Genomic DNA, 56,166 nt, shown 5'->3' with positions numbered 1-56,166 from the left:
TAAAATATTGCAAATCACTGTAATTAGTTTTATGGTATCCTGGAAAGTTTACAGCAACATTTTGTTATTTTAAGTCTAATCATCAGGTACATGTAAAATAAAACACATTTTTCTACTTTTACACTAAGTACCATATAAGTACAACACAAAATGTAACAAACAGTTGCTATTGCTATTGGATGACATTAATACCAAGCTGATTAACTGAATAATATTTTTGTGCATATTTGTAACTTAAAATATGGATTAGAAGAAAGAAGACTTGTTTTTATGATCATCTGAAAAATGTCATATTAAATACACTGACACCAATAGATTTTGAGGTATGAATAGATGTACAGAAACCTTTATTATTTCTGATTATAAAGACCTAAAAAAACCATCATGATAACTTTCACCGTGGAGCTTGAATGACAGAGTATAAAAGATTAAAAGGACACTAATGTGAAGACAAATATGTATGTTATTGCATTAGCTTACCAAAGATATATCCAAACGCCGGATGTCAGCATGACACGGGCAATAGTGAAGCAAGGTTAAACTAAATATGAGACACCAGAAAAAGACTGAGATTAAATCTGCTAGCGCCAAATAGGGTACACACGTTTGTTTTTTACCTTATCATAAAATATGGTGTCATTAAGCATTACTTATAGACCTATTGCGATAACCTGACAATCCATGATTGGTCTGCCACTCACATGCTCAATATTCCCAGACAGACAACTCATTTTCCTAAAATAAATAATGGCAATCTATGCACATAATGCTATAATAATGCAGTCATTGGTGACCTACATTTATGCCAGCAAACCATTAATCATACAGCCTGAGAGGAGAGCAGCAACCTGCTGTAAACCAAAGGAGGCCATTCATTCAGGGTACCAGGGGAGCCCCTGTCTCTCTCTGGAACAATAACATTCATTACTAACTACTGGGCTCATAGAAGGTAACCTAACTGATGCAGCACAGGGACTTAGGATTTGTTAGGTACAGACATTCATGATTTCCAGGTGAAGTATCCTACTTACTTTGTAGATCCCTGACTTTTCATCTAGCGCCATCATCAAGTCAAAATTTCATTTTGCTTTTTTCCAATTAACTGGTGTATGATGAAATAGTTTCAGAACTAATGACTATTAGCATGCAAACATGCTAAACTAAGATGGTTATCATGGTTCACATCATACCTGCAAAAATCAGCATTTTAACATTGTGATGTGAGAATGTTATCATGTTGACATTAGCATGTAGCTCAAAACACTGCTTTGCTTAAGTACAGTTTGACAGGAATCGGAAATCACATAAAAAGAGACCATGGTTCATAATCAGCTTGAACAAACTCATTCACAAACTAAGTGTACTTTTTCTTGTATTAACCACTATAGTTCCTGCTGCAATTACAAGTTAATTCAGCATTCTTTTTTATGTATATATGTAATGTTAGACCAACTGTGCTTAGGCTAACACTGATAAGAATGATCAGGTATTGTTATATTATGGCTATAGTTAATAATGTTTTCAGACAAGCTAGCAGTAGCAGTTTTTATTTGGTTGTAATTTTGCACACAAGCATAGTTGTTCTGTATCCGAGCAGACCGTCAACCAAATACTCAAAATCTAAACTATAAAACAACAAGAAAGAAAAAAATCTACTTTAAACCAGCACACTGTCAACATCGTTAAGAATTAGTTTCATCACAATCTTCCCGGATGGAAGCATGTTTTCTAGCGCCTCTGGGGGAGAATATTATCAAGTTAATGTAAAACTAACATCATTATGCCAACCAACCAGAACAGCTTAACAGCAGGGAGATGTGTTCTCAATAACCACTCTCCTACTGTTTCTCGTTACAGACTAATGAACTCAGTGTCAAGCAGCACTTCATTTCATTTTGCACTCAGTAAATGAATATTCATCATTAATAGATAAACAAACTTGGGAAATTGTCCTACCACACTGCTTGCTCTGGGTTGTAATGTTTTATATGGGATTCTTAATTGCTTTATAGCTCTTCTCTGTAATGCCAACATGGCATTTTTCAGCATCACAGATTAAACTTTAAAATGTTTTATGAAATAAATAGTGCTAAAGGAATATGCTTATGTGCAAATGTAGGATGGTTGATGTAACTATAAAGAAGTAATTACTTTGTAACTGTAGGTTGTTTTTTTTATTAAAAAAAAAATAGGATTAATCCCACATTACTTTCCATCATTTTGCTTTTCACCTTTTATCACATATCACATAAGTTAACAATTCTCAGCTTTCTGCTTTTCCATTGTCCACCATATTCTAAAATACAAACGCACCAACCTCCACAGTCTATAAAACCTTTTGATAACTTAAAGGACTGCTCAACTGCCAATTTTGTGGTTGGCAAGGCAGATTTATTTGTATATCACATTTCATATAAAGGTAACTCAGAGTGTGTTACAGGAAATCCATCATAAACCTTTAAAACGCAAACAAAAAGGATAGGAACCATTTTAAAAGAAAAGTTTAAGACAAGTAAATGAAAATTAGATTAGATGTCATTCATGGTGGATAATGATGAGTGCTGAAGGTTAGGAGATAGTTAAAGTTGAAGCGAGTGTTGTATCTTTTGGAAGTTTTTGCAGCTCTGTGGGGCATCGTATTGTAACTAAAGGCTGGTTCTCCTTGCTTAGTTTAGACTCTGGGAATGGTTAACAGGCTGCTATCAGATGACCGGAAAGGCTGAGAAGGTTCATGCGGTAAACGATGGTCAGAGATGTATTTTGCTCCTAAACCACTGAGGGATTTATAGACTACCAGGAGTAATTTAAACTATTTTCTATGACACAGTTGCGGTCATTGCAGGGACCTGAGAATTGGTGTGATATGTTCCCTTTTCCTTATCTTTTTCTTTATCTTTGTATCCTTTCTACGACTTTTGCCACAGTGCTTTGAAAGAGCTGAAAGTGCATGAGAATTTGGAAACCTGGGAAAAGAGCATCACAGTAGTCTAAACTGCTAAAATTAAAACTGTGGATGTCAAGCGTGGACACGAATCCTCTGATTCTTGTTATGTTCGCAAGATGACAGTATCCTCTGGCAGCATGGTGGATCCTTACCTTATCCATGACTTCCACTGCCTCCATCCAGACCAGCCTGGAAAGTCAGGTGGCCCCAATTCCTAGGCCATGTTTTTCTTTATCTCCTATCATTCATTTATCTCCTATCATTCACCTGTCCCTCATTATCCTTCCTTCTCTACTGTATTTAGTCTCTGTATTCCCCTATCTCCTTGCCAATTTGTTTTTGAATCCCGTGTCAAGCGTTCCAGCCTTTCTCCTGGTGTTAATTCTTTTGGTTTTTCTGATCTCTGCCCTCTTTTACCTGTACCTCGCTGTTGCCTTCTCCCTGCCTGTTTTGACTGCCTGATCTCCTGACTGACCCCCTGTGTACTAAACTGTTTACAAGTAAAGACTGTGACTTTTGGATCAAGATTCTGTCTTCCCATTTGCTCCAGTTGTTACACAGTATGCATTTCTACAGATGTTACAGATTTCAAATCACAGCATTTTATATATGCCCAGACATTTTACATCTGTGACAAATCAACAAAATGACATTTCAAACATATATGATGATGCCCTCCAAACAAGCTATTATAGCCAAAAGCCTCCAAAGCCAGACTTCCAGCTGAGGGAAGCTCTGACGTTAATGTGTGTTAAACAGCCAGGTTAGAGTATCTCATTAAGAATGGATGGATGAATGGTGAGAGATGGATGAAGGGGAGACTCGAGGTCATATTCTCTATTCTCTCTCTTTCTCTCCATGAGTAAGAGGCAGTCAGACTAATCTGGATCCTCTGATCCACTGGAGACTGAATCAGTTCTAGCACAATCCATGTAAGAATACAGTTCAAAAACAGCCATATAGTAGATTCACTAATATCAGAAACTGCATCGTTTAAGGACAGTAGAATCAGTTACTCCACTTGTCTAATGCTCCACTACATATAATACATGTAATAAATCCTATTATTCAGAATACATGCACAATAAATGAGCTATATTGCTGGGTCTGGGTGAGTATGGATGAGTGAGTCAAGAGCTGGTGAGGGTATTGGTATGTGCATGTCAAGGGCAATGTAGTGTTGACCTTTCTGTATATGTAATGGACCTGGATTAATGAGAAATTTGAACGGGGGTTGGTCACTTAACAACCCAAATAACATTACTGGAATCAATCTGACATTCAAGCAAAATGTACTAGAGTACAGGCATAAGAATTATTTGTAACTTAAATATATGTACAGCTCTTTAATTTACTATATTAATATTAATTAATTCAACAGTTTTATGGGTTTACTATACAACTTGTTGGTTCTACTAATTTTAATTTTGTGGTGCACACAAACAACCACAGTCATCATTAGGTCAGTTCTCCACATGCAGCATATGATTAGAATCATTCATGTGAAGAGAGCAAGAGTTCTGACACTACAGCCTGACTCATGACAGTCGCTCTGCTCTCACCCCTTAATCTTCTTCTGTTTATTTTTACTTTCGTCAAAGCCTATCCTCAATTTTTCCCATCAGCTATGCTAAGGCAACACTGCTCAACCCAACCTCTCCACTTTTCACATACTGTTTATATTCTCTGTCTGCTTGTTCCAGCAAATGTTTAGAGCAGCAACAAGCTCATATTGAGTAACGTATTGGTAGAACAACATCAACAAAACATCGAATTTTTCTGTGCATCATTTTACAGGAATAACACAGCACAGCACATTTCTGCATTTACTTCGATTGCATTCTCTGTGGTAGCTGAAAGCTCCATCTGATCAACATATAACATAACATTGAACACCCAGCAGTTAACAAATTACATCAACTACTTCATAATCACTGTTTTAATATATAGTTCTAATTAATCAGTCCATTCTCTAAAAGAAAGCTTAACTCTGAAATCTGTAACTTTCAAGTTTTTGTTCTCGAAAAATGTTCTCGAAAGATGTAGAACATCTACTATTGTGCTTATGTCATTGGCTGTCCATTAAACTTGCAAATATAAATGTGCTGTTTACATTACTGGCATCGCCAACCACATTGTGTATATTTTGAAAACCAGCATTCCTTAGTAACATTTTTAGTTTTAAAACATATTTACAGTTGTGCAGTATATACAAACCATTAATTAAAATAATAACCTTAAAAAAACACATTTCAATTAAGCCCAATGGCTCCATTTGGGGTAGAAAGGTACTATAATTAATTCCTTCCTTAGCTAACTATGTTGTTATCCATAGAATCTGTGGTTATTCGTATTTATTCGATATAGTCAGAGAGTTAGCAACTTTTAGTATTCACAGAATAATTCAAATAAGTACTGAGTACCAAATAGTGAGAAAAGAGTGCTATTGGCGTGTGAATAATCAAATAGAAATCCAACCAGGCAAGAAGTGACTAAACGGAGACCTCGGCCTGACACTTGATGAGTGCGAGGGCACAACGATTACCTTCATGTTTTATAGCCTGTGGTCTTCTGCAACAGTTCACTGAGTAAGCAGGCAGCGTGGGCTCACATACTAACATTGGATACTTTCATTCAAATCCAGTCATTACATTACACACCTTTAGGTCCACTAGCCCTGGCTTCCATTGTCTGGTGGAGCTTGTTGGAGGTGAAACAGAACCTGAGTATGTGCTGTATCAGGCAGTTCAGGCAATAGCGCATCTGCAGAGAAGCTGGAATGTTTAAGTCAAAAGTTTGAACTGATTTCCGTTGGAGTTGGGCTCCAAATGCTGGGTCTGAATTTGGGTTATTTTATTTTAAAGCTCTCAAAAATAATGCAGTGCATTATTTCTTGTGATAGCAAAATTGTGAATTCCTCAAGGTACTGATTATTATGCATTTTTAATAAGTCAGAAAATAATTGTTTTTAATTTTTAGGGGAGCTAGATCCCTTTAATTGATATACTATTGCCATGAGGTACTGAAATAAATAACATAGAATACATCTTTATTGTCCACTGCTGTGGGTGATGTGACTGAAGAATAAAGTTCTGTTACACTGTGATTCAGATTCATGATAACAGTAGGTGAGATGGCTGGTAGAGGAACAAATCACACAGCTCATTATTTTTGAATTTGCCACACATAAAGCCACTGGATGTCCTGCCAGTGCATGTCTCCATTAAACTAGAGGCCAACGTGTTTAGATAAGTTGATAAGATTCCTCCAAAACAGCTTCATTGCTCTTATACTCAAAAAAAAAAAAAATTCTATGATGTAGGTGTTCAGTTGGGTTTTCAAATTCTTCAAACTATTCGGTGACCCCTTGTGCCTTGTGTGTAAGCATCTGCAAATGTTTCTCCACTCATATATGTAGGCTTTTCCTTTAATTTTTCTTCCACCTGTATATGTTTTATATAAACTCTATCCACCAAAACAATATCATGTTTTTACATGTCTTACATACAACTCAGGGCTGAGGTAACATCTTGGCATATTATGTGTGACTTACAGTACAGGAGTGTATGACAGACACAGTACTAATGAAGTGGACTAAAAATATACTTCTGAGGATGAACTAGACAAGAGATGATTTCTGTTTTAAATGTCATCATAATATCTGTCAGAAATGGCTCATATTTTGGTGCCCCACAAACATCTCTCCTCACATAACTACTAGTGAAAAGAGCATGGTATGCTTTTGAGTCAGAACTGATTAGGCACTTGTTGCCAGAATACACATCTGACCCAAAGGTCACTCCATAAGAAACTTTAAATTTAGTTTAGATTCCAGCTGCACAGATTTAGGGAGATGGTCCACTGACAGACCTCGTGCAGTTCTTTGGTGACTTACAACATTTCATCATAGTCTGGGGTAATATCTGCCCTGACCAGCAAAGGCCAACTGGAAAATGTGTACTTTACAATACGTGACAAATCCACTCTATGTCCAACTATAAATGGCTTCCAACTTTTAGTTTCTGCACACTGGCTTAAAGCAAAGGTCCTTTGAGCCTGGAACCCACAGCAGCCTACAAACAATAGTAAGAGTAATGAGTTAAGTGCAGCATGAGATCATTAAAATGAACAGTGCTGCTATCTGACTTGCGCTGCCCCAGGCATTGGGAGGTCACATTTACTGATTTCATGATTATGTCTATGCATTGTGTGATAGAAAAATATAATTGTCAATTTTGATACTACTTTGTGATAATGAAAAAATGAAACAATTATCCAGTGCTTTTCACCCCACTGGGCCAAAACTATTGAGTAAAACAGACTGGGGTTTACTGACGTGTGTTGTTTGAACATAACAGGCTTTTAATTGATTTGTCCTCCAGCAAGACCAAATTCATTTAGGAGGAAACTGTCTTTGCTCTAACATTGTTGTATAAAGACAATTTTGTATTTACTGTGTCACATTATCAACTTTCGTGACACTTTTGTCAGCATCAACATCCAAAATATATTTTAACCATAGTCTTTAAGGTTGTCTGACATGATGACAAAAATTTCCATCCAAGTCATGACCATTATTTGAACAACTGCTGTGACATTTCTCCTCATTCCCACATTTAGGTCATTTGAGGATCCGTGGGCTTTGCAGCCTGTAGAAACCCTTTGAAATGAAGGAAATGGCTTATGTCAGCTAACAATTCCACCAAACTCAAATCGTGTTCTGTAGATTAGAAAAGAAGTGTGTCCTCCTTGAGTGAAGCACTGTTGACTGGTATAGACTTCAGTAACACAGAGCCTAACATACCACAAAGACTGTCATTGAATATCATCTTAATTCTGCCCATGGGCATGGACGGTGAAAGAAAGTATTTTGTCTTTGTGTATTTTGTGATGGAGGCTATGACTGCCATTGTATTGTTTTGGAGGACACTTTGTCTTCCTGTGTCTGTAAGCCTTTCAGCATGGGAAAGGTTGCTGGCCCTGGTGTATTTCTGAATCCACCAACAATAGCCCAAAAAACAGTGAAATATGGAGGAGCGTATCTGTTTAAAGCAGCACACTGATATACGAAATGCACATCCACATTGAAGCCATTGTGATCCTCTCAGCTGTGTTTTTAATATAAAAATAGGTTGAGGTAGAGTTCACTGGTGCTCAAGAGAACAAGAGAGAGAAGGAAAAAGAGAGAGAAATAGAAATTGGTGGCTGAAGCAACCAGACATGGCAAACCTAAAGGAATACAGGGAAATTACAAAAGCTATGGGGGAAGACAGCAAATGCGGGGGAGGGTTGACAGAGCTACACAGCTTAAAGAAATACCAGAATTGTCTCAGCTAATTTCCATATAGGGTAAGGTACCTGTGAGAGGAAGTAAAAGCGGGCATTAGGTCCGTAGATGTTGATAAAGTAGAAAAAAAAAGGACTTGTGCAAAAGATTGCGTCACCATGGTGAATCTGAAATGTTTCATATGTAATTGTAAAGTGACCAAGTCCGCTATATGTACAGCATGCTAATTCCTATTTAACAAATATAGAAGGCTTCTTTATCAACAGTATTTAGTCAGTAATGCATTTTTGAGGAATAGAGGACCAATTTTTAAACAATTCTCTGCAAAAGTTTTATGCACTTTAGATCTTTAGATTCTCATCCATCATGCAATACCATCAGGGAGGCATCCGATTGGTCCCAAATTCAAAGAGTCATTTATAAGTGTCTTCAGCAACGAGAAGAACAAGGATTCCTGCCACAGATGGTCTGGCCCACCCACAACCCTGATCTCAACATCATGGAGTTAGTCTGGGATTACATGAAGAGACAGAAGACACTGAGACAGAAGTCTACCTGCCTCTTTCAAAGGCAAAGAATGGTGGCACCAAATATTGATTTGACTTTTGTTACAGACTATTTCATACAGGGCCTTTTTAAAACATGTAGATATAATAGTGAGTAGGGATAATAGATAGCGCTAAAGTGAAAACACGTCTTCTGTTCCAGAAGAAAACCTCAATAAGAATCTGACTGACATTTGTAACATGACTAATAACGTTGCTCAACAAAAGAGGCGAGGCATGGCCTAGTCAAGGTGTTGCATTTAGCTCGGGCGCTTCTGTAATAACAGCAGGACAGTGACGACCAAACCATTTTAAAGTTAGTTTAGACGGCAGAAATGGCAACTTAAAAAAATTTGAACAATTACTTTAGAGAGATTGTTAGTGAATATTATGGACATGGATGACACCAAGTTCCAAGGTACCTGAGCTGCCGTGCTTGTACATTTTCTGTAGTAGCCTAATCCTCGGTTAACTTTGTTAAAATAACAAAATTTTCACGTTCTGATACCTGGTGTATTGAATGCTAAAATTTGTTTTAGAATATGATAAGTAAACCCCGGGGACACGCTTGAGTTTTTCAGAAAGATCAATAAAAGACACACTGAATGACAGACTGTGTTAGGTTACAGGAGCTAGTGGAACAGAGGCTACCCAGCACAGGATTATCAGGACTTCGGTTCTATTCTCGTACAATAGAATGATTGAAAATAGAACACTTCCTCCAGCAGTGGATTTCAGTAGGACAGTCTACTGCTGGTAGCAACACTATGAGAACAGCTGTATAGCAGTTACAGTTTAACTGACACTCTGACATTAGCCACTTTGTCAGATCTGTGACCAACAAAATATTGACTATCATCTTTTCTCTACACCTCAAATACACTTTTTGGAGCATTGTAAGTACTATAGGTAATATTTTTGTTGACTGTTAATTTGTGATTCATTCATTTAGTTTTCTTATGATCAGATAACTGCTAACCAGGTTAGCTATTATACTAGCTGTATGAGGATAAGATATGTTGCTAATATCACATTCCAAGTAAATGTTGAATTAATTGGGTTAGATTAATTACTATGTTGTACTTCCTATGGGGACTTAATGTTGCTCTTTCACTGATTATGGTGATACTTTGTTTTTTTTCTGGCATGAGGGACACTGGAACTAATTTGGCTTCTTGTCTACACTGTTAATCCATTGCATTTGTTGTCAAATACTGTTTTCAAACTTTAACAACTGCTTTCAGTAAAAACCTCCAAGGCTTCTCTTCAAGCTTTATTCGATGTGTGTTCAGATCACAGTTCACCAACATGGATACTGCAGGCAGATGATTATTTTTAATTTTTGCTTCTTTAGTAGCTTTATAGCATATCGAATATTGCTACTGCCCAAGTACTGTGAAGCTTTTCCAGTGAGGATAATGTACCTCTCTGTGAACACTTAACGCCCATACGCATTAGTGAACTGCGAAGACCAGACAGAAAGAAAGACAAAGAACGTTGAGCTGTGAGGCTCTTTGAGCAGATGCTTTCTGGTCAAAACTGAGACAGCTTCTCTGTATTCATGGAATGCAGTCAAGTTCTCCCCATCAAGCAGATAAAGCTACAGCAGATGAAGAGGGAGAAGAAGAAGGTGTAATGATGCAGACCAGCATAGCATAAAGGCATCATGGATCGTCAGTTCCTAACGCTGCCGGGCCTTGTGCTTTTCTCCTAGCACCACTCAGGGCATTCACTAACTTTATGAAAGGAGCCATGGATTAATTCCTCCAGCCCCCGGTGCCCACTGCACTATGAAATGCTCTAAATGCTAAAGACTGAATACTATCAGAGCTTTCTTTTCAAATACCCATCGCCTTCAGCTCTTCTTGCGTTATGCCTCAGCTCACAGAAAGCCCTGAGAGCCTTACAAACTCTGACACAGTGACACAGAGATTATAAAAGACAGGGTTTCTGTAGTGAAGATGATTGTTGTGTAAAATGCTTGACATTGTCCAAATGTCAGTTTTTCTGGGAATGGACAGTGTGTATTTGGTATACCGTAACTCCAGGCTTTTTTATACAGTAGCCCCCAAATAACAATTTAAATATAGCTGCATTTGCAAAAATAAAAAAAAGGAACCTTGTTAAATGAATAAGGAAAATGCCAACGACAAAAAAAAATTAGGAACAAATGTTATCATGGCGGGAGATATTCTCTTCCATGGACTTCATCAGATCATACTGTCTGTCTTTTTAATAGCATCTTGTAACAGAGATGGAGATTGAATTTATTTGCCTGTGATTAGTTATTTTCAAAATTTGCACAGTGAAACTTGAAATGAAAAAACATGATGATCAGAATTGGCCTCATATTTTAAGCGAGTTCTGAGTATGTAACTGATGACACATGGTCTTAATAAAATGATGTAAAACAGAAAAGAAGAATGAGGCAAATACTGGGAGTACTTGTAAAAAATAAGGAAGAGCACGCACTGAGAAACACAAACACATTAGACCCCCCCAAACCTCACACATCGCTGAGGTAATTATCTGCAATCACAGAGGCTGGTTCCAACAGAGTGGGGCTGGGCAAGGTGGAGATAGGGCTGAACCCTTTCCATTCGAACTCACTCAAAGCTTTGACTGACCTTGAACCTGCAGTGACCCCCCGCAATTTACTGGGGCCAGACTCACCCAATCACTGCCTGGCTTCAGAAATGAAAGGAAGACAAGAGAACGAGCGCCTCTGATTGCTGGAAAACAACCAAACATACTACTCACGTCTGTGAAATGTTTCAGCTTTGTTTCACAGACATTCCTTTTACGGTTACATTGTGAAAATGCTTGCTCCAGAAAATCAAGTCACGTCTTCCAGTGTGTCATTCAATTTGATGTCACCTGTTTGGAGACAAGTGTCTGTGTATTAAATGTCATTTGAAATTATATCGTGAGCTAACGGGGAGCCACTAAACCACATAATGATAATATTGCGGGATGGTGTTTTGGTTTTGTCTGCAGCACAAGTTTAATAGTTTAGTAGAAGTTTAGTAACTTACCACATTTTCAGTGTTTCATGTCATTGCTAGAAATTTATTTTGTTGTTATTATATTTAATTCATTTATGATTGCAGCCGGGGCATGTTCATCATCATGTGCACTTCTTAGACTTAAAGGCGTTTTAATCTGAATCATTTGAAAAACGTCACCTGATTTTGTGCACTTGAACATGCATGTGTACGTTTATGTCTGCATATTTATTTGGTTGATAATGTATGTAACACCTTCGTAATACGAATGACTTAAAACTATCAGCGACAGTCCAAATTTGAGAAAAGAAGGGTATAATTCAGCCTAAGCAGCCTATAGTAGAAAAATAATAACCAGTAACCCCCAACATGACCCCTTTCCAAACCAGTGGTCACAGTCATTACAAACACCATGATTCATGAGTCAGTAGGTAGGAATTAGGAGGAAGGAGGTCAACCCCAGTAAACATGGAATCACCAACGTTTAATGATTGCATTTAAGTTGCTTTTTCCTACAATTGCAAATTGGACACCAAACCCTTAACTAAATCAGCCACTATGTGGATGTGCCTACATATTTCTGTGTAGGGGTATTCCAGGGTCTTCAGTTAAGTTTTTCTTCCCATGGGGAAGTTTGCCCTTTAAATTTGACCCGTCCTCCGTCCAGCTCTAAAGCCAGCACTTTTCTCAAGGGCAATGGCAGGAGGATCCCTAATTGGAAATTGGTGTACCAGGAGGAAACCTACACAAACACAGGGAGAACATAGAAAGCCCACAACACCAATCTGTAATTCTCAGGTCTCCAAATGAACAGCAACTTCATGCATGAAGTGTCAGACAAACTTAATTCAAAGCTTGTTTCCTTAGACCCAAGAATCTCAATAAAATGAATGAAGAAATGTTCATATATTCATTTCATATTCATTCAGTAAAGAACTGGTGCTAGGGTTAATATAATTTGCATGTTTCTCAGGACCTTGTGACCTATTTCATGTGAGATGGTTGAGCTTACTTCAGGCAGCTAACTTCTCTTGGAAAATGCATTATTTTATATTGGAGGTCAAATGAAGCCTCGCTAATTTCTCATTGACTGAATAAATGCTGGAGCTGCACTTCTATAAATAAAATACTGCAAATGTTTAAAAAAAAAAATTTGATGACATTATTAATATTTGGAAAATTATAAAAAAAAACACAAACGCTAAATAAACTTGGCACTTTGGTCTTTATCTGTGCCTGTAAGAGGGCTTGCATGAGCACAAATGATGTTTGTGTGTGAATGCATTTACGGCAGAAGGATTGAGGATTTTAGATCATGAAACTGCTTTTGGCTTCATTTCTCCATCTACAAATATATTCTATGACTGTGATGTCCACTGAATGCCTGTTGCCTAAATCAAGTCATGTTGGGTCCATTTGTGTTTGCTGGATATCCTTAAACAACGAAACATTGGTAATAGTAGCATTGGTAAGGGTAATGTATACTATATGTGCATTTACAAATTTTATTTTATACGTTTATAAATTGTCATTTACATTAAATGTCAAATAATTTTTTATATTAATTTCTTTCATTATTGTGCTTACAGAGCACTATGGGCACATACACAACAAATTGTTGCCCCTGTATTTGCATCTTTCTGTATGTGTATGTGTCTTTTTGCTTGCTTTTATTTGGCTTTTAATGCGTGTTTGTTTTATAGATCCTTTTATTAGTTCTGTGTATTTAGCCTATTGAATTTAGTTACTTTGCTGTGACTGGTTTTAATGGTTTTGTTAGGTCCCTAGCTTATTGACTTGCTGAGGATGTGATCTTCTTCATTAACACTCATTACCTTTTAACCAATTTGTTTTTATGGCTAAAAAAGCTTCAAGATATTTTCAAATTAGATGCAACCATTTAACTTACCCATGCAAGAGATGAAACATGTTGCAATGCTGAGACTTTTCAGCCTTGATCAAAAACCTTCACTGTGACTCATAAAATTAAAATGTCTTTCAATGTTTCTAAATTACGTCAGTTTAAATTCAGTTGAGCTGCACAAAATAGCCTAGGCCATTCATCTCTGCGTGAGAAATAAGCTATAGGTCATTACACAGATGCACCTTCTCACAGTGCAATTCTTCACTTGGCATGTGACGTTCCTTATAGGAACGTAGGATGAAATGGTTCAGAATCCTCCGGCTCGGTTGTCATGGAACGTCTTGCAATGTCTCCACAGCCCGCGGCTTACTCTCCCCGCTCTCTGTCTGTCTTGATTGCTCTGACTTTCCTTTTCCCTCTTGCCTTCCTTTTCCCTTTTGCTCTTTTCTCCCCCTCGCTTTGGCTGAGATAAATAGGAGGTATTTAACTCTGATGTGAGACCATAATGTCTCCTGCTCAGTAAAAACTACATTTGTCAGTGCCACCGTGCTTTTTGCTCAGGGTAATTGCGTGCCATTGTCTTGCAAGGCTGCTTGGAGATATTCCTGCTGCAGAAAAGCAAGCAAGGTTGGTGGGAGAGGGGAATTTCGTGGTATGTGGAAATGAAAAGAATGTGTTGTTCTAGTATGTGACACATGCAGTGGCCTGTATGATTAAGTACGCCATTAGCAGTTGCAACATGTTCCATGCTATTTTGATCATGCAGATCCTTAACATCTTGAATTTTGTTTACGTAATTCATGGTTTAATTTGATCCCTGGTTTATTTGAGTGTAGATATCCACTTTTTTGTGTTCAGTATAAAAATGGTCTTTATGTTAAATAACCTACCATCCAGTAAGTGGATAGCTCTGCTTGTGTTTCCATGATCTGTATTTGAGCCAAGACGGCTGTGTTTTCCTATTCCCGTACACAGTAAACACAATCCCATTAACTGACTAAGGAACATAAAAACAATAAGACATGAGATATTAAATCACTTGGTGCTTAAATAGAATAAGTTAAAATAAGTAGTATGTCCACTGAGTGGTATTGTATGTGGAGTCTTTAGCTTCCACAACTGTTTTGTTTGCCACAGTAACATTACAAAATGCCTTTTGGATTTCCTCTAAAACTTTGAAAGGTTACTCTGAAATATGACTTGAACATTTGTGTTCTATAAATAGCAGCCTCAGTGGGTTTCCTGTAAGGCTACAGTTAAGTGCTCTCTTTGTATAAGGACTCGGTTGATGGGCTCACCTCACTGATGACGAGGCGCGTGAAAGCGCCTGCTGGGGAATTAAGTGCTCACCTGCATCGAGTTATTCACTTTTCCATCACACAAGCATCCTACTCCCTATAACCCAGGATCAGTATCTAAAAAAAGTCGCATAGAAAAAAGAATGAGTGGTTACACATTGTACCCCTACTTCTGTGAGCACATTTGGACCCTTCAAAGAGCTCTATAGGGCAGCTGACATTTGCATGTGCTTATTCCACCAATCGGGACAGACCCATTAATCCTACCTAGTTAGCAGGTTTAAAAATTGACACTGTATCTAAATCCAGCATCCAATTTAAGGAGTTTGAGGGCAAAATTTTCAGAGGTCTCCACTTGTGCACACAGAATTACAGCTCCAAGGTTACAAGGGATTACCTGTGGTCTATTACACACAAACTTTTCCCTGGACTAACGTGGACTAAAGCGGGAAAGCCCAATGGTAAACTGCCATGCTACCAACATGACAAAGTATTCTATGAGTCCCCGGTGAATCTGATCACACTGGCATTGATGAGAAAGTAAGGCTTCATTAACTGAGGCTGACTGACCTTAGAGCATACAAGAAGTAAACCAGTAACACTTCACCACAGCTGACCGCCAGCTGTAGGCTGGTCACTGGAGGACTTGTAACCTGTGACGATATAGGACCGAGTCACGCTATGTGAACAACTACAGTAATTGTCTCATGTGCAGGAGTCCCGGTGGAACCTCTGTGTGAGCAACTAACAGCAGAAACGGGGTGGACAACTGTCACCATGCAACAGGCGATACACATTGGAAGTAAGCTTTGCCTGAGAAAACAACTTCAGGGGAAAGAAAGTCTCCATTAATGTATCTGTAATAATGATGGTGTGTTAAAGGTTGTGGATTTGGCCTCTTTTTAAAACTACAGCTTGATGTAGACAAAATTGCCCAAATTAGTACACACTTAAAAAATTGTTTTCCTTTGTTTTGTTAAATTTGGAAAGAAGATAATTAAGCCACTTGTAAAACCAAATTAGACATGTGACAGCAAATTAAAAGGAGATTTTTTTTTTTCTGTCCTGTTGTATAGTATAATGTCTTTCCACTTATGCACAACATCCTGTATTCCTGGAAGCAAATATTTAGACATGTAGATGTGAACCAAAGTGCATTCGGGCTGTGAAGCATCTCTTTGTGTCCAGAGCTCGCCACCTTCCCAAGCCTCCCAGTCATTCAAATGGTAAACCAGCAGAACCAACTCTTAATTCATTGCGCAGCATTAACAGTCCAGTCCTGCTCTCAGCACTCCAGCCTGACTCACTGTTTCCCACTACTTTCTCCAAACACAGAAAAGGAAAGCATTTACCATGAGAAAAGAGACAGAGAGGAGAGTTAGAGAGCTGGATGTGGCACGCTTAATCTGTAATCTGTCTCTGCCATTTTTCTTCGAAGCACGTCCTGTTCAGATTTTTTGTTTTTTTGTTTGTCAGTCTTGTGTTCCTCTAAGTTGTACTCTTACCAGTAACCACAGTACTCAGCTGAGACTTAAAAGGCTTATGTTAAGGTAATACTTTGAAAAATTTTGAATTTTATTGTCCTTAAATGAGTGGTGAAACTGTTCTTATGAGATACACAGTATTGTCTCTACCAACCAATCAATAAGGCATGGTGAAATATATAATTCTGCTTAAATAGACTCTTTCCCTCGATTATAACATTTGGTGCCCATTATTGCTGTGTTCAACCATGTCTGCAAAGGTAGCAGTAACAAACAAACAAACAAAAAAATCACAAAGATTACTTTAAATACTGATAAGAATATATACTTAAGAACCAGTTTAAATATGGTTTAGATAACTGAACATTGTCGATAATCCCATATGCTGTCTTCAAAAAAACTGGGGTTTGTCGTACCAAAATTACATTCATATACAGCTAATTTTCAATGGCAAAAAGAAGCATAATTCTGCCCAAATTTATTTTTCTAATCAACATAATAAGGGAACATGTATAATTAGCGTATCTGCCAAGTTGCAAAATGTCCATACTGAAAATATCTCCAAAGTGTTTTTCCTTTCTTGCTATACACTGTCCACTCGTAGAACTCTAGTTAAAATAACTACTCTGTTCTGGTTAAGGGACCTCTGTTGCCATAGTTATAATAATAAACACTTGGTTAAGGGTAGCGAGTTATTATCGTCATTCCTTTAGAAAAACAGAGTTGACTGTCATTTTGAAACGGTAAATTTTCAGTGGTCTTACATGTTAAAGTCTGGTGTTTTGTTAACATAACAACGTCATCTGACTTTGTCCTTTGCTCCCGTCATAATTTCTACAGCCAACAGAAAGCTTTGTCACTTGAACGTAATCATGTTGTTTGGGCATTTGCTGAAATGACACTGATTATGCTGTTTTTCTTCTTGGGAGGACAGTCTTGTTTTTCATGGTTAGGTTCAGAGCCCTTGTTTAAAATTAGGGAAAGAGCATTGGTTGAATATTAACAAGACTAAGAGTCTACAGCCACTCATGCAACACTGTGGATCAGTACTTAGGCACAGAGGTGCTTTGAAATAAATGCTAACGTCAGTGTCCCAAAACGCTCAAGTCCTCCAACCTAAACGACCATATAGGTTGTTTTGTCCCTACCCTTGGATACAACCCATAGTAGCGTACCAATGGCAGGGGTACCAGACCTTCATCATCAAGGTAACAGTAATAAACTCTGGAAGTTTTAAAGTCATGGTCATGCTTTGGTTTGGGTTAGGCACAAAAACTAGGTTTAGGTTTAAATAGGCACTTCCTTAAGGTCAGAGGACTTTTCTTGTCATGGTTACGATGATAAACACGTGGTTAAGATTGTCAAACGGTCATGGATAAAAGAAACAACAACAAACAGTGGTCTCTTGCAGCTCATAAACATGTAGTTCCCTGCCCTTTATAGTTTTATGACCAAGCTTCTCCCAAAGCATGAATCAAAAAGACAAAAACCTTAGTCAAACATCTTTTCAAACCACATTATCTCTTATCATCGATGTGTACAAGAACTACAGTCGGTGCTTATGTCCCTCAATTCCATGATGTGGTGGGGGGTCTTAAAGAACATCTGTCTGCAAACATAAAGTGACTGCAGGAGATGTGCGCCTGGCGTTCAACACCATGTCTCGTGGTGAAACCCATGTTAATATCCAACTGCCTCTCAAACATCCATCTAATTACATCCGATTTCTCTCAGCGCACCCCCCTGGCAACGTTTAAATTGAAGCATGACGCAAAGACAAGTGCATGTTCGGCTCCGGTGGAACAGGTTATGGGGGGAGAGAGAGAGCAGCAGGATGTCTGTACAATCACTCAGTCATCTACATTTGAATTTGCATAGTAACTGTAGCCTTTAAAAACCCACATAAATATCCCCTGCCTGCTATTTCCTGCAAAATTCTGCACACTAACCTGAATCTGAAGGTTAATGGATATGGAAGGAAAGGAAAAAGTATCCATCTCTGATGGGTTATCCAGTTTGTGTTAGTGAAAGTCGCTTCATGAATTCAGAATTTTTGGAACCTCAAATAGATTAATTTATGAAAAAAAAAAAAAAAAAACTCCAGGAAGAAAACATTAGTCAATATTTTTTTTCTAAGAGGAGTGTAGAAATCATTTTGTGAGTAGAAACCTGCTGAATTACAGCGGGTGTGTTGGTCATGTGTAGGGATCTGTAACAGAACCCATAGATTATCCATCCGTATTATATATAGACTGTTACATGCCTCAGTAGTTTGATAATACTGAGTGATGGGCTTGCATCTGAACTGTCATGGAAGTAATTATACTGTAAATAACGTTTGTCTGTGTATGTATGTGTGTTTGTGTGTGTCAGAAGGCTTGACAGCCGCGGGCAGGCAGGCATGACATCAGATTCTTCCTCTGCATAAGCAGCATTAGGGAGAGAGAGGGAGACAGACTGGGGGGTGTTGACATATGATGCATCCCTGGTTGGATGTTGTGTTCTTGAGCAATGAATCACTGCACCATAGAGGACATTCATTCAAGGATAGTTTTTTTTAGCATTTATATCTTATTCCTAATATGTGTTTTATATAGTGGGATATAAAGACATTTAAAAGGCTGTCGGTGGCACCTTAAATGGAGATGTCTCAGTTTCAGTCTAGAATATCAACTGGAGGATTGGCTCAGGTATTGTAGTCATGTGACTAGCTGCCCATACTCAGGGTGAACTGTACGCTGTATGTAGATTTTAGCCACGCTGTCATCGTAACTATAGGGTTGGACTTTTATCCAGGCATCCAGGTAAAGGCATCCAGGTGCCCGGAGAATGAATCTAACTGACTTTGGTGGTCCCCTAGGTTTTCATGTAGTACCATCAGCTGGTCAGTTTTTTAACTTTTCCAGTTCAGTATCTCAATATCTACTTCATGGATGGCAAAAACCTTTGTACATACACTCATGGTTCCCAGTTGATAAATCCTAATGATGTTTGTGATCCCCTGACGTTTTCTCAGTATCCACAAGAATGCAGAGGCTCTGTGAGACTCAAAAGATAAAACCCTTTTTGCCACGTCACAGCTTGACATGTGTCACTTCAGGTAAATAATACAATATGTTCTAACCCTTGCACCGTGCTGTGAGGTGATGCTGTAACCTTTCGCGACAGCAAACACGTGAATTATTTGTGATGACAGTGGTCCCACAGCAACGACTGTGGCTAGATCTCAAACAAGTTGCTTCCTTGCTTGTGGTATTGAACTATTAATTTCTCTCGTTTTGTTTCATCCTGAACAGATTTTCTTTTTGATGTAGTTTTGGCTTTTTCAGTCATGATGTTTCTTGAGAGACATAAGCCCATTAAAAACCTGGCTGATTTAGAGAGCACTGGGCTTATGACTGAGCTGGGCTGATCAAATTGCTTGTCCAACTTTCCACCTATTGCCACTCTACCACATCTTCTTCACAGTTGGAATATACAGTATGTTTCCTTTGCATTCTACTTTGTCTTGGCGCCATTTTGTTTTCTCCGCTTCATTGTAGAAGAAGATGCCACAACGGGGCTGCCTCTGATGCACCACACCACCATACTCCTGGTACATTTGGTGATAAATGTGGTGTGAAAAAAGTCCCCAGAGAGGAGAAGAGAAGAGAAGAGAAGAGAAGAGAAGAGAAGAGGTTGAGACTTAGTAAGGAGGGGAAGAGAGGAAAGAGAATAAGTGCTAGGCTCTGTTTCAGGCTCTTTACTCTTTTGTGCCAGGAGAAAGGAGCTGTTTCCAGTTGGAGGTCACACTCCCAGTTTTGTCACACAGGCCTCCTCTGTCTCCATTCATCACAACACAGAGAGGGCTTGAAGAACACCATTCGATTAAAGCCTCATACAACTGCTTACCTGCACATACTGTATAGCTTATACAAAATTATTACTGTATAAATAGTTGTTGCATTCCTGGTATCAGTTTTCTCATTTAGTTACCTTTCTCATTCCCAGTTTTTGCTTTATGTGGACATAATTTTTTCCTCATCTTTGACAATGCTAAAACCTTGCATTGATTGATCAAGGTAGAATATGTTTGGCCTTTTCCTGGGCCAGTGTTTGGTCTATGCTGTTACAGAGACTTGCCGTGTCTTCTTGTGCTGTGCAGTATGAACAACAAAATAGTTTGCCACCATCTGCGTAATTATCAGCATGAATGGTGGAGTGCAGCAGGGGCTTACCACTCACGGATGTTTGTACCTTACATTCTCACATTATGTCTCCTGACTTGTTTGAAAAGTCAAAATGTCTGTCATGCAAAAGGAATAAATGTAGGGAGCTACTAGGCCGGTTCTCTGCTAGCTAAGAGGGTACATGCAAATATTAGTCCCTCACTCTGCATGTTAAAAGATGCCACCTCAGATCGTAGATCCAGAGTTGAAATGCATAACCTTTGATTCATCTTGCCACTGTACAACAATCATGCTTAACAGTGAAGTTCAAGCTCCATTTTACATAGCATTTAAGGAGAATTTCTTACTTACATTTGTTGGTCTGTTATTCTGATATTTATTCCAGTAATAACTGCAATTGAGTGGGGTTCCGAGTACCAATCCTGATGACAATGTGGGTAAATGGAAAAAAGGATTGTTTGGAGGATTGTTTCTACCAAACTGCTGATAAGTGGTTTGCCAAATATCAAATAAAAATGAAAATTCTGTGTTTACTGTGGGCATTCTGTGAATGTAACCTTGAGAAATGCTCCCCATAAAGAGAATAATAGGCAGAGATAGACCAAGTTGCCACCTGTTTTTATTAAATGTTTACTGATCCAGTTTGAGCAATATGCCCCCCACCACCAAAAGAAGATTCCAGTCACCCAAGTGGTATGACTGATATTTTTGTAGAATTTTAGTTAAGTCAGAAAGCTGAAAATACCCTCTGTCCGAGTGTAATTAGAGGGGGTGTCAGGTCACAGAAGTGCTGAAATCCTGTGGCTACCAGTGAGGCTGCACTGTAATATGGCAACACAAGATAATCAGAAACATCTATTGATTTCAATTAAGTCTGTGTGAAGGAGTGAAAGGAGGTTAAAGTTAGATGAATGTCTTCAAACCCGTATTCTCTGTCAAATTGTACACCAGTGGACTGGAAGTAATGGTCTGTTTGTACTCCAGTGGTGAATACAAATTCTGTATCACTTGGACACCATTTCAGATGGGACAAATATGCGTCACAACCCTGTGTTGTAGCGCGTGCACATGTGTGTGTGTAGTTCAGGCAGGGCTTGGCAGGGTATGCCCTGCAGGCAATTAAAACTGTTCATTAATGCTTTGTTAGACAACACTCCAGCTAATCCCATCATATGGCAGGCAGTGATAAGGGCATTTGCTTCCCTCACTGCGTGTCTGTCTGTCAGTCTGCTGGGAGCAGATATGCTATCAGTAGCCTGTTGTAAAGGTGAACAGAGGGAAAGCCATGCAAGCTCACTTTGTATATTCTGATTCAGCTTTGGTCAGCTGGAGAAAAGGGGATCCGAGGTGAAGAAAAGGCTTGGCAGTGTACACTAGATAGCCTTTGAATGTTCAGGTTTTGTGTAATAGCTGCTCCAATATAATTCTTCCAAATGAAACAACAAATGACATTTTGTGTCATTTCTCCAGGCTCTCTAGAACGTCATATAAGGGGAAGCGTTTTCAGATCTAATGCTCCTGTCAGTAGGGAATCATTTGTGTGCGCCTTCCAAAACCATTAAAAAATTCCATTTGAAAAAATCAATCCGTTTTATGACATGACATGGTAAAAGTTTTGTTAGGTTTATGCACAAAAACAACTTGGTTAGATTTATGGAAAAATCATGGATTTGGGCGAAAAAACTATTTTGTTAAGGTTATAGGGAAACATTGTAATCTGGGTTCAAATTTGTATTTCGTTAAGGTTAGGGTACTTTCATGGTCATGTTTACAATAACGACCACCTGGTTAAAGTTAGAGAACGATTATGGTCATGAGTTTAAAAACAGGGAACAAACAGTGATCCCTCATGTTAAGATTGGATCTATGAAGTGCTTTTACCATAGTCAGTAAAATATTTAAATCAACTAGGTGGTAACAAGTGAAAAAAGGTCAGATATTGTTATTATTACCAATATTATTTTTATAAGAAATGGATGCGTCCGTGTTTTTGACTGGCTGGGTTTTCCACCCAAATGTTCCATTAGTTTCCTATTGCAAGGTCAATTGCATATCCTCACTGCATCTTTCACCAAAAAAACCAAAAAAAACAACAAAGAAACAATCGTGGAAAAAAACAGCCTTCCAGCTGTAAGAAGAGTGAGTAGAGAATTCTTTTTTAATTAATTGGTTAATTTTTTTGGCCCACTGAGCTGTGTATGTCAGCGGCCAGTGATTGTGATTTGATTGGAGAGTGTGTATGCTACTGCAAGCCTTGGCCAAGCTGGCATGGAGGGAAAACAGATTACCATTTCCGCAGTGTGTGTGCTGTTTTGGCCCCGGAGCTGACTTCTGAGCTGCCACTACCTCTGCTAGACTAGAGTTGTCGGAGCTGCTCCGCTCATGTCTGCGTCATCACCACAACTAACACCTCTACTCCGGCTGCATGCTCACTTGTGTGTATATGTATGCATACTCACAAGGACACGCTGAATCACTTGCATGCATGCACACAGACGTGCACATACTTTAAACCAAAAATACATCAGAACTATGGTACAACTGAGGGTGTGTCTGACCAGGTATAAAATCACTCTCTATCTCCTTTCTAGATTTTTTTCTCACTTGCTCCCACACACCCAAACATACAAACATACAGACACACCTTTCACTATTCATAACTTGCACGAGTGGTTTTCAGTGTTGATAAAAAAAAAAAAATCTAACAACACAGAGATGCTTACAAACAATCACCGGAGACACACCAGAGGCAAGGATCAGGGTAAACATACTTACTGTATGTTGTGGCACCAAACAGTATTTTAAAATTTCCCGGTTTTGGTATTTTTGCTTTCAGGAGGACAACCTGACCCATGGTAATATACTATATTTGTATACAGTATTATTTGTCAAAAATGTTCGTATTTCACATGATCAGAGTCACTGAAAATTATTACAATTAGAACAGCACTAGACCTTTACCTGTTCCCTTGTACTTGTACTTGATAGCTAGGTTTACAGATTTACTAATCTCTGTTCATGAGATGGCATGTTCCCCTCATGATCTGAAGTGAACAGGGCAAGAGCCATACAGTGACCGGTGCCTGGCCAATGTGCAACTGAGCCAGGCACCACTACCAGTGCACATTAGATATGCGGACTGAGGTGTTATTTAGGGAAAGGCCTGAAACAACAGTGCCTCAAGTGCATGTGTTGAAGATTCCAGGTAATATCTGGTGCTGTGCACTGTGTCTAATGTAGTGTTTGGAGATCATCACTACCCAATCTCTGCTGCGCTGATCTTGTATTTGCTTGCAAGGAATGATGATGTCAGAGCCCATATAATCTGTTCTAATCTGTTCCACATGAATAGGGTGACTGAAATGGAGCAAAGCTTTCGAATCAGTTCAGGCAGATAACTGGAGTTTGCTGCTCGGTCACGTGACATTCAATACTTGCTCCGTTATATATCAAATGCAACCTTTACATTAGACATGTATTTTAGCTGTCTGTGCTCTGCTCAGATTTGAGATTTGCCATGCTTTCTAAGGCACTGTTCACCTGAAAATGGTTGCAATCACCTGATGCCAGTGTTACCAAAAACATGCTACTTCTTTTCATACAGCATTTCATCAGCCCCACTTCAACCACAGCATCTGCCTGTGTGATCTTTTGACTGTCTTTGTAGTCTTGCCATAATAAATCGTACAAATAGGGATAATGTTGCACTTTTGTACGGTGTCTCCGTGAAGCCATTCATGGTTTTGCACTCAGTTGTACACACCAAAAGTAATGGAAGTAGTTGTGTAAAGAATGGAAAAAAAGAGCGTGACAGAGAAGTGTAAACATTACCTACTTTCACACCTCTGTAGTCCCAGCCAATGACTGTGTAAAGTGAGCGAGACTGTTGGACCCTCTTAAAAAAATGTAATTAAAAAAACTGTTGGCGGACACAGCCCAGTGCAATGTTGGGGTTAGAGAGGGGATTTCAATGCTTTTAGGACTAGTGTGAAGCATACAGAAGCCTGTAGTTTCCCTTCAGGAAATGGTATTATTGTCACTCCCCAATATACACATTCAGATCTGTTCTATTAAAGTTTTCTGAAGGTAATTTTAGCTGGAAAAAGAGACAAAGGACTTAAAGGATGCCCTGCTAGATGTACAAGAGGACCTACCACAGAAAACAGTGAGACGAAGTAAATCTTAAAATTGTAAAACATTACAAAGAACTGTGTGCTAGACATACAGTTCATAAATTTGATGCTCTAGAGAGTCTGGAGTAGATGTGACCTTGATGTGTAAAAGATTTATTTTTTCTCTTAGTGTTTCTAGTGTTTTAGGAATTTACAAGAACGTAATTCGTTAACCCTGAGGCCTGGGGGAATTTTTGTTTTGTCACTCCCTAATAGCTGCTAAAGTGAGCTTGTTGTATCCTTTTGGGGAGTGAATTTCAACCCTTAAACAGTATATTCTACAGTCACATCATATCTTCATGAGAGTCTTCTGACTGCAACTCCTAGCTGGAAAAAGAGACAAACGTCTTAGAGGACATACAACTAGATTTACACAGGCCATACATACAGTGAAACTCCAAAACGAGAATTAAAACGTTTTCATCCATGTTAAGTATCACAAGTATTAACAAACTGTTCTTATGTTTTAAAGCATACTGAGGCCCGTAGTTTCTCTGGATAGGGATGCTAATTTTGTCACTCCCCAATCTATGTTGTGTTGAGCTATCATTTTGGGGAGTGAAGAGGTCAGAGCCCAGACACAAAATAGCTTCTCTGTAGAAATAATGCATTCACATCACACAGCCGGAAAAAGAGACAAGACTTACAGGATGCCCCGCTTGATGTTCAAAGGAGTGAGCCATACAAACAGTTAGATGAAGAAAGGCTGCGAAGAAACAACAATACTGCATCAATCAAATGTCCTAGAAAACACATATATTAAAGGTTGTAGAATTACTGGAATAGATGCGACCTTGTTGTGTATGGATGAGACAAAAACAAGCATTAAAATGTTTAATTAGTGTTTCAAGTGTTAACAATTGTTTGGGAAGATAGCCAAAGGCAATTAATGTTAGGAAAAACAAAGCTCAGCATATTGTCAGGTTATAGTACTTTCTGTAATCCATTATGTGCCACACTAGAATTTTTATTTTATTGTTCCCTTTCTATAAAAAAAAACTTAAAAAAAAAACGATTTCCCTGCATTTTTTTTAAACTTATTTTCTCTCTGTGCATCAACTGATGATTTTGTGGCTATTTGGATTACAACGAATGTAGGCTTACTACTCCATAACAGCAGGGATAGTGCATTGTCACTGGGAGGGCTGGCTGTCAGCCACAACAGCTAAAGTGTCTGTGCTGGCACTGATCCCAGTGCAGGTGTCACACGGATATTGTTGCAGCAAAAACCATTTTGTGAGAAACTATCGGCTAAGTTTACAGAGAACATCTCTTTTGGTGATTCTGTTAACAGCATATTAATTTCCACTTATGTGACAGATCGAGCAATGGCATAACACTGAGCAGGTCAGTGTCACGCACCAGCATCTCACTCAGTTATCAAGAAAGCATATTTGAAGGGCATTTCCAAACCTACCTATAGCAATTCAAAGAGGTGCATCCATTTAACAAATGAAAATGCTGTTTGTTCTTTTCACAATTATCATGTTGGTATGTTAAAAAAAACAAAAACCTTTCTTGCCTGTATTTAAAACTGAATGGTCAGAACTTCCCTCAGAATATTGCCTACTAATCCAACATTTCCAAGATCACATGACACAGACATTATAATCTATAGGTCTTTATTTATTTTTGCAGATAACATATATTGCAATCATGCTTTTTCATATAACACCATCTAAAGACATTTATTATATTTTTTTTACATAGAATATTTTACATTAGGCCCATGAAACAGCTAGAAATATACAAAACAATATTCTCTGACTAGACATTTCTATTACATTATCATTATTATTATTATTATTATCATCATCTTTATTATTACTCTATTCTGTTATTGTAATTATATTTTTTTACAGTTGAGAGAGATATGTGCTTTAGTTTCTGAGATAATAATATTATTGCAGAAAACAGCAAATAATATCACATTTTTTGTTCAACATTTAGACAAAAGAAAAACTCAGGTTGTACAGACATTCACGGATACATGTATTACACAGTCCAGTTTACAACATCATTCAAGAGAGAAAACTGCAGTATGGTAACTTTATACAAAATTCATGGAACCCTTTGTCATTGCACATTTTAATTCACATATGTTTGAAAAAAAAAAAAACATAAATAAAAGAAACGGGACTGATTCAACCTGATTCCTGTCGCATGTAGCTGCCACAGAAGCAAATTTTCTTAATCTTTCTTCATACTAATACAGTGATATCTGTGGTCTGTCACAAAGTCAGCTTCTACAGTTATAGTTTAATATTGCCAAACAAACTTGATATGTAATAATAGGTTTTCCTTTACCCTATGAAAAGGAGTAGTTTCAGTGGTGTTGGCCTATATAGCATCTGGCTATGTCCTGTTGTGTTAACAGTGCTTATGCCAGCTTTGTCCTCTGACTGAGCCAAAGTTTCTCTTTCCGAGTCTGATATAGGAAATCTGCACTTGTCAAAGGATAGAAACACACTATGGCTTCTACTAAAATGACTGAGTAAAGGCCATCACAGTTCGTTTACAGTGAAAGAAATGTGATGCCAGCTGAATAGCACACAGAGAAGAGGCAACAGTTTGGATCAGCTTTCGAGTGTGCCTAAGTACGTATATATGCTGATTTGTGTTTTTTCTCGTTTTGTTTCTGCTTAATGGAGAATGTTGGATAAAAGGGGGAAAATAGCAGAAATTTTAAAATAGTTGCATTTTTTTAAATACAGCATTAATTGTTTCAGTTTATAATGGTAAGATCTGAGAGAATTTGGTCACGTCCACCTTTGTTCCTGAGGAGTGGGTTACTAAACAGATATACAAGTAAACGGTTCCAGGCAGAAGATAGTAATAGCTATCATAGATATCCATCATACACTCTCTAATGAAGCAGTCACTGCAACTTATTCATTCACAGTTTAAAATATAGATCTGACTTAGCATTGGCTTATTGCAACACAGCTCTTTCTTTCCACTTAACTCGTTGTTAGGAGAAGGAAAATCTACATTTGACAACAGAAATATTGTACCCACAGTGGAAATGTGGTATTTCTGTAATGGCTGGACCTTTACTGTTAGAGGTGGTAGTTTACAGATCCAAATTGTGCTTGTAGACGGATGCTGTATTTACCACCCTGATAATCTTGTGTGACAAAGGGGGGTGCTTGATTTAATCCAGATATAGTCAGCGGGTCAAATGTCTACACCAAACTTTCAAACTTGAGTATGATTTTGGTCCTTCTCACTCTCACATATAGAAAACGACCTAAAAATGATTCTACAAAAAAGATTCAGACAACATACAAAGTTATTGTTCTTTAGAAAACAAAGAAACAATTATAACAGTCTCTTGCTATGTAATCCTATGTAAGATATTTTTGCTGTGGTCGCAGGTTTCAATTGAGCCAAAAGAAGTTGGACGCTTCAAATTCCATACTTTACTTGTGCTTTTCAAAGTAGCCCCAGACATGGGTGGTAAACATTTCGGACAAACGGCAGGATCCTGCAAGGGAGTGATAGTCTGGCTAAATTATATTTTACACATACAAGCAGATTTGGCCTCACCTGTTGCACATTCCCATATTGTCTTTGCCTTAAATTTCTCAATATTCAATTTTCATTTTACAAACTTTCAAGTTGCATTTTTTTCAGCTACTACAATGCAATAATTTTAACGTGTTTATTTCATGTACAAGCAAAATGCATTTAACCAATATTTTTCTTTGTACAGTAATTGCAGTTTAGTAGATTAATTAATATCTTCAAAGTAGCACAATACTATTGAATCAATGTGGGCCTCCAAATTTAAATTATATATTCAATATACAGTAATTTCCTAAGTCACATTTCCTTTTCTAAAAAGACTAACTTTTTTGCATAATGAAATTCATAATATCACAACGACTTTGCTGGGTAGTTTGTTTTTCCTTTTAAGTTTTATAACTCTGTATCATACAAATAAACAAACAGAAAAACCCCTAAAAATAACTGAGTAATCAGGTTGGTCTCACGTGTCCCCAGGAGGTAGGTGAATAAAAGCAGACATGGAAGTCTGGTGGTCGCTCCCAACCGTGATTACGTTTCTTCTGTAGTAGAGTGCCAGTCTGGCTGTCGAGACAAAGACAGGCAGAGGTTTCTAGATGTAGGCTTCCTCATTAGCAGGGTTCTGATTCTGGTTTTCTGTCTGCTGGTCCGGGCCGTTTTCCTGAGCCTTCACCAGTACCAAAGGCTTGATCATTATCCGCAGACGCTGAGAGGGAAGAACATAGAGAGGACCAGTAACAACACTGATATCACACAGCTAAAAAGGAAATTAGAATGACGCATTTTGATATACCATTAGCAGCGACTAAACAGCTTGAACCTTTATGATCAAACCCATAAGCTGAAACAAAACACACCAGCTACACAGCTGTGAGCTTGATGAATGCATAGCCTCCGGCACTGAAGAGTCTAAACATTCATCTACAAGATACTATCAGCAATGACAGTTGTACATTTTCCCATGTACATTTGTACATGTGATATAAGGTTATATGAATGAATACAGCTTGCAATATGGCCGATTAAAGAAAATAAAGGCCATTATTTATGACACCAACAAATGTTTCACCGGCCAAAGTCACTGAGCCCACAGATCTAAATCAGAACATCTCAAACTTGATAAATCTTCTAAACGTTCTCAACTATAGATAGAGCTGGACCTGGGCTCTGCAGTATAGTAGGCATTTATATGGAGTGTTTGTGAAACTAAGCATGCGCCTGGGTGCAGAGCACTAATCAGCAGGCTGATTGCTACAATTAGACAATCAGCCATCAGATGGTACTGCAGGATCTGACACCTGCACATCGCCTCAGACGTCCTCTGTTCCACTGTCTGTAATTATGGCCCATTTATTCTGTCAGTGGTGCCTATAAAGCTATATCTGTCACCAGGGGCCGTATAGATGTAAGGTAATTATTCAGCACATTGTGGAAGACTGCAAACCAAAAAGCTCTTAATGTAAACTGCATGCCAGAAAAGGTATTACCTGCCATTGATCAGGATCACCAGATCAATAAAAATGCCGCGCACCATTTTGCTACATACAAATTAATGTAATTTACTAAGAAATCAGTGGTTGTTACAGCAAAAAGGCATCTGAAATTGTTTAAGAGAACTAATTAGAAACTCTATTTTACTAATCCTTTTATCACTGCTCTACTCTTCATGGCAACTTATCACGTCTTTACCCAGCATGCCTGTGTGTTTGCTCATTACAAAACCATTGAATCACAGTCCCTCAGTGCAGTTTTAATTCACAGAGCAAAATCCCATTGGGGTAAGCCGAACATTTTCACATCCAGTGTGAGGAGTCCGTTGGCTGCTAAATTACATCTCAGGTACTACTTCCATTACCAGCCATATGTAAATGTAGTAAATGTCAGTGAAGCTGATATAAATCCTGAATCAGTGTATTCTGGTAAACATATTTAAGCCAGACTGTGTTGGGAAAAAATCTACAGGGTGACCTTAAATGTTCATCTAAGCTTCCCACCATGATTAAAACTGATCTCTTCTATAAAATCCTCAGGGCTTGTGTATCCCATTTATATTACATTATCCTCACACAACATCAGCGCCCTCTAAATACACCACTCTGCTCCTGTGTTGGATTGGTGTGCCATCCAGTATGTAATAATATTTTTGAGCAAAATATCTTGCATACCAAGTAATCCACTTGAAACTCTTAACACAGAGCCTGCCTCGCTGCCGACTGCAGATTAAAATTCAAACAGGCTAATAGATGTGTGAAATGCTCAGAGGTCGGTACAGTGATGTGTACAGTATGTTTTGCGAAATCTGTGGCTGCATATCTGCAATACACCAACCAAGTGTAATAATATTTTCTCTGTGTGTATCTATATGTATTTTCTATGCATGTTTACTGTTTGTTATAAGCATCTGATAACCCTATTTGCTTTCTTTATAAGGAAAACAACTAAGTTCTGTGCAGTGCGGTGCAAGTATTTATTGCTTCTGAGAGAATACATAAAAACACATGAAATATTATTAGTAATGTCCACTGATTCAGACAGAATCCACACTGATCATACCTCTTTGTATGTGCCTTTGAGTGTGAGGAACATGTAGCCCATGTAGCCAGGGATGAGAATCATGGAGGAAAGGGCCATGCACCAGCCGACCCCCTGACCCCAGGCGGGGAACACGTAGTCACCCATCGTGAGCGGGACCATTTGCACTGCACTAAACAAGAAGACCCCCTGTACATGAAAGAGACAAGAGAAACATAACTCATCATCGTCACCATCATGCTCACAGACGTTTTGAATGCAGTGAAAACTGCGGAACTGCAAAGCTTTAAAACCAAGATGACGCTTTTCTAATTTTTCTTTTTTTTGTATGGCCCATGTGCCTAGTGGACACAGCATATACATGCGTGTACATGAAGCACTTATTTTGACATTTAATTAATGAAGAAATGCTACATCGGCCACATTGGGAACACTTTTTAAATATTAAATGAGGGTATGGTGAGACAGTGATAATATTTAAATATGGAACACTAGCAGTAAAACAGAACATTAAAATGCACTTAGTGAAATTAATTAGACTGCTTTTGGTTTTGTGCAAATGGCCATCAAACTAAAGTCACAGGGAAATCATGGCATAGTTTTGCTGTCATTCTCAATATATACCTTCAGCTGGGCACTCAAAAGCCTAAATATTGTCCTTGACGGGGTGTCATATTCCTCGTCGGTGTCCGGTAAGTTGTTGGTTAAGTCCTGCATGCTACACACAAATAACACTTACAGCCACAATGAGTGGAGTGAAAACGACCCAGCAGGCCTTCCACCACAGACAGGGCCTGTAGCCAACCATTTCCTCAATGTTGTCATAGAATTTGTTCACACCTAGAACCAAAAATAAAGCCTAATTAATACTGCTTTTGTTATCTTGTTGTGCAAATGTAAATACAATCCACAATTCATTATGGTTCTGATCAGAAATGTATAGTTCTTACACAGATATGTCTCTTTTTGGATGAAAAAATATGCTTGAGAAGATTACTGTGACATAATTGTGGCTCACCGTAGAACCATGAAATTGAGATGCACTCAAAGAAGACAAGGAAGAGCAGGGACATTCCACTAGCTGAGTAGTAGTCAAATAACTTAAACACGTACAGTCCACCCTATAAAAAGAAAGAAAAGGAACCAAGAGAAAAGAAGATGATAAGACAGATGAAGGAGAAGGGAGAAAAACATAGAAGAAGCAACTGTAGTATTGGATGTACGGCACAGTACTAAACCGGTCAAGTGGAATAACATCGAGGGCGAGAGCACCAGCGGCTGTGGCTGGTGCATGTTAGTGACGTCTTATTGGTGAGGACAGAATTGGTGCTAAGGCTTCCTTGTGGAAACGAATGCAGTGATTGTGCGGTGCAGACAGGACCAGTGTAGATCAAATATCACTGCATATCTGTCCACAACCATTACAGGGACCCGCTCAAAGGGACCTGCTGCAGTTCGTCCACTCCTACTCTGTGAAGCTTGATATACTTTATACTGCCCGCGGCAGCGATTAGGCTAACTGCCTCATTCTAACAGGGCTGTGCATGTGGCATGATGGGAATCCAGTGTGGCAGTAGTAGAGGGACAATGCAGGGTCTTCAAGTGTCATAGGCAAACATGACCTTGGCCTGCAGTGATTTTGTCATTTTTAGCTCCTGAGTAGACAGACACAGAAGTGCCCCTCGCTACTTTTTGCTGACTTTTGGTTTCTTCACATATGTGACCAAAAAGTTAATGATTCTGATATAAAGAACATTCATTAGTTCAGATTTTCATTGGTCACAGTTCACAATGCCCCAGAAGGGAATGATTGTAGAAAAAAAGTGTATGTTTGTCAATAACAGTAGGTCAAGATAACTACTGAAAGATTCATATTTTAATACAAAATCATCAAAAAGATTTTGTTCGTAAATGGCATTGTCAAATTAAAATTATATTGATTAGGCACAATGACAGATGTTTCTCTCAGAGACACTTTTATCTTTAATTACATTCAGAATTCGTATAAAACTGACTACACGGATTGAAATAGGAATTAATTGTTATAGTGTGCCTCCACCCTTAGGAAATTTGGACTTCAAGACAATTCTCATTGCTATCGTGGCTTTGAATATCGAAAAAATAAGACTAAAAAGGGTTGGTAAGACTTTGGTATCAGTAGAGTACTACCAGGAGTGGGTCTACAAATGTGAATCTTGTCCTGGGTGGGATCATTAAAAACAAAGGGTTTTTATTCCCTTGAGTGTGCTCAGCAAATTTCATGTTAATCTGAGATATTTTGTGTGGTTTTGACCAGCCCAAGAGGCTCGGGGAGGGTAAAAAAATGGAAAAAGTTCATTTTCTGAGGAGTATGGATGTGTTCTGTAAATTTCATGGCAATCTGCCCCTCAAACTGTCATTAAAGTTGAATACGCGGAAGTTTGGGCCTGATGATGGTGCTAACAGAAACCATAGCTTTCTGTTAGCCGAGCTAACAAAATCCATAACCAAAGCTATAGCTATATCACTATAGCTTTGGTTACCGCAAAGCTATAGTGGTAATCAAAAACATTAGGATTCATCCTCTATGGACCATGAATATGTACTGCAAATGTCAAGGGTCAAGGGTAAGTTTTGACCTGACCTGGTGGCGCTAGACAGTAGCTCAGGTGGTCACCAGAATCATTAAAAAGCACTGTAAGGGCACCATTAATAAAGATACTATATTTCATGGCAATCTGGCCTGTAGGTGAGAGATATCTTGCTCTGGGCCAAAGTGTTGGCCAAGGTGACAGTTGGACAAATGGACAGACAAACCTTCCTTTGGCCCAGCAGCTAGAAGGAAAATGAGCATGATGGATTCATGGCTGCAAATCCATTTCATGCTGTTTTTTCATGCATGTTTGCAGTCTGATGCTAAATGACCTGAACCACTTTGGCTTAGAACTACACTCTCGGACGGAGCCTGGCCCCTTGACCTTTCAACTTCAATGCTCCTTGGAATGCATATGACTACCACTTGGTGAGCTGAGTTAATGAACTAGCTGACTTAATGGTCTTGCGGGTTAGTAGGTCACCTGATGAGGTCACACCACTGATGTCCAGTGGAACAAGTCTGTGAAAAATGTTCTATGATCCTTTGACAAAGCCAAAGACAGAAATGTGAAATTAGAAACAACAAATGCTTTGAAATGCAGGCAAAGTAAACATTTGAAGTATTTTCTCAGCTGATTAAATGTGAACTTCTTAGACTTCTGCTGTGTTTGTACTAGATTCTGCCAATATTATAAAAACATGAAAAAGCCCCATAGAGACAGTTATGTGGTTCTTGATAAAGTTACAAAATGTAGACACACTATTCTGAATATGGCAACAGATATCAACTGTATCACTCAGTTGGAGGGTGTTGTGAGTGTTCTTGAACTAACAAGCCAAAAACCGTCTACGAGACTCAGCAGATTATCCACTAAGAAAGAAGTATGTACCTGTGTGATGTTTGACAGTCCAATAATGTAAGAAACAAGGCAGACAGCTGCAATGAAGATCTCTCTGCGGTTTCGGAGAACCTGAGGGAATTCATCAACCAGTGCAGTGATGAAGCCTTCCACAGTGCAGAACTGGAGAGATTGCAGAGTCATGGCGAAACTGTGTTACGTAATACACTGTTGTCACAATAAAAACATTAGATCAATTGCTAAGGTTTAGAACTTACATGAATGAAAAGAGTAATAGCAAGACAAAATTACATTATAGTTATAGTGATGTTTATATATGGCAGTGACACATTTTGAAGGTTTCCGCCCAGAAGCAATAGAATCCTAGCCTCAAATGTGAAGTATTTCCTTGACAGAAGCTGGTACATGATCATTTTGATATATATGATTATGGTGCAAAAGCCACGACCAGGACTTTTTTGTTTTTTTTGCTTGTTTATTATCTTTACCTGGCTGTCAATTCCCAACATCAGCAGCATGGAGAAAAAGAGAATGGCCCAGAGAGGGGAGATGGGCAGCTGGGTGACAGCCTCAGGATAAGCCAAAAACGCCAGACCAGGTCCTGATAAAAGACAAATGTTACAGACATTTTGACCGGTTTTAAAATGGCACACTAATAAAATATGAGTTACATGAGTATTCATAAAAAAGCCTAAAACTGAAAAGTTAAGTTAACTAAAAAAATTATTGTATATGATTTTTAACATACCTAGCTATGATTAAAGTGTAATAATTGCAATGCTGGATTAAAAAAAAGAGAAGTGTCCTTGGGAGAAAAAAACAGTGCTGAAAGTTAAACTTGAGTATTTACAAAGGACAGAGAGGTTTCCAAAATCACTGAGCAATTTTTAATTTTCGAAAAAACTCCGAAACCAGAACTGACATATAGTGAGAAGCTAAAACTTTCCCCATCTGACTGAAAGAATAACATATCTAGCAATTTCAAGGGCTAATTTTTGCACAGTTGCAAATATCTCTTGCCGATGCCTATTGTCACTCTCGGCTTTCAACATTGATTGCAATTACCTGAGGCTGCCACATCAGCGATGGGTCTCTTTGTTACATTGGACATGAATCCCACGATGGAGAAGATGACAAAGCCAGCGAACATGCTGGTGAAGGAGTTGATGAAGCAGACAATGACAGAATCTCTGTAGGGGAGCGACAAAGCATAAGGCAGCCATTGTCATGCCTATATCAATTCCTTATCAACCCGTCACACATTGTCGAGAGGCGTGGGGGAAGGGATGGTGGAGAGCCATTTTGCATCCCGCAGCAGCACAGCAGCTGAATACATTTATTGACCTGTTCTTTTAAAATGGCAGTGAGCTGCAGCAGTTTTAAAATAGTTGGAACCATGGATGTATGCACAGTAGTTGGGCTGCTGACCAGTCTTTACCCTACAATGTGACACTGGCTGAGCCAAACCAAACTCTGGGCCTACGAGTGTAAAACAGGGGGGAAGAACCAAAATAATGAAACAAGCTGACAGAGCCAGAGGCACAAATAGTCCCAAAATAGAAGGTAGGTGGACACTATGCTGCCAGGAAACCAAAAATAATCCCAGTAAGAGACATCTGCACAGCCACCTTTAAAAATAGGATAAAGGATGTGTCTGGACTGATTTTAAGAGACAGTAAAAATTCCTCCTAACAGGTATTTAATTCATGAGGTAAATGAACCTGAATTGCAACATATTATGAATCGCCTACCTGTATACGTTGTTGTGGAAGGGATTGTAGCTGCCAAGTGCAATCAGAGAGCCTAATCCCAGCCCGTAGGAAAAGAAGATCTGGGTGGCTGCATCCAGCCACACCTGGAACACAGAGATTAGAAAAGACGGTTAAATAGCCAGGTGCAGACGCTAGCTCGAGCAAAGTTGAAGCTGAATATAGATACTTGTAAAAATCATTTTATCCTACTGGTCATATGACCTAATTTTGAGCGAATTTAACTGGTTACATTGGTCAAGCCATGTGCACAAATGTATGAGATGATGAGATGGCACAAACTGGGAAAAATACCTGTTACAGGAAATTGTAACACCGAAGTGCTGTCTTATCACACTTAGTCCTGATCTACTCTGATCCCATTACATCCCATCTTTATCTGGCCTCCTCTCATTTGAACTTTAGTGATGCAGCTAAGTCATGTATTCACGGAAACAACACAACATCATCTAAAAATCAATTATATATAAATACGGTTTTCTTTTTCTGGACATAGATGCATCATTCTAAATACACATCAGCCTTTCAACAGCTATTTGAGACCAAACTGTATATTTTACAATTAGCCTGCATCAGATATAAAAATACAAATGTACGGAGCCATTAGGGAAATTCAACTTTTTATAAGCTTGTTGCTCTGCTGCTCAACGTAAAATGTTTGGAAAATACACTAATAGTAATGTATCTTTTTTGTATGGCTGTGTGCTAATGACGTCCTTTCTACCCTCTATTTGCTACCCATGCAATCAGGCATTACCTGTGAGTGTTGGTATCGAGATTGTGAATTTACTGAGAATATTTCTGGATACGTGTATGTTCTGCACGCGGTGATTAATTATCGTATTAGATGCAGGTAACAGATCGGTACAATGACATTACTTTGGCATCTAAACAGTCTGTGCAACATTGCCCCATAATGCAAAATTAATTCAAGTGGGGCTCATCTTAATCTATGCAGCCACCTTTATTTTGGTGTTTAATAAACTGCTGTATTCAAAAACAGTTTTTAAACATCTAGGCCTGCAGAAAGAGAAAGCAGGTGAAGGAGAGAGCATACCTCAGACTCCTTAAGTTTGTTAAAGTCTGGTGTGATATAGAAGAGGATCCCATCAAGTGCACCCGGCAGACTGATGCCACGACAAAACAGGATGAACAGCATAAAGTAAGGGTATGTGGCTGAGAAGTACACCACCTGTAGGACACAAAGGGACAAGACATAAATAACTTTTAAAATCACACAGCTTTCAAGCAGTGGCGTGCTTTGAATATTTTGTTGTGCAAGGCAACAAAACTGTAGAAGACGCCAAAACCGCGAAGCTGTTCAACTTAACAATGAGAAGTGTTACTGTGGCTCCATCCCCACAGCTCAGCACAGTGACCTAGTCAGCCATTCTCAAGAGACAAGATGACCCCAGAATGGTTGGGTTCAGCAAACTCTCAGTGCACTATTTCCCTCCTTATATGAACTAATTTTACACTGTGCTCTCGAAGTCAACACATTTCGGATCATTCATGATAAAATGTACAGAATAAGAAATGAACAAGCAGAGAGTCTGTCATTGAAAGTGCTATTAAAATCCAGAAATCATTCAAACTCTTTTTTTACCATATGGAAAAATAGACCAACATTGATAGAATCGCAAATATTATCAATTTATCATTTTGTAGCTCACTGGGCAGAGAATGGCACTACATCAGTCAAATTTAGGCCTCGGCCTCCCATTGTGGAAAATCAGGCGCTTGTAGGATTAAAGGGAAATTGCAGGTAAAATATTGCAGAGGAGTTGATAGTGTACTGCATGTTTTCTGTACTGTCTAACTTGATATCTTGTCAGTAATTGTAATTGTTTCATGTGATTTTCAAATATTTTATGACAGTAAACTTTATCAAACCATTAAAAGGTTGCACTTTCAGCTGAAATTTTAGCAGATTCTGCACTAATAGGAAACTAAAACAAACTAAAAATTGATAAATAAAGGGTTAAGTGAGGTTATGTAATCCCGGATCCCTTTATTTGAACAATAATCCAACATGTCATTGTGCCAGTTCTATGACCTTGAGCAGTGAATCTGAAGTCTTATTAAAGTGAAATGATGCAAATTCAACTCTAAGCAGATTTAGCTTTTCCACTTTGGTTTTTTTTGTTTTTGTTTGTCTTTGTCCTCTCCTTCTACTTACTTTGCCAGTCCAGCTGACCCCCTTCCAGATACAGAAATAGACAAGCACCCATGCAATAGCAAGTGTGATAGCCAGTGGGATCCTGAACTCCCCAGGCTTCTCCAGACCATCGGTCAGCTGGTGCATGTTACGTCTGCAGGGAAGGAGTAAAGTGGTCTTACTTCAACGCACAGATGCATCCTTGATCTCATACATGCAGCGCGCATGGGTGCATGCACAAATATGCATGCAAGTGTCTGGATATTCACAAAGAGCCTTTCCATGGCTTTCTTTTCTCATCTCTATAGCTTTTTTGAGGCACCACAGTCAAGGGAAGTCATACTTGCATGCAAGCATGTCTAAATGCACATTTTTCTTCACTTATCAAATTATTTTTTCCTTGGGCTTTTTTGAGGCCATTTATTGTATGTGCACAATTTTTTCTGTGCGAGTGGTATCATGGGGTAGATAGATATTAAAGGAAGGTCAAAGTGTGTGATGCAAATGGCCATATCAGACTGACCCCTGATCTGACCCTTCATTATGCCCAGTAGGGTAGATGACATTTCTGTGTATCTAAAGTCTGTTCGCAACAGAGCAGTATCCTTGTGATCTAAAGAGACTCTTATGCCCAGCTTACTCCCAGAACTCCACCACAGCGCTGGTGAGGTTTGTGGTGTCTGCGATGCTGTAGTTGGTGTAGCAGCGGTCTGTGTTCCAGGGATTGCCACAAGTCTGCCATGGTAGATCCTGAAAATTAAGGGGGAAAAAAACAAACAAATAAAGGAGAAGAAGAAGAAGAAGAAGAAGAAATCACATAGACAGCTCTTTTTACTTGGACCACTCTCCCACTGCCAGGTCCATTCTCTCTGGCTGTCGAGCAGCCAAGACTGTGATACTCATTCGGGACATTGAGATTTCATGCTTTTCTCAGAGGAGTGAATGCCTCATTGCCACATGCATTTATCAATACCTTGTGTAAGGCGCTAATTATGTGGGAAAGGAAGTAATAAATGTCATACTCTGTTAAGGGCTGTGCACTGTTATATAAGAGGTGCTGGCAAATTGAACCTACCACATAACTGAAAGGGTTACTATGTAAGAATACAACCTGGGCAAAAGAGAAATAAAAATCTGTGCTTTGTTCTGATTTAAAGGGGGACTACTTAAGGACCACCCCCCTCCCCCCGCTAAATTTTCAAATGGCATTCAAGTCCTGTTACACTCAGGGCACGTTGATTGTTTTTATGTGGAAACAGCATGAATATAAATATCAAATACTCACAGCAGTGAAGGAATTGTACAGATAGTAAATAGCCCAGGAAATGATTACAATGTAATAGATATTGAGCCAGAAGGACAGAACAGCAGCAGCCAGACCCACACCTGAAACAATGGGAGAGTACAGGCATGATGTTAAATTCTGCGGAAATATGTCTTGAAATAAAACAAGAATAACATCTGTAAGATTTTTTTATGTTGTCGTTGTAAATGGGGGAAAAGCTTTTGCTCTTTATTACGTAATTGCAAAGCCCCCAAATAAAAGTAAACAAATAAATAAATTAATAATTTTCCCATGTCTTTTATTCAACCTGGCCTTTATGAAGCAGTCAATTAACATAACAATTAACCAACATCGTTGAGGGCCTTAAGGATAAGGCAAAAGTGTCTTTTTTACCTTTGAACATGGGGGCCAGTTTCCACACTCCAAGCCCTCCAATAGAAGTGTACTGACCAAGAGCCGTCTCCAGAAAGAACAGGGGCATGCCAGCAAATATGAGGGTCAAAAAGTAAGGAATCAAGAAGGCCCCTGAATGAGAGGTGAGAGGTATAGGTGTATAAGTGAAGATAAAAGCATAAACTATTAACATTGAACATAATCCAGATGGGATATTTGGTAAAAGGACTATTTGGTTTCAGACTGCGCCCAGATCACAGCGCAGGCTCTCGCTTGTGCGTAATTACGCATGGCTACGATGGGGGGGGTAAACTTAATATTTATCAAAATTAAGAACCTCCGGGAGCAAAACGGCAGGTTTTGATTTCAGGATCTTTGCACTCCTTTTCGTGTATTGATATATGAAAAATTGCCAAGAATTCCTGATTACCTCCTCCATTCTTTCCACATAAATAAGGAAATCTCCAGACATTTCCGAGTCCAATTGCGTATCCGACACAAGAGAGAAGAAAGTCAAATTTCCCAGCCCACGTTTCTCTCTCGGGTATCTCCTTTTTCTTCTGCACTTTCACCACCAAGGTTTTGGGTTTGTCGTTTGGCGTGGTGGTGGGCGCGTCATTCACCGTCTCCGTTAAGACGTGTCCGTCCGAGGCTTTGGTCCCGTTGGTGGCCATGGTCACTGTGCGTGTGGGATAGTCCTGGCCAGTGGAGAGAAGTGGGTTTCAGCACCGGTCCAGACAGACAGCAGCTTCTCCGTCCCGTACACCCAGCTCCCAGACAGCCGCCGAGTGGAGACGAGTAATCGGGGCAATGAGTGTAATCAGAGGCAGGAGCAGGGGCACCTTAGCTGCGGTCCAACGACCCTGGAAACACAAATAAATATGTAAATAGTTCACAAAATTCACTTGAAAATAAATCCAGAAGACCGCAATTACATGAGATAATTTTACTTGTTATGCGAATCTACTTGTCTCAAATATTGTCTGAAGTCGAATGTCACTTCTTAATAATGAGGGATTCATTTGCGTAATTCAGCTTGTCTAAGATATTAACACCAGCTATAGAAAAAAATCTGCATTTCTGAATTTCAGTTCATTGACGGTGTAATTAACGGGATAATCAGTTGTTTTCCGGAAGGAAATAAAAAATAAGATTTTATTCTACGAATAAATGCTTGACCAAATTGCTTAATTAGGTGCACATTGGGTTGGCCTGTGCTGAAAAAACAAGTTTTACATTGACAATATTATTAATAATAATATCGGTGATAAAATGATAAAATTGTAATTTTACAGGATTATTATTTATGCATCCATTTTATTTGCATGACATTTCTTCAGGGGTGGAGAAGGGGGGGGTCTGCCCCACGATCCGTGAACCCCTCGGGATCAAATAAAGACTTCTCATGCAATAAGAATCGGTTTTAATTGCCCGGGGTGAATGCATGTTAGCAGAAATTTTGGAGCCTGCTTTTGTCCTTGATTCATTATGCTCTAAATTCAATCGGCCACTTCCCACTGTTCGGGCACAAGAGAAGAGCAATTAAACACGTTTAGGAGTCAGACCCGAAGATCTTGTCTAATGAATCACCTGGAGAGGCTAATAACCCACTGGAGTTTACAACCTGAATTGACATTTTCATCAAATATCTACAGGGCAGAGTTAAAATGTTTCATTTAAAAAAAAAAAAAAACAACTTTCTAATTAATTACTATTAATTGAAAAGCAATTAAATACACTGTTTATATAATAACACAATTTTAGCAAGGCCCTGCATTTAAGAAATGTACGTTATTTATTTGGATCTAGTTCAACTTTTTAAAATGCATAAGAAACATCCGCTTGAATACGACGCGTGGACCGGGCTCTCAGCGCTCCCCATCCCCTGGCACGCGTAATTGTGAGGGGAAATATGAGGCAACGTGGTTACATTTAGAGTCGTATAGTGAATCATTTTAAATTTTCAATGAGATGCATTTCATACTAAATGTGTTGTAAATATTCCAGGCTCACATTCCATTTGACTTCAGAGAGGCGCACAATCTCGAGACAAACTGACATTCAGTGAACAAAGAATTATGTGCAAGCTACATTCTGTCCCCACACGGATCACGCGTATACATTAGACACATTTAAAGCATGGGGTTGCAGGACTGGAGGACCAAATACGCCAACTGGGCTGAGTCTGCGTCGCCATCAAGTGAAGTGCAGTCGCACATCCCTGCACGCTGCCAAATTCAGCTCATCCGCATGGACTATGCCAAATTCCTCAGTGGTCCTCACTTCTGATAAGTATGGCGACAAACACAAATCGCTCTCTAGTTTATATAAAATGCAGACTGCGTAATAAAATACTTACAAGAAAATCCTTTTCCTTGCCAGATTGTTTCCCCGATGGGAAAATCCGAATTTGGAAAAAAAAAAAAAAAGTTATTTCCTGGCACTTTCACGGTATAAAACCAATGTTTAAAACTTTGCATCCGACGACAGCGAGCAAATATATGATCCTGAGGGGGGGAGGATGGTGGTGAAAACTGCGTCTTTGAGAGCGAGGTGCTGTCCTTAAAGCAGTGGTGCTGAAAGAGAGGAGGGGAGAGAAGACGGGGAAAGGAGCTGCCGCCGTCTGAGCTGGAGCGAGCAGAGACGTAACATGGAGCGCAGGATCCTCACTCTCATCTACACAGCGTCAATGTCACCTCAAAGTCGACCCTCCCCAACTCCAACATTTCCACCACTGAGATGGCAGCGGGTTTGAGAGAGGAGCATACTCTTGTCTCAAGGTTTTATATCCTTACTCCTTCAGTTTTTTTTGTTTTTTTTTTACATCGGCAACTTCTCTCTCTCTCTCCCTTTCTCTCTCTCTATCCCCCTCTCCCCCTTTCTTACTCACTCAAAACCCAGTTGATGCATAATAAAGACTTCTATGGGTTACTTAACATTTTGGTACCATCCTTTATTTGCCTTTGCTGGAATTTATTTCTAAAGATGACAAGATCCCATCAAGTTGCCATAAATAAAACTTGTTCACTATATTGATTTTCTAAACTTGCATTCCATCCAAATTTTGGGTAATTGATGGGAAACATCTTGCGTAAAAAAAAAAAAAAAGGCCATACTTTGGGTAAAAATACGTAATGTTACATCAAATGCAGCCACTCCAAAGTGGCAGATACAGTGGAAGATGCCAATGGCTGGTCTGGCTCCTGGCAGAAAACGATAAGAGGGTCCCAGCCAATAACGGGAATCAGGGTGTGTGCGATAAATTGAAAACAGTACTTATAATCTTCTTAGCCTGCTGTCTTCCAAAATGAAATACCCTTGTGGAACATCCCAAATGAGCAGTCTTAACGCAGACTTTAACTCCCACATCGAGATAATTTATTAGGGACTCAGTGGGAGATTAGACTCTCGCAAGGTTTAACAGATAAAGTTAGTCGTGACAATGAATAAGGATTAAACCAATGTTAATGTTTAAAAAAATCTTTTTCTGCCTTTGGGAATGACAGATGTGTGACTGATGAAAACTGTGATGGTATATTTGACTTATTCCTGTATTTGAAGTCTTCAATGTCATAAGGCCGTCAGATGATACCGTATTGGACTTTTGATATTTTGGTGCCAGTTCAGCTTCACTTTAATATCAGGTGACATCATATGCAATGTAATGGCACATGTCACTGTTATGGATACATTGAATACTGTAGTGTGTCAAAAACGTCTGACAAATTCTACAATTTCCATTTTCTCTCATGCATTTGTTTAATTTCTTCTGGCCTTTCTTTTTTCCACACCTCCCCTATTTCTCTCAAGCCTCGCTTCCTTTGTTACCCCCTGTGGTCATCTGCCCAAATCGTTCCCTTCCATCTATTTGTCCACCATGCTGTGGGCTCTGCGGCACTGATACCGTACTACTGAAAAGCCGCACCAGTGAGAGGGAAGGAAAGAATGCCCAGATGGAGAACCAATGAGGGGTGAGCTAACAATCTAATGATGCACAATAAAAATTTAGCGTTTCAAACCCCCTTGGCTGATTGGCCCGCAGGCTGTGGCACCTTTGATGTGCAAAAAGCCTCCTGTTGGCCTGCGACTCTCACACGGGGGGGAATTCAAAATGCCACACTGACGAGAACCGGTGGTGCGGTGCATGTGGCCCTGGCCCCACCTGATGGTGAGCCTGTGTGCAGCGGAGCTTGTAATTACAGAAGGAGGTGGTAGTAATAGAGAGTCGAGTACAGGCAAACACACAGGCAGACAGCTGTCCCCCTGTCAGTTTCACTGCTCAGACACAGGGGACAAAAATGATGCTCTGAAACTGTGGCGCAGATTATTGCTCGTGTCAGAAAGACAAAATGGTGATGCAGCTGATGATGACAGTGAAAAAGGTGGCAGATGCATTTTATAATGCAGGCATATTTACAGGAAGTATGTCGCCTCTCACTTTCAGTGTTTCCCTGAGGCTTTGCATAGATGGGGAGACTGTTTGTGTGCAACTTAAATCTGTGTAATATAAATATGAATAACAGTACCCCACATGTACCTCTTAGAAAACCGCAACTCGAGCCGGATACATTTAAAACTATGTAAAATTAATACTGTTTATTGATAAAGTGAAATGACTGCATATGGATTAACATACATAGCCATAAGGAGAGGGTGTCTTTACAAGACCCGGGGTCTACAGCAACCCTGGCGGCTCTGTGTGGCTGTACCTATAGCCACAACGATGCTTTGAGCTTCGAGCTAAATGCCAACGTCAGCACATTAGCATACTTACATTTACAATATTATATGCTGATGTTAAACAGGTGTAGTGTTTACCATCTAAAAAGTGCAGCTGAGGCCGATGGGAATATAAAGCAGGCTCCAAAATTTCTGCTAACATACCTGCAATATTTTGCAGGTATTTGGTCATAAACTGAAGTATTTGACACAACTTCATTTAGATGAGATAATGGTGCTATTTGAAAAGTTAAGGCATCACCAAAGTGATTAAAATCCATCATTATGGGGGCATGAATGTCTTTACCAAATTTCATTGCAGTCCATCCAATAGTTGTTGAGATATAAAAAGTAGTGGACCAACCATAAACATTGTTACTAATGTGGCTTAAATTCAAATATACCTGTAGCGTTGAGCAAACACACAGGGTGTGTTTACATTGTACTCTAATATAAAATTAACCAAAATAAATAATTAAGTAAAAACATAAGATTGAAAGAAGATTTATTCTTGGGGCAGTGGTTTTTACTTGCTTTTACCCTTTGAGGCAGCACTCTACTGCTTCAGCATTGACTTTTTGCATCTGTACATCACTCCAAACAGGTCAAAATCCAGCAAAAAAGCTTCTCTCTCTTCATCAACATAACTGCATAACATTACATTTTTTTTAATGGTATTATCACAATGGAAGACCGTTTTATCACTGAACCTGTGGAACATGCATGAATTGTCTGCAGTCACTTTCCAAGTCAATTTCAAATTTGCCAATCAATGCAAAGTGTACTTTAGAGTCTCAAATATGTAGAAAGAACTGACCCTTTTTTCATGTATTGTGTTAAGTTGGCTTCGCACTTGAGAGCTTACAGAAATCAATGTGTGTGTTTGTACAAGTGAAAAAAAATGCTTCTCTTCTTTTCAGGTGGTGCAGAGAGGGAGGGATTGTTGTCAGTACCAGTTATGTGTAACACTGCAGACCCATAGAATGTGTCTGGCTCTTCATTGGTAAGTAAGTCAGGTAGGACGCTGCTAGGCCTCTCCAGAAGAGCCTCGGCGCGACGTTTCCGCTCGCACTGAAAAGGAGACAAAGTGATGTGTCTGTTGCTGGGTGATTCACAAAAAGGAACCCAGGGTGCATTTCTAAAAAAAAAAAAGGGAGGGTGGAAACACAGCGGCGAAGTAAAACAAATACTGGCTTCCCTCTCTGCCTTCCTCACTCTTCTCACACTCAGGGAGAAATGTAGAAGATGATGAGGGAGAGTATAGAGGGAAAACAAAGCCAAAATGTTCCTGCCAAGCCAACCTATGCTGTCATGTAGTAACATCTTTAAGAACAGCAGCAAGAATGCCAGAATTACAGGGGATTTTAAACCAAAAGGCAGTTGTAAATGGATATATCCCTTTCCTTTTGATGGTCGTAAATTCATGCAAGTTTTTTCCTTATTCAATTACCATCAAAAAACTGTCATGGCCTAAATATAAGAGACGTGTTAGGCCAGTAGAGATGTGTAGAGACATGTGATGAGTGATGTATTATCTGTAAATGTGCCGTGACATTGTTTTGACCCCTGTCGTGGTGTATTACAATGTTAGTGACAGAGGCTGCAAAAGGTTATCAAGGTGCAGCAGATGAATATGCAACATGTCATTCTCAGTGTCTGAGGTAAAAGGTCAGTTAAGAAAGAAACACTTATTTTCTATGACTGATGACAGCCATGGCTACCTTATGCCATATTAAATTCACTGTATCATCGTGTAAATATCGGAGTGAGGGAGGAAGTGAACCGCCTGTGGCAGGGACTGCTTTCTTCAAAGCTGCAGTGGCAAACCTGTAGTTTTAAAGAGAGCATTCCCAGCTACAGGTTCAGTAGGCACATTGCTTCTTTGATGCCACACTGAATATCTAGAGTAAAACTAATACAAAGAAAAGTGTGTCTAAAGTTTTTGCCAAGAAAATGTTGCCTTTCTCCAAAATCCTACTCAAGTGTAAATCAGATTATAAAATGACCTGCTGCTTCTGTTTGAGGCTACTCAGGCGGGCACTAAAGGGGTGCAAAAGTCAGTAAATCTATCAACAAAGGCTCTACTTTGGCAACACTGCCTGTAAATGCCCCCTGATGATGCAATAGAAACTGTTTGCGTCAATTTATTTTGAATGAATTTTGAACAACAGGGAAACTCTAAAACTTAGCCAGTCGACCAGGGGTGTAACGTCACCACTAAGTGACACAGCATTCGGCTGACCAATGATGAAACTTTATCACTCAGTCAGTCAGTCAGTCAGTCAGTCACGAAAACTTGCGATGATAGGGCTGGCCCCGCCGGTGCGAGGTGTTGGACCCTAGAATCGCTAACATGGCTAAAAATAATTGAAGACCAATTTAAACAGGCTCAGTATGTGACCACGTCTGTGTCACTAAAATATTTACACACTAATGAAAGAGCTCATGAACTAATAAATGAGGCATTAAAATGGTGATTAAATTAGATTTAGATTAGATTTAAATTAGATTTACATATCTGTTTATTCATCATCACCTCTCACTTGACTCTGCTACACAGACAAACAGAATTTGGATCAATTGTGGATTTTTGAATTCATTCAACATATATATATATATATATATATATATATATATATATATATATATATATATATATCCAAGATTGTGTGTTACCTTAAGAGCACTGCATTCTGAGGAGGTGGTTGTCCTTTTAGATGTAATGTATGGGTTCACATAACTAGCCTCATTACAATTTGCTGTAATTTGTATTGTCTTTTGAAACATAGTATTATTTATAGGATGCTTTGTTTACTGCCACAGATTATATAAATACCACTGTTCCAAAAAATAAACATCTCCCAACTTCTGAAATGCAAAGAACATCATCAGTCAAATGTCATGTAGTTGTTCATTACATGAGGTCATCCCAACTGCAGGGCAGATGTGGAGTGCGAAGCACATTAAATGACATTGTTTCTTGGTTGAATCAAAATCTCTTAAGGTTATTAAGTGTTGACACTGATCTAATATGATTTGTTTGCTTTCAGTAGTAAACTACAAATTACTCTTAGAAAGCAGGTCCTATAGCTGTGCATTAAGGTTCTGTAGTGAATGATTCAGCTTAAGCCCAAAATATACTTTCCGAAACCGTGTGGCTGTACTCGCTAACTGTACACACTGACAAATGTATGGGCACCCATGTGTTTTCGGATACCCACTGTAGTAGAAACGGACACATCTGTGGTCTGTTTTTGGATTATATCAGTCCTTTTATAGTACAACCACTGCCAGTGTTCAAAATATAAGTACTATTACATAAGCAATAGGTGCTGGGTCTATCATTGGCAATCTTGGAATAAATGCTACTTCACCACTAAAACACATGGCCATCGTCTAGTAACAACCAGACCAAAAGTGCAAGGTCAATATTCCTCAGAGTGAGGCCTATATTTGCAATGGAAATAGCGTTGCACCCTCATAGCAGCAGGCCCTGCACTGATTTTCCACTTTCATATGCAGCCAAAGTACACCCTAAATGCGTTTACCTGCACAATGTTCATCCAGTGCGTGCCTTGCATTGACATGGTCAGGGTTAGGAACTTATGGTGGGGACAATTTTACTGCAAAGAGCAATTATAGTAGAGTTAATTTTGTGCATCTCTAAATTGCTGGATGTGTAATTTTACTGTTCTTGAGTAAAAAACTTGAGTAAAGAAAAATCAGAAAGGAAGATGATACCAGATTAGAAAATGAAGTGTATGTTTTGTGTATTATCATTTGCATTTAGATCATTCTAGGTAATTGTTTGTAGGATGGTGAACTGCTCTTCATTCTTCTCTACAAGTGTTGTAAGAGTAAATACATTATCAAACATACAAAACGAGTTAAATAATGATCTTCTTTCTGTCAAGTGAATGGGGGGTGAAATAGAGTTACTTCAACAACCAGTAGAAATTAAAATAAATGAATAAAATAAAATATTAATAACCCAGAATATAGTATTTCTCTCAAAAAAGATACAGTTCAATGTCAAACTATTGATCTACTTTGGTTTTGGCTGAACACACCAGAGGAATTATTGACCTACCATTCAGAACCAAAACAACATGCTGTTCTTTTTGTCCAGAGGGCTAGTGGATTGTGTTATAGGAATAGCAATACGCTTTGGCCTCTGGTTATACATTAATTTATAGCAGACAGTTTTCTTGCTTGTACACCTGTATTAATGCTTCACATGAATCTATTGTTTTGTACAGTGTCAGAGCTGAACAGAGTCGGGAGGCGCTGGATGCCGGATGACTGAGTTTGATTAGCTTGTAGCTCCCGAAGCTACAGAAATATGAATCATAGGAGGGACAAGCTCGCTGGACTGAGAGAGGACTCAGTGGTTGGAGCTATAACTAGGATGTTCCACTCAAATGGTTTGTGTTGGATCTCCTGTATTTGTAATAAAGAGGCTGTGTTTTGAGAAATGAAACCTCAAAGCATTGTTCCATTGGTATTGCATTTGGGCTAATTGTCATCTGTCACATACTTGTCGCATTTTTATTTTATCAACCTACATGGCTACGGGATAAGAAGATGTGTCCTTTCTTTGGGTTTCAACGCTGCTCCCAGAACCGTTTGTTTGGGTTGTTACCCCGAGTTACCGTAATCGAGGTAGACGGATTGTGATCCATGAGTCACGACTGAAATTTAGACTTAATGGCTTTCAGAAAATCTGCGTCCACCGCCACCTGCACCCTCAAAACATGGCTGTCTGATGTTGCCACCACAAAGGAGAGGGAGAAATGGAGAGAGAAAGCGTGGAGGTTGTGGTTTCTCTTCTGCTATTTTCTCTCCTGTGTAGTTTGGAGGATAACAGTAATTTTTTACTGTAATTTGAGATAGTTATCAGAAATATTCACTGAATGATGTCATTAAATTGTGCCAAAGGTGAAAAGGTTTTTAACTGTAAAAAAATTAAGAGTCTGCCACATTTTAAAAAGCAAGCAAGTTGAGAAAAGCAAATCAGTTCAATTCACCAAACCGTTTAAATGCAAATCCTGGCTGTGATAAATGAAATATGCACTGATGTGTTGCTAGGCAACAGAACACTGAGCTGTTTGCTTGGTTGGTCTTAGCGTTTTGACCATATCCATCAGGACCACTTTGAGGGGCAAGGGTCATAGACTGAAGAAAGGTGGGACTGGGATTTAGGAAATATCCCTTTTATCATTTACTATCATTTCATAAAGGCAAGCTGCAGTCGCAGGTACAGTATCATGAGATTAGAGAAGGGTCTTGGACTGAAGAGCATTGACTGCGACTCAGGAAGACGGGTGGCATATCGATGGGCTGAAGCTCTCTGAGGTGAGGTCTCAATTAAGGGAGTAGCCAGGAGCATCCAGACTGAGTGAAATGGCTGACATCAAAGTGAAAGATAGGCTCCTAGATTGAGGGAGACGGTTAAAGCTGATGTTTGGATTGAGGGCCAAGAACTGAGGGAAAGTCTGAGTTCTGGAGCAGAGGAGCAAACGACGTAGTCAGAGGGGGAGGGCTGAAACGGAGAACCAGAGGCTGAGGCTACAGTCAGTCTCAGAGCTGGTGTGCTCCTCCAGCTCCTGTGGGCTGCTCTGAGTGATGCAGCAGCTGCTGAAAGAGGCCTCATTAAGTTTTATATAATGCTGATTATGTGTCCTCAGATTGGGTTTCTAGGGGTTAATTTGAATTTGGTTTGCTCCATCAAATGCTTTATGTTGTTTTGCAGCTTAAAGCCTATAGGCCTTCATGGTCTCATGATTGCTTAAATCAGTAGCACTGTATACCATCCAAACAGTGTGACAGTCATTCAAGCAAGATGCTAATTAGTAGAGCAGAGTAAGTTTTTAATTTCATTTAAAACAATATTATTTTGAAGGGCTGATGTTCAAATATCATAAAAAAACAAATGCTACTGTATAGAGTAATCCCCATGTTTCTAGTCCAGTGTATTAGGGATTCAATGTTTTTCTTGCAGTTATAGCAAATTATAGTTAAGGGATGAAAAATGCATGGACAACTACAAACAAGATAAAATAGGGCAACAAAAGACTGTAACTGTAATATATATATAAAGTGAGGTCTTAGGTTTGAAATTTTAGGGACAAGCATTTAAAATGTTCCAGAGAGGAGGAAGCGTCAAAACTTGAAGGAGACACTGGGAAGGTTTCTTCATGTACAGTTGTAATATGTCTTATATGGCTCCTTTTAATCTAATCCTGTATAGCTCAGGTCTTTTGTACTGAACCTGTAGAGTTCCATGGGATGCATGTTGGCATCCCTGGCTGGTACCAAAGTTTCTGAGGTTTGGTACCTGCTAAAAATGCATGTACGCATGGTGCTAGAAGGCACCTAAATTAAAGCATCCACCAAACTGCATCTGGACATTTTTTGGCATTTAGACGTTTGAAATTCTGCTGCAAAACAACAAAGTAAAATTTGCATGTAAATAGGTTCAAGATTGTCCAAATGAAGAGGCACCGCTTCATATACACATTATAATTCAGTGTTTATTAAAGAGAGCCTGCATGCTTATAAATCACTGGATGCATGTGATTATGTAAGGGATGTTTCCCTCCTGGGATACTGGATACTTTGCTCTTTTTCAAATGGCGTCCCTGGGAAACCCATTTATAACCTTTTAGCTTCTAAAGCTTTTTTTTTTTTTTTAGCTTTTTTGTGAATTCCCGTGCAGTGACCCCACATCTATCTTTCTTGCCTTGTTATCCTAGCAGGACCAGGAGTTTGCTGCTCAGATATCTGGCGTAGGTTAGTTCAGCATAATTGGCCGTGTAATGATCCAATCACACACCTTCTACACACCACTAACTCCTCTAGGGAGAACTCAGAGCTTTCTTTTCCCGCAGCACTGCTCCATAAAAGGTGAATGCTAAGGTGACATTGAGTTGAAACTTTTTGCAAATATTGCTGCTTTCTGAATATAATCAGGTGAATACAATTCACAACTTGATCCCCCTGGTGTTGAAGTGTGTGTTTGCTTGTTCTTCCACTTTCACGCTGCTACTCCTGATTGAGAATAAGTTTGCCTGTAGATTCAAGGAAGGTGAGACCGACTGTATCCTCAGCCTCTGGTAGACATGTACCTGAAAAGTAGAACAACATAGTTCCAGGAGACTGCACTGTCGTCATTCCTGGGCATCCTCTACTGTACTTACACTACACACTGCTCACCCTGTTGATCCTCTGAACCTCACACTTAAGATCCAACTCAGTCGTGGTGAAACCAGAAGTATTCATCTTTTACAGGATGCATCACTGAGCCAGCCACTATAAGAGCAGGAAGCCACTGACATCTGTAAGTAGAGAGCCGAAGTGAAAGAGGAATTTCAAGGAGTCTCTTCCAGAAGTAGTAAAACCTCATTCAAAATCCCATAGACATTTATGGTGATGCAAATAATTAATAATCCAGGCTCGGGGCAGAGCTTTACTCAGCAGTATGTTGTGAGGTTTACTCCATATTTCTAGATAAGGACGGTAATTAAAAAAAAAAAAGGATAAATTGAATAGAAGCCTTTAACGACGTTAAAACACCATTTCCCATCAGTTGGGGGGCTGAGGCAAGTTCAAACATGTCTGTGGCAACATCAGGAGATAGAGGAGCAAACAATATAGACATTTTTAGACAGAAGATATTACAGCTAAAAAAAGTTGGAAGAATTACTTTAGAGGAGAGTGTTGGGGAATTTTATGGATAATTATGAATGATAATGCAGTACCTAATAATAACAAGTACCTTCCGCCTCGCTGGTAAAATTTCATGGGAGCTGTAGTTTTTTGGATGCTCATAAAATAATCTTTGTTTAAAGGTTTAGATTTCTAATAGCAAGTCATGTAATGGATGCCAATTTTTCATAGAATACGGAAAATAATCCCCAGGAACTCAAGTTTTCAGGAAGATATATGCTCAGTGAGAAATTGCATTAAGCTACAGATGCTAGTGGAACAAATGTGACACCATAACTTCAGGTCTTGTTTTCAGCCCAGTCTCCCTAGGATGGACATGGATATTGGTTCTGTAGGACACTGTGTATATCCAGTGTTCACATTTGGTGACAATGCAGTAGGCATGTTGACTAGCTTTTTATGTAGGGCATCAAAAGGTCAGACATATTCTTTGTATTTTTGACTCTTTACTTTCGGTATCTGTCACACTTTTATGTTTACTGCTATATTACTCAATGGCAATTCATTATCACACAAAAGCTAAATTTCATATTATTCCAGATTTTGTAGAAAAACAGAAAATCATTAAATGTCCTGTGACTCCCTATTACAGGACATAGTTCTAACGTATTTTTTAAAATCATCTCGTTTGAGAGAACAGTACGAAACCAAATCACTATGCTACATACTCTGAAAATGTGATGTGAAAATGTGAAAGCAAAGCAGTTTTGGATTGATGAAGTGCAGAAAATAAAAATTAACAAAAACTCGCCTTAAACTTCTGATGTTTCACATTGCTTAAGGAATACAGTCCTATTGACAAAGCTTTGAATATATTTTCTGACTGTGCGTGTGTTTCTCTGCGTGCGCGCAGTTACATTATGTATATATGTTTGTGGGGAATTTTACAGTATGCGTGTGCGTGCTTGTGTGTGTGTATGCGTGTGCGTGTGTGTGTGTGTGTGTGTGTGTGTGTGTGTGTGTGGTGATAGGAAATGAAGGAGAGCAGGTGTCAGCAATCTCTCCATGCTCCCCTACTTATCCCCTATTCAGCCAGGCCGTTTCTATGGTGACGAATGAATGGCTTGCAACATGGATGATTGGTGCCAATCCACCAGTCATTGGCCTCATAATGGACACCCACTCAAGGAAATAATAGTAAATTAAGACTCAGCAAAGCCTTGTATGTATGAAATACAACACTGAGGGATTTGAAACTTTGCGGTCTCCAGTTTTCACCACTTTTCAAACTTAAATTAATTTGCCGTGCAGCATTAGAAAAAAGTTAAATGATTGGAACAAGAAATGTTTACATGAAGTCATTATGATATTACGTATTCACCAATCAATCAATGTAGGAAAGTTCAGTTCTTAGTAAAAGTGCAAAAAAATACAAAATATGTTATATTTTTTACCTAGAGAAAAAAGACACGTATATATACTGAGTATATACTGTAGACTAGCTAAAGGCAAAAGCGGGAACTTTAAAAATTGTGTTTCCTTACAATAGTTTCTTAGTGACCTTGCTAAAACCTCATGCTGCATTTCCTAAATTGCACAAGACTACCTACATGCTTACATGTTTAGCATGCTTAAATGATTATAGCGTGCTGTCATCATCCTTTGAACTTTCAACAGTTTTACAAGACATAATCCGTGTTTTAAAATCCAACAAGGCATTTGCAGGCAACATTAGATACTTTCTACTAAAATTATTGATTATTGGCAGTACAGAATTCATATTTATACATATACAAATAAATTGCTTGGCATTAAGAAAGATGTACCTTTGGACTGTATGTACAAACAGACAGACGTTTTACACAAGCTTCAGCACTACAGTGAAGTGGACAGCTCCACCTCAGGCTGACCAGGGTTTCCTATTCAGCGTGGTTAAATAGTAACAGTGTCAGTGTACGTTATGTAACAATAACCCAGGATTATGTAAACCCGATATGCTCTAATATTTATAATATCCTAGGATCACTTGGACAAGACAGATGTGCACAGATGAGGGCTTCACACATCATCAAGCCATTGTCATGTGTTACAAACCCAGAGTTATGTGTGTACTACCTGAGATGTGGGTTAAATGATTAGTGAGAAAGTGCAAAAGTTGAGTTGTTGTGAGATTAACTGCACAAATTGTAAAAATTATGATTGACATATGTTAATATGTTGACTAAAGACATGGCATTGATTTTAGTAGAGATTAGTGTTTTATTAACTGATAAAAAGAAAGAAAATGTGCCAAGGTGAGTGTTTTGAGTCTGTTTTCAATTGCTATTTATGTGTGACTCCTGTGTTACTAGAGTCACCTCACATTCTTTTTTTCTCCATGCTAGGATTCAAAACTATGTTTCAAGGTTCTTGTTTGGTATACGTGTGCCAAGTCCTTCACCGTTTTTTTCTTCAGCAGTCACGAACTAGTTCTTGTACAACAGTCTGTGATGAGTGCTTTGCTGATTGTTTGTCGTCAGTGTACAGTGAAAGTGCACAAGTTGCTGCTAGCTACCGGTTAGTTGTCATTCATGTCTGATAGAGGGAGCAGGCTCATGGCTTTGTAGAGAAAAGGCCTCACTTTGATAGAATTTTTCTTGAAAGTGCTTCACAGTTGTCCACAGAGTCTTTCTTGTTGTTGCTGGCAATAGATAATTTTACTTACTTTACTTACTTATACAGTATGTATTGCGATTTACTAATACATTATGAAGTTTTTGCACCAAACATTGGGCATAAATTATGTCTGGTGTTAGGCATATTTTGCCAGCAAACTGCAAAATTTTCAGTTAAGGTACCAATACTTAGGTTAGCAGCTACTAGCAGAATCCTATGTGTCATGTTAGCTAAAGCCATCAGGTGTCATTTAATGTGTGACATTCATTCAGTCTGGCTGTTTCTAAATGCTAAAAATCTCCAGAGATAAATTACAATCCCTTAGTACCAATGAGTTGTCTGATCCCTGCGTGGCTTGTGCATTCTCAATGTTTTATAAAAAACATTGCAAGGGAACACAAACGCGGTTTATGCATCCATCATCCATATTCTACTGGAATATCCAGGACAGATGTCACGACAATGGTTCAACTCAAATTCTAAAACTATTTCTGAACATTACCTCTTAGGAAGACGTTCAAACTGTCATACAACGCTGTAATGTAACCTGTCTGTGTTTGAATGCATTTTTTAAAATAAAGACATATTCCTTTTTCTTAGATATAAATACATGAGGGGACAGATTGCACGGATAGCCACCTTTGCATGTAGGACAGGAAATTGTAGTGGTCTACTCAGCTTTACAGGAGAAAATCACTGTCCTTAGTGTGACAGCTTGTCTCTGTCAGCATATGGGACAATTAGAGTGTGTAGACTCTAGACAGATGCATGACTGATGACTATGTTAGGATGTCTATTCAGACAGAAACATACAATCGCCACCATCCATCAACAGATTGATCCATCCCAAACTCTGAACTAGTGGTCAAGAAAGTAAGATACTAACTAGGACGAAAAAATCCCAACTCTTATGTTGGTGCAGGAAGATGTCTTTGACATCGCAATTCTTCTGTCTTAAGGTGACTGGTTTGCACTTTGCAATGAAGAATACGTAGTGCAGCCTGGCGCCTTTGTTATGACTTAACGATTTGCTCCATCATCATAGTATCAGGCTGATGCAGATAAAGCATGTGCAAAAACATGTCCATAAAACTAGTCCCACTCTTAATGGCAATCAATCCTGCCAATTAGAGATCTATATGAGAGTGTTAAATACTATATTGATCTTTTCCAACATGCTAAGTGTTCATTATATGAATGCAGGGGTCAATACCTATGCAGAGTTATAGTTATGGAGTGGACTAGGCTTTAGTCAAT

The 56,166-nt window shown here is 38.9% G+C and overlaps 1 protein-coding gene across 1 annotated transcript; it reads right to left on the bottom strand.

The window, feature by feature from the left end:
- Positions 1 to 28,888: 28,888 nt before the first annotated feature.
- Positions 28,889 to 40,541, bottom strand: slc6a1b (solute carrier family 6 member 1b). The gene is made up of 14 exons (XM_040158893.1): positions 40,298 to 40,541; positions 39,868 to 39,999; positions 39,475 to 39,575; positions 38,830 to 38,939; positions 38,211 to 38,343; positions 37,089 to 37,223; positions 36,014 to 36,117; positions 35,328 to 35,452; positions 34,751 to 34,863; positions 34,293 to 34,424; positions 31,847 to 31,949; positions 31,568 to 31,668; positions 30,850 to 31,017; positions 28,889 to 29,002 (listed from the first exon to the last, which is right to left on the bottom strand). Exons 1-14 carry the CDS (start codon positions 40,539 to 40,541, stop codon positions 28,889 to 28,891), a joined length of 1,815 nt encoding a protein of 604 aa, XP_040014827.1.
- Positions 40,542 to 56,166: the final 15,625 nt, after the last annotated feature.

This window comes from Xiphias gladius, chromosome 21 (assembly GCF_016859285.1).
Source record: "Xiphias gladius isolate SHS-SW01 ecotype Sanya breed wild chromosome 21, ASM1685928v1, whole genome shotgun sequence".
Classification (NCBI taxonomy): Eukaryota; Metazoa; Chordata; class Actinopteri; order Istiophoriformes; family Xiphiidae; genus Xiphias; species Xiphias gladius.
This window is presented reverse-complemented; position numbering and strand designations above follow the sequence as displayed.

Excerpts from the sequence above, each read along its gene's own strand:
- slc6a1b (XM_040158893.1), bottom strand. The coding sequence starts at position 40,541 with ATGGCCACCAACGGGACCAAAGCCTCGGACGGACACGTCTTAACGGAG. Across the intron at positions 36,118-37,088 it reads ACAAACTTAAGGAGTCTGAG|GTGTGGCTGGATGCAGCCAC; the intron begins GTATGCTCTCTC and ends TCTGTGTTCCAG. Across the intron at positions 31,950-34,292 it reads GACTGTCAAACATCACACAG|GGTGGACTGTACGTGTTTAA; the intron begins GTACATACTTCT and ends TTCTTTTTATAG.